The sequence below is a fragment of the Mustela erminea genome, chromosome 12 (genome assembly GCF_009829155.1).
Source record: "Mustela erminea isolate mMusErm1 chromosome 12, mMusErm1.Pri, whole genome shotgun sequence".
Taxonomy (NCBI): Eukaryota; Metazoa; Chordata; class Mammalia; order Carnivora; family Mustelidae; genus Mustela; species Mustela erminea.
In genome coordinates, this window is record NC_045625.1 from 55,245,914 (window position 1) to 55,318,002 (window position 72,089).

At 35.9% G+C, this 72,089-nt stretch overlaps 1 protein-coding gene across 2 annotated transcripts; it reads right to left on the reverse strand.

Annotated features, from left to right (window-relative positions):
• Positions 1-11,847: 11,847 nt before the first annotated feature.
• Positions 11,848-29,506, reverse strand: TYRP1 (tyrosinase related protein 1). Of its 2 annotated transcripts, none has more exons than XM_032307698.1 (8): positions 29,420-29,506; positions 28,522-28,990; positions 26,908-27,230; positions 24,173-24,377; positions 20,158-20,325; positions 17,733-17,912; positions 13,090-13,236; positions 11,848-12,230 (listed from the first exon to the last, which is right to left on the reverse strand). In XM_032307698.1, exons 2-8 carry the CDS (start codon positions 28,904-28,906, stop codon positions 12,025-12,027), a joined length of 1,614 nt encoding a protein of 537 aa, XP_032163589.1. In that variant the 5' UTR covers positions 28,907-28,990; positions 29,420-29,506; the 3' UTR covers positions 11,848-12,024. The 2 variants fall into 2 exon arrangements, with proteins under 2 accessions (XP_032163589.1, XP_032163590.1); XM_032307699.1 differs by lacking the exon at positions 29,420-29,506 and adding an exon at positions 29,136-29,189.
• Positions 29,507-72,089: the final 42,583 nt, after the last annotated feature.

A 72,089-nucleotide genomic window follows, 5' to 3' on the forward strand; every position in this document is an offset into this window, starting at 1 on the left:
GAATGAGGTTGCCTCTTTGGGTCACTTTTTTTTTTTTTTTTTTAAGATTTATTTATTTAAGAGATAGAGAGAGAGAGAGAGAGAGAGCATAAGCAGGAGGGGCAGAGACAAAGGGAGAGAGAATCTCAGGCAGCCTCCACACTTACCTGCCAAGACCCTGAGATCGTGACCTGAGCTGAAACCAAGAGTTAGTAGATGATTAACCGACTGTGTTACCAGATGTCCCAGGGACACTTCTTAAGTCTGAAGTATATTTTTACAAGGGCAAGTGGATTGCCTTTCTTGTGAAAATTGTGGCCATCTTGATTACATGGAAGTTTAAAGAAAAGCGGGGGTGGGGAACTACAATGAAGAGAAAGAATCTGAAAATTCCTGCCATATGGTTAAACCAAAATGTTTATTATAGTATTAGAAAAGAAACATAGCAGAAAATAAGGATTCAAGGTAGAGAAGAAAGAAAATAACTGGAGAGCAGTAAGTTTCATGGAAGATTTATAAGAACAAAGCAGAAATCTTTAGTTGGTTTTATAGTCTTGATTCAATATCTTCTGCCATCTATCAGAAGAAAGGCTAAGGATAAACTTTTCATGGCAGTTTAATGAAGAAAAATGAAGAATTTGGAACTGGCTAAATTTTTCTTTATTGGTAGTAACTGAGCCAATTTCTCAAAATGGACACACAAAGAAAGTATTTATGGTTGGCTAAAGAACAGCTCCCAAACATATCCAAGTCCTAATCTCTGGAAATTGTGAATGTTGTCTCATAGGGCAAAATGGATTTTTTAAATTAAGGATCTCAAGATGGAGATATTATCCTGGTCCTCTAGATCTTAAATGCAATCACAACTGTCCTACTTAAAGGAAGGCAAAGGAAGATTTTACAAATAGAAGGGAAGGCCATATAACAGAGCTAAATTAGATAGGCACAGCCCTGCTGGCCTTGGAGGTGGAGGAAGGGGCCATAAGAGGAATGGAATGATGCTCTCTAGGAGCTGGAAAAGGCCAGGAGAAGGATTCTCTCCGAGAACCTCCCAAGGGAGCACAGCTCTCCCTACACCTTGATTTCAACCCAGCGAAGCTGATTTTGGACACCTGGCCTCCAGAACTTTGGGAAAATAAATTTGCATTGTTGTAAGCCATCAAGTTTATGGTAATTTTTTACTGTGGCAAGTAGGAAACTAAAGCAGTATTTTAAGCTTATAAAGATAATTTCTCTAGAAATTATTCTTAAGTAAGAAAAAAAATCCTGTACTTGAACAAAGGTAGAAATATTTATACAAATGTTTTGACGAAGTACAAAATAAAACCTCACAAAAAGTGGGCACAGTTTCAATCCAGTACTGGAGAACTTTGAAACAAAGTACTAGAGAACTTTGATAAATGAACTTCAAACTTCAACTCTGAGAATGACACGATCAGTAGAGTTGACCACAGGGCTATGAAAGCAAATTGAGTAGCATAATATTTGGTGTCCAGGATAGGGTTATAATTTTCCAGCCATTCAAACTGATAAATGAATAAATATATATTCATTTATTTTGTAGGCAGTTGTCATTTCTATCACGGATTGTCGATTATTGCCTCTCTTCCCCCCTTTGTCTCTTCTTCCTCCTCCTCCTTCTTCTTTTTCTTGTTCTTTCTCAAATTCCTCTCAGAGGAATTGATCAAAGAGGGACCACTTTATGTTTTCCGTTAAGTGAATAGAGTTGTCTGTAAGGTCATTAGAACCCTATTTCTGAATTTTCCAGTGATGTCTCCCACAGCCTTATAGTTTCGTGCCCCAAGCCATCTAGCTTTCCCCATAAATTTTCCCTTCTCAGATAACAGGTCGTGTGAGTGATTATAAGGTAGGAAGTGCCCTGGCTGTTTGGAGGAGATGGAGGCTGGGTTGGCTGTGTAGTGTGAGCTCAGGGAGAGATTGCTAAGATGCCATCATCTGATTATTTCCTGAACTGCTTTGTGTGTGATCATCTGCATGATCCATATCTCCAAGTTTTGGGGGGTTCTACAAATCATACCACTAGGCAATTAGATGCATACATACATGAAGACTTCATGTGTCCTACAATATAGGAATTGGACTAAAGACTGAAGTGTATGTCAGAATTCATTGTTTTGCTTTTTCAGTTATCTGAGGGCTTGATTTTTTTCAAAATAAAGGTTAGAGAAAAATTAAGAGATAAAGCATAGTGAATTTCTGAAATGCACTAGATCTGTAAGTATAGAGATATCGCTATTCTCTGGTTTGATCCTTGGAAGGCATCCAGATGAAATATATAACCTACTGAGAAACTTCAGTTGTAGAGAAAAATATCTGACTGAAGGAATGGGCATTTTAATAGAGAGCATATTGTGAAACATATCAAGAAGATACTCATTCAAATCTTTGTATGCTTGTGTATTATTTTTAATGTAAAATAATTATTTAGTTCCTTGGTTTTATTGTTTTATTTCATTTTAGCATTTTATTTATTTATTTGACAGAGAGAGATCACAAGTAGGCAGAGAGAGAGGAGGAAGCAGGCTCTCCACGGAGCAGAGAGCCCAATGCGGGGCTCTATCCCAGGACCCTGGGATCATGACCTGAGTCGAAGGCAGAGGCTTTAACCCACTGAGCCACCCAGGCGTCCTATTGTTTTATTTTTATTTATTTATTTTTTTAGTTTCTTATTTTAATTCCAGTGTAATTAATGTACAATGCTATGCTAGTTGCAGGCGAACTGCATGGTGATTCAATATTTCCATATATTCCTCAGTGGTCATCAAGATAAGTGTACTCTTAACCCCCTTCACCTTGCTTTTCACTTTTTAAATTCTGTGTTAGCACCCAGTGTTGGTGATAAAGATGTCATTCAAGACTCCATGCCAATGAGCATGTTGAATCAACTCCAATGACTGTAATAGATATCAAAAGTAACCTCAGATAATGCTTAGTGTGTTTTTATAACATTACGTGTCTAGACAGGAGTAGGTAAGTTATGCTACCGAACAATGAATGATGGGGTCTTACAATGCCAAAAAAGATGTGGAAAATAATGTGTGTTTGCAGAAATATACCATTGCCACATTTTGTTCCTTCTAGGACAAAAACCATCCTGTCATCTGCAGATGAACATTCACAGTTGCAAATTTAGCTCAGTTTTCAAAAGAAAAATCTTTCAAATGTATAAATAGTATAGACTGGCATAAACATATTTATTTTACTGTGCTCTTATTTTTTTCATTAGTTCTAAGGTTTGTAAGTTCTGGGACTAGACTGACACCTAGAGGAAATCAGTTTCAAGTATCACTTACCTCCTGTGGTTTTTCTTGGTCCCTTGTTAGGTAAATTTCCCACAGTGGCGGGTATTTACCATGTTTTGTTTTGTTTTGTTTGTTTTCTCTTCTAAGTGAACTTGAATTTAGTTTCTGTAGAAGCGTTTCAGATCATAAGCTATATAGCATAAGACAGAGAAAAGAGAAGGAAAAATTACGAAATCTGATCTATTGATGGAATAGAAATTCATACCAAAATTAAACTGTATCCTTGTTACTTAGTAATGCACTATTGCAGATTCCACTGTACTCTGGGAAGTTAGCTATTCGAAGATAATTTACAAAATTTGAATCAAGTTAGCTTTATTTTTTTTAAGTGTATATTATGCAGTATATTTGGAAAAATAAAGTTTGTATTGGAACAAAATTATATTATGTATATATGCCTGACAGTTTAGGATTCATTGTGTTATGTCTCCACATGCTTTAAGAATGTATTTATATATTTTAAAACTAAATTGGGGAGTCAGTTAAGGAAATGCATTTCCCGTTAGTTTGGAGAATTGGATATGCATAGTCTGATTCGGTCTTTAATGTATGTTCTTTTGGAGTTTAAACAGAAACATCACATTCCCAGAACAGGGTGCATTAAATGTACGGAAAAGAGTTTCAGTTTTTCCCTGGTAAAGGGACATAAATACAACAAGAGTAGGGGAGAGATCTATTTTGAGGTTGCCTCACAAAGCTGTGAAAGCACAAAAGAGGCAGACGGTGCAGCCACAAATGAGACTTTGGAAGGGAAATGTTGCCAAACCCAGGAGCTCCCACAGCTATTTGCATAAGTGCTAGCAAAGTTCCTCAGCCGATCTGGTCCTGCACCCCCGACGCAGAAAAGCAGATGAGGCAGCAGATGACCGTTTACATTGCCAGGGTGTGTGAACCAGCGAACATCCCCCACATTACTCACTAAGTAATGAGGAGGGGCCTTAGATATGTTCCACAATTCAGATGGGCCAGCCAGTTGGCCCCTGGGCTTCATTCTGTGTGACCCATACAGAGCAGAGATACTCAGGAGGCAATGCAAATGAATCAACAGACAGCGCGGAGGTCCCAGCAGCAGCAGGCAAGGTACTGCCTATGCAACAGGGCGTGATGACAGATAATTAGCTGTGACATGCCCCTCGATGGCAGTGGGATGCGAGTGTTCATTTGGAAACCAGTGTGCAACATGGCATCGTGAATCGCGAGGTTTAAATTTTGGGTGTCAGGTTTTTTTTGACTGTTTTTTCAAAGGATGTTGTGAGAAAGTGTTACATTTTCATGATTCTACGGATGAAAGTTACAATTTATTAAGCCCTTACTACATTCCAGGTATGGGGAGACGTACTTGCCATACACTGCATTTTTAATGTTCTAAAAATCCCTGTTTTGTAAAAACCGTCCTTATTTTATGGATAAGGAAACTGAGGCTTATAGAAGTAATGGAACTTGTTCAATGACACATTCCTAATAGAAAGACGTGAAACCAACCTACGGGTGTTTGGATACAAAGTTGGTTGGTCCTCTCATGTTGTGTACACAAACAGGTGCTGACTACTTTTCTCTTCTCTTCTCTTCTCTTCTTTTTTTAAATGAAATTCTGTAGAAGATCTTCACATTGCCTTTTCCCCCTCCTCTTTGGATTTTCTCGGCTTTGTTCAACTTAAGTTATAGAAGTTTTTCTTATATTTTTGATATTTTTATATCATGGTATTTTAATTTCTTTTTTAAAGCGTTCACGTGGTTACGTTTTTTAAAAAGTTACTCTAGAGGACTCTGTTGGAACAATCAGAGCATTTAATATGAACTGTGTAATAGAAAACCGTTGTATCATGTTAAATTTTCTGAATTTGACAGCTGTGTTGTGGTTATTTAAGAGAATGGCATTAGTCCTAGAAGGTGAGTATAAATACAGGGAAGAGGTCATGGTATCTGATACTTTCGGTCTGTTCAGGAAAAAAAAAAAAAAAAGAAAAAAGAAATACATACATAAGTACATATGGAAATAGAGTGACAAGGAAAATGTGCAAAATACTGGCAACTGGTAAATTTAGGTGCAGTGTATGGGGGAGTTCACTGTATTCTTCCAACTATTCTATGATTGGATTTTTTTTTTCAAAGTCATTTAAAAGTGAGTTTTGTTTGTTTTTTAAACTTCTATTAGGCTGGTTTTTCTTTGAAAACTTTAGACGCACATTTATAAAGTTAACCGTGAATCTCATTATCTGTAGTCTCAGCGGCTGAATGGAGACGATTCCCATAGCTGACTAGCCCTTTCACTCTTGTCACAAATTATCAGTGTCTTTGGTGCTGGCGTAATTGTCTATTGTATGTGAAACCATTGGGGTGATATGCCACTCACTCTTCATTTTGTGGCCCAGAAAGCCCTAATGATAAGTGATAATGATGAAGGAGGGTAATGTATATGGGAGAGTTCCAGTCAACAGGAAGACACATTTTGGTCATTATTATTTGGTTGAAAACTTCAGCCTCTTGAAGATAACTAGTCTCACATGCCATTTTTCCACCAAAATGAAACATTGCATTTATTCTGCTTTCAAGGATCACATGAACATTTTTTTAAACCAGAGAGGAAGAGCAGATGTCTCACTGTTCATTTCAGTTGGAGGCATCTGATGTTCATAATCAACATGTTCAAATTCAAAGCTGCCATCTTGTGGTAATGTTCTATTCAATTTTTAGCAGATATATCGATAAAAGTCTGACTAACTCTGAAGACGAGAAGGAATGTATATTGCAGAAATACATTTGAAAAACTTGTATTTTGAAGCCCGTGTATAAAGATGACAAGAGCGTATTTCCCTGTATAATGTATTTAGTCTAATTGATAAATAACTGTCTTACTCATTTAGCTAACAGTTTCTATTTGAAAGCTATGATAGATTTTATTCATTGTCCTTTTTCTTTCCCTCTCCCCAAAGTTGAAGTTCTAAAGTTTCCTATTTCACAGAGGAAAAATTTAAGAATAAACTTCTGCTTAGTGATATAAATTTTAAAACCAATCATTCTTTACTGATATTTCCAGAAGACTCACTCTCTTCTTTAAAATTTCCTTTCGGGGCACCTGGGTGGCTCAGGTTAAGCCTCTGCCTTCAACTCAGGTCATGATGTCAGGGTCCTGGATTGCGCTGAAGGCAGCTCAGCTCCCAGTTGAGCAGAGAGCCTGCTTCCCTATCTCTCTCTGCCTGCCTCTCTACCCTCTTGTGATCTATGTCCAATAAATAAACAAAATATTTTTAAAAATGGAATTTCCTTTCAAAATGTCAAGATTCATGAAGAACCACAAAGGTCCTCTCCTGCCCCAATCCTCCCCCACACAAATCATACTTTCTGCAAATAATAATTTTCATCTATTCAAGTTGCTTATTCTGATTTTGCCTTCATATTTCTAAATAGTGTATTTAAAATTCTATTTCTTATATTTAAAAAATAGATGTAGCATGTTTTAACATTCTACTGTGGATAATGAGGACTTGGCTTTTATCCTAGCCCTGTTGGATTAACTCTTCCAGTGGTGTTCTTGTACCCGAGTTCAGTTGAACTTCACTTCCTCAGTTAATCTTTCAGTCACCTGTCTGAATTAAATAGCTTCCACTGAATTTTTTTTTTCCTAAGGAAAGCACACGGTGTGTTTCTTTCATACTGCTCTAATTATTATCTTGATTTTTTCCTTGTTTCTTTGTTGTGGCAATACTCTGAGTTACCACAATCCCAAATTTATTCTCTCTTATCCCTACTAGATATTCTGATTAACTACTAGAATTCTGACTTTATTCAGGATAGTAACCAACTAACAAACAAAGAAAAACAAAACACTAAAAAAGGACCCTCAACTCTCTACACTCTCTTTCTATCTAACAAACATCTAATGAGATAGAGGTAGAATTTTGGGGTGGCATCCATTTCTGAACAAAAAGAAAACTTCTGTGTGGGATAGATATAAGGTCTGCCAATGGAATAGCCATTTACAGCCCTGACAGTGTTAACAAAAGGAGAAAGGCCCCACACTGAAGGTAGTAGGGGAAAGTTAAAAAGAGCTTGAGTCCTTGAAAGTATTGTGCTTGGACTCTCTACCTTCTAAACTTCTTTTGTGAGGAGATAATGTATTCCTAATAAAGTACATTGTGTTTTTATCATTCTTTCCCATTAGGTATTAAGTTCGAAGGAGCCAGGAACACTGTAAAACTTGTTTATCCTTGTAGCTCTATATCACATTTTCTGAACCTCAGCACTATTGACATCTTAGGCTGATTAATTTTTCAATGCGGAGGCAATTTTGTACATGGTAGGATATTTAGCAGCACCCCTGGGTGTACCCAATAAATGCCAGCAGCCATCCCACACCCAAATGACTCCCAGGTGTAAATTGCCCACCAGTTGGGAGCCACTACTTTAGAGGATGGGTTCAGTGCTCAGGATTAACAAACTTGTTAACTAATTAGATGTGAGGATTGAGAGGGATGGTAGAATTTAAGAGTGACTTCCAAGGTTCTCTCTTGGGCCAGTAACTGTAGTATTGTATCACGTGAAAGATGAGGAAGCACTTTCTTGTTTGTCAATGTCTCCCTTAAACGGTGGCTTTCAGGTTGAATAGATACTCCAGATGTGACTCTAACACCACAGATTTCTATTCCTGTATCAATGAAGCACAACATATTCCCATTTGCACAGTACTTTTCCTCACTTTTCAGTAGTGTAGCATTTTCCCCCTGTATTGGCTGTATTGCACTATTGGCTTACACTGAAGTTGAAATCTACTAGAATCCGGTTATTTTGTAACGAATTCTGGTGGCTCTTATCTTCCTTCTTCCTCCGGTTTTGCACTTGTGCTTTTGAAGCGCTGGATTTTGCATTCTTCCTTTTTACATTTTATATCAGGCCCTGTTCCTGGTCGGTTACTGTATCTCAAAATTTTTTGTTATTTTTCTATTTCATATTAGCTCTCTGCCCAACATGATGTTCCACTGGCTGGTTGTTTAATAAAAAAATTGGCCAGACAAAGGACAAAATTCATAACATTGGTGTATACTCATGAGCTGAGCTCAGAATAAAGGTCTTATAACTGAATCTTGAAAGAGAGGTCTTAATAGTCAAAATATTTTCCCCTGCATCCAAATTTAAAGATTATGAGAGTCTTAAGTGAGCACTGGCTCTGAAGTCTGCTTCTAGGGATGAAGATAGTATAGATCTTCAGAGACACACAAAAGTAATAGCTTTTCATTTCTGATTAAATAGGAAGACCCAGTCAGCCTTCTTATTCACTCTGTTTAAACCATAATGCTTAGCTCAGTCGGGGCAATGGCATATAATGGGTGCTAATGCAACCGGACAAAATCAAGTGGTGTAGAAAGGGCTTTCTAGTGAGTGCATAATACCTTCATTGACTATAAGAGAACCGAAGGACTGAGAACAGTAGAAAATATCCAAGATTGCAAATGACTATTATCTGAAGAGAATGCTATGACATACTATAGAAGAGTAATGGTCACCTGATCAAGATAACTCCTAAAATCATACAGTGCTGAAAAATAAATAGGAGTCCTTGAAAGAAAGAAATATAAAACCACATATTTAGGGAGAAATAGTCAAAGATACAGTTACAATATAATAGGTGTAGTTTTCTCATAATTGTCTTTTAAAAATTTTTAAAAATTTATGTATTTTTTAAAATTTATGTATTTATTTTTATTTTATTTTACAGATTTTATTTATTTATATGACAGAGAGACAGAGAGAGAGAGCATAAGCAGGGGGAGTAGCAGGCAGACGGAGTGGGAGAAAGCAGGCTCCCTGCTGAGCAGAAAGCCTGATGTGGGGTTTGATCCCAGGACCCTGAGATCATGACCTAAGCTGAAGGCAGACACTTAACTGACTGAACCACCCAGGTGCCCTGTTTTTGTTTGTTTTTGTTTTTGTTTTTGTTTTTAGAATTAATGTTTATGTTTTAGGATAGGTCCTCCTCCTCTGTCCCATGAAATATTTTGATATTAGCTAGTCTCTGCTTTTACTATTCCAAATTATTCTTAATAGATGCTATTTACAAACATCACCACCATCATTATCTTTGTAAAACATTCTTTACTGGTGACTCTTCTCTGCTCCCTCTTACCTGTAGAATGAATTCCAAACTTGTCAGGACTTCATATAGGACACCAATTTTATTCCTGATTTATCTTTCAACTGTCCCCATGAAAACTATGTTCTACACACTGACCTACTTCATATTTTTGAATGTTCCATGCTTATCCAAACTTCTGTCACTTTGCTCCTGCTGTCATTTCTGCATGAAGTGTCCTTCTCTACTCTTTTTTTTTTAAGATTTTATTTATTTATTTGACAGACAGAGATCACAAGTAGGCAGAGAGGCAGGCAGAGAGAGAGGGGGAACCAGGCTCCCCGCTGAGCAGAGAGCCCGATGCGGGGCTCGATCCCAGGACCCTGAGATCATGACCGGAGCTGAAGGCAGAGGCTTTAACCCACTGAGCCACCCAGGTGCCCCCCTTCTCTACTCTTGTATTTGGTAAATCCATTAGCTTTCCTTGAAGCCCACATCAAATTTGACTTTCTCAAATTTTGTATTTCTTACTTTTCCCTCCCCAATCCACAGTACCTGGAACTGTGTCTAAAAATCGAGAATATGCCTAATAAATGCTTATGAAATGAGTACTTAAAAAATCTCTAAAAATATGATGTGGTAGATTTGGTTTTATTGACACTTATATGAAAAGAAATCTTACATTATACAATAGGTTATCTGGAAATCTATGAGTATATAGTATTTTAATAAATCAAATGTATTCAGAAAATCAATTCAGTAATGCTATTTGAAAATTTAAAAAGATACTATTAGTATATGCATTCTCCTTCTCCATCACATTTTGTTTATTTATCTTGTGCCCATAGCCTTATGGTTGCTTAGTATAGGGAAAACCAGTAACCAATTGTGGGTGCATACTTTTTTAAAGTTTTTTTTTTTTAAGTATTTTATTTATTTGACAGAAAACAAATGAGAGAGCATGAGCAGGGGGAGTGGTAGAGGGAGAGGGAGAAGCAGATTCCCCACTGAACAAGGACCCTAATATCTGACTCCATCCCAGGACCCTGGGATCATGACCTAAGCCAAAGGCAGATGCTTAACAAACTAAGCCACCCAGGCATCCCTGTGTGGATTTAACTTTAATCTAGTTTCTATTTCTTGAGTTGGGAATACCAGAATCTCCATTTTCTGTAGTGTGTGATTACCATTGTTAGTATTTCTTTTTACCTATTTTATCGAAAATGTTTTTTCACAGTGACCAGCCTTTAAAGTTCTTTGGGAATATTGTTTCAGTACCCCAAGATCAAAAATAGTAAAAAATAGTTTATGTTAGAAGCTAGGAAGAAGAAAACAATCGATGACAATCTTGCATGATTGCATAGAAAAGGGGAGCTGATGAAATAATATTTTAAATACTTGGTCTTGAAAACATATAAAAGGCTGGTAAATGATAAGAGAATGCTATTTGGGGTAAACACAATGAATTGAATGGTAACTGTAGAACACTGTACTGTGTGTTCTCCACCTTAGTGGTTTGCTTGTGGACCTCTAAGATACTGGCAGAGGAACTGGGAGGTGAAGTGTACAGATGGGTAGTTCCTTTTTCAGTGAATTGAGAGGGAGAACATAGTGGCAAACAGAGGCAGTATCAATTGTCCTTTAAACAAAGTGACGTTTTTACCACTTCAGAATGTGACAGTGATTATGATTTTTTGCGACTTTGCACCTTAGACTAAAATGTGTGCTGATGTCCAACGGGGAATTCTAGTTTGAAAAAATTAATTGGGATCTCATTTATAGCTCCACATAATTGATTTTAACTCATAAAAGTGGCTTCCTATGTATCTGTTCTTCAATGTAAGTGAACGGAAAGATATTTACATTTTACGTTGTAGATATTCTTACTCCTGTATTTTAATCAGAGATTTATTATCATGATTTTTCTTTATACATAAACAGAGCACAGTAGCTTATTAACATTGTCATATAGTTGACTTGTATATACATAAACAGAGCACAGTAGCTTATTAACATTGTCATATAGTTGACTTGTAAAATGTGACTTGTAAAACCTTCACACTCTCCTTAAATACCATGGAGTTGGTGCAACCTACTTTTTTTTTTTTTTAAATCTTTACCTTCACATCCATTTTCAGAAATATTACCAATACTTAAGTGTTTGGGGTCTTCTCTAGGATAACTAGGCTGCTTCTCAGCTTCTTATTATGTACTCAGGAAGCCACTTTCTCAGACTGAGGGTTAGGGTTAGGGCATATCCTTGGTATTTTGCTGTTCAAGGACCTCTCAAGAGGGTTAGTGTTAGGGTTAGAGGTAGGGTTAGGGTTAGAAATTAGGGTTAGCAGTTAGGGTATGTGCCCACAAACTACCGTTTCATTTTATTTCATTTTTTTAAAATTGTTTCAAATTTTGGTTAAATTTTGGTTAGTTAACATACAACTTACCATTTTAAAGATTTGAAACCTAGATCCCATTAAAAAATATTTTGAGTCTTCCTAGTTATGAAAAACAATATTTAGAGCTTTAATTCTAACAAGTGCATGCATAAGGAAGAAAGTAACAGAGGGAAAGAAAATACACTAAGCAATTTAATCTATTATTTTTCAACCAAGTGTTTTTGTGATACTAGTACGTAAGTGAATTGGTCATTTGTCATTAGACCGTAGACTGATTAGGATTCTGCATATTTTCATAGTCTTCAGCATAGTGTTGATACTGATCAGTGAGAAGAGGCTGATTTGTTTCATCCATGTTGCTTCTGGCACGAATCAGGCAAGAAGCACCTGCGAAAATGACTGCAACCAGTAATAAAGCGGCAACTACTCCTATGGTAACAATCTCAGAAATACTAAGATTCCGACCTATTGGAAAAATAAAAGGAGAATTAAAAATAAACAGTAAAATAGTTGCCTCCCCAAAATCAGACACCCTAAACTTAGACACTGTTGCAGGCATTTTACCACATTCTTCATATATAATTTTTACTGGCCACATTGCTGATAATAGCACCTGTTATTTTAAAGGCACTTCCCAATTTCTCATAATAAATGGACCCTCCTGGGATAGTTATTATTAATTCCATTCTAAAGTTGAGACAATGATGCTGTGGGGTTTGAACCTCTTGGGTCACTTGGTCAGGAGGCACTAGAGTTGGTTTTAGAGCCCAAGTCTTTCAGAATCTACGTGTTGTGTGCTCTTCCACCCTCCTGCCTTTGTTGGGAAGGGATTGGAAATTAAACAAGAAACTTTTCAATTTCAGAATCTCAGAAAAAGCAGTAAGCAGTATCTCACTCCATTTTTTTTTTCAGAATAAAGATAAGGAGGCACAATTATGTAGTAGAATAAATTGGGCATATTACACAGGTCTAAGCTCAAAATTAATTCTCCCTGCCTACTAAAAATGTGATCTTTGACATTTATCCTTTCTAAACTAATCATGGCCAGCCCCTTCTTCCTTACTTGTAAAATGAGGATTACAATACTTATCTCAGAGGGTTGTAGGGATTAAGTGAGAGAGTGTGCTATATAATCAACTTAATTCCAGGTCAGGGTAGGCTCTCAACAAATATTAAATTTAATCTCTTTATCCCAAAATAAAAATCCAAATAACACCTTCTAAATCTAAGTGGAAAATATAGGCCACAGAATACTGTGATTACCTTAAAAGGCAACAAATTTGCTTTTGGAAATTTCCACAGTAGTTACATTTTCAATACTCACTTGGCCATTGAACTTCATAAGTATATCCCAAATTGTCTGGAGCAGTAACAAACATTTCTATGTTGGTAACTGGGGGCCAGAATGGTACCATGTTGTATTGTCTATTGTGCCCAATAGGGGCATTTTCCAGTGGAAATTTGGATACATCTAAAATATGCCAAAGACATCTTATTATTAGACATAATAAAGTTAGTATTAATAGATTATTATTATGTTCTGAAGGTGACCTGAAATATTCTAGGATAAGATAAAAATTTCTTTTATAATTTATACTGAAAAAGACATAAAAATAGTTTCACTACAGCAGAATAGGGAATTGCATAAAACAGAGTTCAAATGCTTTGAATACAGCCCTAGCATATCATTCAGTAGATCAAGAAAGTTTAAAAGCAGGGAAGTTTTAATATTTTATCATCTATGATGACCATTTATTGTTTTATTTTTAAATTACAAAAACTTATTTGAAAAAATTCACTGAAGTTATTTTTCAAAGCTTAAAAAAGATGGACCTGTAGTTTGCTGTAGCTTCATCTAAAATTTAAATTTGAGAGGTACTATATATAATGGAAGTTTGCCCTTGAATATAAATATATCTGTTTGGTATTCTTTACTTTTTCTATTTATCTTCAGATAAATCAAGGTCCTCAAATATTATTTACCTCCTGCCTCCTCTCCTCTTTCTACTTAAATGCAAATTACAGGCATTTATATTATTAGTGAGTTTCTGTCATCAGGGATAAAAAGAGTGATATGTTCTTTGTGGTAAAAGATTATTCTTTTTTGTTATTGTTGTTCTGCATTTTTGTCAATACAACTAAACCAGATGGGATATCTCAAGACCAGAGTTGGAAATGGGCTTGGGCAGGACATGAGTGGGAATATATTTAGAAGAGCTGGGGTATGTGAGAAGGCTAATGGAGTATTAGATTTTTTTGTTTGTAAGCAATATATTACCTAAACAGTCACTGTGATCCTAGGAAGCTCAGAAGAGTGTTTTAGCATCTACTTTGAAAAAACATTTTTGATCATTAAAATGGTATATAGTGTTTATATTTTTGTGACTTTTAATTTACTATGTATTAATGCTAATTAAATATTTATCTATTCAAATCCGTTGAGCTCTTACCAATGCCAGACACTGGTCTAGCCATGGAGGTGATGACACTGAACAAAACAGACAAAATTCCTGGCTTCAAGAAGCTCACATTTTGGTGTACTACTGTTAATTATTTATTAAATTTAGATACTAAAGTTAATAATTTAGATAATTTTTTAACTTTTCATTTCACCTTTCTACTAGATCCTGACTTGGTCAGCCTCAACCCAGTTCAGCGTCAGCTATGTGATAAAGTGTTATACCCATTAAAATGAGTGGAGGAATAATCAGAAAAATGATAAACAGTAACAGCAGAATTGTCATGAAACTTTCCTATGCAAGACCCTTCAGGATCCGCATCCTAGAAATACATCTAATATCCCTCAAAATCTCCACCTGTTGTCTCTCTGACCTTATTTCCCATCATTTTCCCTCCACTCTCCAGTCAGAGTGGGCTCCTTTGCTCACCTAGGGATGATCTTCCGCCATGTATTTACCTCGTACCCCCTAACCACTTTCCTGATTTTCTTTGCTTAAAAAGACTTTCCCCCATCTAACATACTATATATTTACTTATATATTTTTACTGTCATTTCTACTAACAACTAGGAGGGTTCCAGGAGGGAAACTATTTTTGTGTGTTTTGTATGCTACTGTATTTCTGGTATCTAGAAGACAATGTAGGGGAATAGTAGGTGCTCATAGTATTTTTTCCAGCTTTTCTGAGGTCCACCTGGCCAAAAAATTGTATATATTTAAGATGTACGACATGATGATTTACAAATGGGCAACCGGTATGTGAAAAGGTATTGAATATCACTAATCATCAGAAAATGCAGATTAGGACTGTAATGAGAGAGCACATATTTTAGGATGGCGATTATCAAAAAGAAAAGAGATAGCAAGTGTTGGCAAGAGTGTGGAGAAATGAGAGCCGTTGCACACTATTGGTGGGAATTGGTGCAGCTACTATGGAAACAGAATGGAAGTTCCTCAAAATATAAAAATAGAACCACCATATGATCCAGCAATGTCACTTTGGGGGTATATCTAAAAGATGTGAAATTAGTATCTCAAAGAGATGTCTGCATCCGGGTTTATTGTAGCATTATTCACAATAACCAGGATATGGAATCAGATAATATATGTGAAAGGATTTGAGTGTGTGTGTAATTACTTCATTTCTTTCAGGGCATAATAGTAGTGATTGGGCTAGGAAATATATAAACTGCTTCTTCTGAAAAATTCACTGAACTTCTGGAGTACTATATTTAAAACTTAATTCACACGATTCTCATTTGGAAAAAAAAAAGAGATTTGAAGTAAATGTGCACATAGATAAAAAATGTTAGTGAATAAAAATTAGTATTAGTTTGGATGTTCTATATTGTTCTACCTCATGTCTGATGAAAGGATTCTGTAATAGACTTTTCCCTGTAAATGACTATAATTTCCTTCAGCTGTAAAATGTAACTCTTATTCCATTCTGATCCTAATAATTTTATAATCTTGTGATTTTTGAAGAGTTCTCGTTATCTATAAAAGCTGTTTAATACATTTTGAAAATATAATTCCATCCTCCACTCATAGACTTATTTTCAACAAAGACTTCTACTATATGGATAATTTTAGAAATTTTTCCAATCGTTTTATTTTTTCTTTAACATAGTTGTTCTATGACACTGTTTTTCAAGGGACATTTGCAGGTGCATGGAATATTTAAGTGGGTAGTTAACTGTTAGTGTTTAGTGTTCATGCAATATATTAGTGTTTACATTGGCTTATCCTATAATTTTATGGCTATATTTTGTCAGAATAGGCTTCAGGTTCCCTATTTTTCATTTACAGTGCTTTTCCCTCCGTTACCCTCCAGGTAAGTGAGAGATCTTATGCTATTTATAGCATACACAAAGGGAGCAGGAAGAAATTAGCTAAAAAGCAAAGGTGTTTTATCTGGTTCATCAATGGCCTTTAATGGATTGTTATGAATGTGAAATAATGATCTTTTCAATCAAGATATGTAAGGCAAAGGAACATTTGTTTTCATGGATGAAAGAAAGCTCCCTTTAAGAGACTTGCCAGAGTAACCAAGATTCTCCACTTCTGACTTCTTAAGTAAGTGTTAAGTAAGAAAAACTTAGAAACGGTCCATTTTGAATGGCTGCGTAAGTGCAGTTTGTACATCATTGTCTAGTTCTCAGAAGTGTATATTTAATGAAACTTTTTGTTCATTCCTAAACCTATTAACTTCCATTTACTTGTTATCGTCCTAAAAGTAATACAGCTAAGCATACATAAAATGATAATTATGACTGTGAAAATAGAAGGATGTTGTGTTATATTAAATATATGAATGCTTAGGAAAGATTTGTTGAAGATGAATGCCTGAGATATTGGGTAAGATTTAGGAGTGAGCACTATGGTTGTAAAGATAAGGTAGGCGTTATGAAAATCCACAATAATACTTCATTCATTGCATCTTAAGCGTTGTTAATTTCTTGTTTCACTTAAAAAATAGACATTGTAAATTCTAGGTAATTTGTTATGTTTGTAGGTATGTATGTAAATACATGTGAAATAAGGTGGCACTCCATTCAATGAATTCATAGCAGGCTGATTAGCAAATATTTACATGTAAGTTATTTGATTCTTTACGGATTTTTTGAAGGAACATACAATTTTGATCAATACAGTAGTTAATGCTCATAATCAGGTTGGATTAGAGGTTTCTGGTGTATAAATACACACACACACACACACACTCACACACAAATAAGAGACTGGCCGAATTGGATAGATAAATCAATAGTTAATCCCCAACATTATGTTTATGTGTGTGATGAAGTAAAGGCACAGAAGCAAAAATTTAGAACAGTTTTGAAATATGAAAATGCATGACGTTTTAACCGATAGAAGCACTTTTGTTATTTGAAAAGTAATGTGAGCCTCTCAGCTGAGTAGAACTGAAGGGAAAATGGCCTTTTAAATAATATTTTTAAAAAATGCATTAAAATGAAGCTGAAAGAGATTATCTATGCAGTGATAAAAAGCCAACATTAACTTTTCAAGTTGAATAAAATTTCCATTTGTAAGAGGCCAAAAGTAATAAAAATCAAAACTGTGGATTGTGAGTATAATTTTTTTGTCTTTTGGGTATTGAGGAAGAGCTCAGTAGGATTTTTTTATTCAGAATGAGAATGTTCCAAAAAAAAAAAGAAAAAGAAAAAGGTAATGCCAATGTTCATTGGAAGATATGGGGAAGAAACAATTGAGGAGTCTGGTAGTCATCTTTTCATACAAAATGGGAAGGGGTTCTGTGCTTAGTCTGAGTGGATGGTAATACATATCTTATAACCGCTGTAAGAGATGTTTCATCTGCATTTTCAAAGTAGTTTGGGATATTTGGAAATGTCTAGATATCACAGCTATTTTATCCTTATTTTGAAGTGTAGTTTGGATGTGTCGAGTGCTTACTCTATAGTGATAACTCTATCGCCTAAGCAGTGTCCTTGCTGAGCCTGCAAAAAAGCATATGAAAACATCTCACCAGCATTATATCTCCTCATCCATTCATCAAAGACTGCATCAGTGAAAGTATGTAGGAGGACAAAAATAGGATCATTTGGAGATAAATGGGTTTGTCCCCCTGTTCCATTCAGAAACAGATGAGCCAGATTGTGAAGGCTTCGAATAGCAGGGTCATATTTTCCTGTGGGATCACTGTAACCTAGATAAAAAAACATGGGTGAGACTAGTAAAAGCCATCACAAACATCTTACTTTCCAAATCAGTGGCAGTGATTAAATTGGGAAACAATTGTTCCTAAGCTTCTCAGGCCAATTTTTACTTTACTCTAATAGCACTGCTTCTCTGTTCCTATGGTTGGTGTCATTTCCTGCTCCACCCAGAGCTTGGTTAGCTTTAAACTAGTGGCCTGATTTGCTAAATGTAGCCTCTAGGTTAAAAATAATGGCCTGCAAAGGATACCAGTCAAAATATACAGAACACACTATTTTGACAAGGCAAACATTGGTCTAGTGGAAATAAAGACAACGGAAATCTCCAGCTTCTTCTAAAAACTGCTGGCACAATTGGGAGAACATCCCTCTGACTGTCCTAGAACTTACATTGACAGATATTACTTTGTTTCCTGCCTATTCCTTTTGACTTTCAGCACATTTATTTTTAAAAAGTTATCTTATTTTTGTAGAAAAGTCACAATTTCTCAGAACGTTCTTATCATGTCTGTACTAGTTTTAAACATCTGGACAGCCTATTGGTTGAAATATTTCTAGGACTTTTGATAATTATCTATATTCTACATATATATTTCCCATATTCTATATGATATATATATATGCTATTCCCATATAATATGTACACTTCCTGTAATACATGTATTATATATATTTCTCATGTTATATATGTATTTTCCATACATATTTTCATACATATACATATATACATATACATATATATTTCATACACATACATACATATACATGTGTATATACACATATGCGTGTGCATATATGTGTATATATACATGTGTATATACATATATATTTCATACATATACATATACATGTATGTATATGTATAAATGGCAAAAGGTGAGGAAAGATCACAAACAAAAATGGAGATCTATGATGTGGGATGGAGTAAGAATCAGAGGTGGGACAGCAGGGAAAATTTACATACTATAAAATAAAATTAGAATTTAAAATACATTAACCCATTTGTATAATTACATGCATTTATATAGCCATGTTTCATACTTTTATCCCATTATTGTTTTTTATTTATAAAATATTTAAAGATTGCCTGTAACATGATGGGCATGTTGGTAGGGGCTGGTCCTTTTCATATGTTCTGTCAGGACATCAGAGCAATTTGTCTTTTGATTGAGCTTCAGTAAGATGCAATCTACACATTCTTTTAAACATTAGTGCTTATGGCCTTAGTTTATATATACCAGTTTAGTCAAAATACAGTGATGATGTATTGAATAATCTACAAATCAGTGCATTCATATTTAATTATTAAAATTAACATGAAGATAGAAGAGAATGGCATACACTTTTGATGATAAAGGGGAGAGAATGAAAATAATGATGAGATTTATGTTTCAAGTATCTCAGATCATGGGGCCAGAGAGATCTATTCCCATTCTTTTTCAGGGGGAGGAGTCTAATATGTTTAATGCTACATATAATGTTAATTTTGACAGTAAGAGATTTTTAATATATAAATGTGATTCTGTTGTTTTAAAACTTTAAATATGTTTCAATAATGATTTAGCGATATCAAAATTCATCATATAAAGACACTGGACTTAGAAAATTTGGATTTGAAATTGTGCTCTGTTACTGAGTATTTTGGGGGATATTCACTGTAGCTCTTTGGTCTTTAGTTTCCTCAGCTTTAAAATGCTTGAATTAAATAAGGAAAATCAAAGTAAATATCATTACATGGTAATTTGAATATTTTTAGACCTTTTAGAAAAGTTACAGGATGATATAAACTTAAATAAAATGAATGCCCCAACCAGGCTTTATTGGCTGTCAACTAATTGTTTAGAATTTTTTATTGTTAGTTTTTAAGAAAAAATTTTAATAAGCTCTCAAAGTCTTGAATATTATTCGACTCTACTAGAATTTGATATAGTTATACACTTATTGATCAGCCACCTAACAGATTTGTTTAAATACTTTTTAGGTATTTAAGAGATTGAAGAACAATTTCCAAGGGCTTCTCCTATGATAATTAAAGAGTTTCATGGTCTGACACTTTTCTTTAACAAGTTCTTTCTTGAGCAAAGAACTGTGACTGCATCATAATTGGAAGCAACATTCCTGTAAATTCACAGGATCAATGCGGCTTTCAAAGATTTTTCAAAAAGATCTGAACGTGAACAGTTCAGTTTACTATGATAACCAGATGAATTCAAAACGCTGATTTCTTTTACTTACCTTCCACTGTGTTTCGGAAACTGTTTGTAGAATTGGAATAAAAAGGAGGGGTGTCGAATATACCAACTTCCAAGCACTGAGCGACATCCTGTGGTTCAGGAAGACGTTGCACCATTGGTCTAGCCACATTTCCAGCTGGATTTCTCCTAATTGGTCCACCCTCAGTACCTGGAAAAAGGATGGATTATGTAAACATTTATAGAATATTTAGAGATCTTATCTTCGCTCTTTAATTTTTATTAATAGCAAGAACATGGAAAGATAAGTTCTCCTTTGTAGAAGAGAAAATTTTTAAAAATGCTTACTTAGGAGCATTACAGTGAGAAAATCTAAGTTATCATGGCCACTTCTGTGAACAGAATTAGATATGCGATCCATAAAATCAATAGAAGATTTTAGAATAGATAAGTGATCTATAAAATCAGTGGAATCTATAAAATCACAAATAGGTAGAGGTTCTGATATTTTTAATCGATGTATGCTTCTGTAGTGAGATTGTATTAACATAAAAATTCCTTGGAAAATTGAATTTTACCAAAACCTCATAAAACTAAATTCCACGGTGAAATCTGTATTACACATATATGTGAAATTTTGTACTCAAATGTTATTTGTTTCAAGACTTCAGAGAAATAAAGAAAAACAATCCAAAACTCTTTGGGACATGGTCTGTACTTCAATCAATTCATGTTTTACAGCAATTGATGTGAGAAATAATTAGACTTTTTAAAAGGCAGTAGGACAAACAGGAAACAAAGAACTGTGATACTAGGGGTAATAGGATAGGTGCCTTAAGGGAGGGAGGGAGGGAGAGAAAGAGAGGGAAAGAGGCAGACAGGAAGGTAGAGAAAGGAGACAGAGAGAGGGACAGAGAGGGAGACAGAGAGAGAGAGACAAAGAGACTGAGAGAGAATATAAATCCTTTCTAGTTGAATGACTCCAGAAGGGTGTCATTAAAGAAGAGAGATTTGCAAAGAACCCTGAAGGACTGAGGAGAATTTTCAGGTGAAACAGGAGAAATGTTACAAGTCAGAGATTTTAGGCAGAGGTAATAACGACAGATGATAAGCTTTCTCCTGTCTATGAGATATGTTCTGTCAGAGCAAGAATGCTCTCTGTACTCGCTCACCAGCACACCCCTTAATCTTGGTATAGTGTCTGGCATGTAACAGATGCTAAATCATCGTTTGGTGTATGCTGATGTATGGAAAGATCATGTCGGCTATAAAAGACGGCCTGTGTGGGAAATAACTTGCCTTGAGCACAGGGTGATGTATGAGAGTAGTGGACGGTGAGAACAATGAAAAGCTAGACCAGAACCATACGTGAAGAAATCAAGAGCAATAGGAAAAATTTTATTTAATTCAATAGGAAGTGAAGAGAAATCTTAGCTGGTTGGGAGGAAAGGAGATTGGTTAGGAGCCTTTCGCATTTATCTGTTCAGTGGTCCCCAGAGGAATGTGTGTGTCCTACTAGTATATGCAGAATAATCTGCATTTATGGGATGGGAGAGGTGATCTTACAACTGCAACTTGTATACATTTCACCTCATTCATAAAGCTTATTATGTTGTAATGTTTATAACTGACCTAACGGTTAATACCTGATGAATTAGCATAGCAAATTTATTTATATAATATAAAAATTAAACATATGGCAATATTGAGATTAGAAAGTAGATGTATATTTTTTTAGGTATATATTATTACTAGAAGTTTCAGATACCACTGGCTAATCTATCAATTCAAGTTTATGTTTTAGGGATTATTGTTCAGGAACTGTCAATAAATTCCAAGAAAAAATAATAAATCCTGTGGGTTTTGAAAACACTACATTTCTAATTTTGCCCTCATGGAGTTTCATAGTGGAGAATTCAGATAGTAAAGAAACTAGTTTAAAACAGTTTAATTTAACCCAAGGGTCTTTAGGTTTGGACCAAACAGGCATGGACAACCTCTGCCTAAAATGCACCTAAAAACATTGTACATATTGGAGTCTTGTGAAGTTTTCATGCAGGAAGGAATAAAAAGTTCTGAGTGTGTGAAGGAGAAAGTAGATGGAGGAAATACTGTGTAGAAACAACAGTGTTTTTCATGTGATGTATCAAACATGATATTTTACTGGTTAGAAGAGGCTTAGGTGTCCCTAATTCATTCTTTCAAAGTACCAAGTTTGGTGCATTAATAGAACATTGGAGAGGCATGGTGCAACAAGCCCATGAAAACACAGGCATGTGATATGTCTATGCATGGCTCTCCTGTAAAATATGATAAAAAAAATCCAGAGGAATAAATCGGTTCATCCAAGAACAGTAAATAAAGGAAAGAATCTCTAGGAGAATTGTTTTTTAAAAGATGCATGTGTTGAATCAACTATTAGTTTCCTTTTATCTTTCACTGGCCTAATAAATAAAATGCTTGGCATTTATATTTTGAACTAAGACAAGGAGTAATCTTCAAATTTGCTTCATTTAAAATACATAATCTTCAATTTTTCATGAAACTCTGTGTCCTGTTATGAAATTTAGACTAATTGACCAAGATACTGTGACCAAGGGACTTCTCTCCTATTTACCCATTTAAACTATGCTACATTTTGGTATCCAATTATCTGTATCATCCGAAAATGTCTGGGAAAAAAAAAAAATCCCAGGCCAAAATACAATAGCCTGCTCAAAAATTAATGTTTTGGTATCTAAAGATATATTGATTCTCAATTGTATTTCAAGGTGTGGTTACTCATTCAGCATGCCAAACAAATAAAATTTTTACTCTAAGTTTTAAGCTTCTACAGAAAAAAAATTAATATACTGTCATTTCCCTCATCCTTTATTCCTATACACAGTTAAATAATTTTCTAATGGTAAGAAAAATCTACTGAATTTTTTGTTCAATTTAGAATATTCTTTTTAAGAATATCCCTTTTTTACGTTTATAAAGGAATTTAATATTTTAAACTTAAAAGAAGGTACATAAAATGTGCTATGAAGATAGTAATAAAATGAATTCCTGAAATCTAGTTTTTACATGGAAGAACAAGCTTAAAATCCCTGAGCATGCCTGAAGAAGAAAAATAAGACAGGGTAGGGAGACTCTAATAATTACGACCTTGTGTTAGTACCACAGAGACTAATAATGTGATCCAAGGAAGAGAATGGTACACTCAGGAACACATCCACATACAACAGAAACTTGGCCTAAGGCAGAAGTGGCATTTAAATCACTGAAGAGAGGATGCTAGCTAGGACACCTGGTTAAGCATTCTCTTTAGGTGTTTGCTTTGAGAGAGGTGGAAAGTGATTGGCTGGCAGATCTTTTCTGTGCAGTAACCTTCCTTTCCTTTTCTTTTTAAAAAAGACTTATTTATTAGTTTTGTTTACTTGGGGGGGGGGGGAGAGGCAGAGAGAGAATCTCAAGCATGCACCCTGCTGAGCACAGAGGCGGATACCTGGCTCCATCCCAGAGCCCTGAGATCATGACCTGAGGCAAAACCAAGACTCTTGACACTTAACCAACTGAGCCATCCAGGTGCCCCAGTATCTTCCTTTACTTAAGGATATCCTTCATATCACCTTTTGGTTTTGACCCTTTGACTCAAATTTTACTCTTTGGGCTCTTCAACTGTTTCTGCACATTCCAGATTTCTCAGGGAAACAATTTTCTGTGAAAGTCCAGCAGAAGAGACATGACTCCTGAGCAGTGCTGAGTGTGCTAAGAGGATGAATTTTATACAACCATACATTTCCAAAATAAGACAGTGAACATTTACAAAATAAGAGAGTGAGCAATGCACTAACCAAATTGCTTAAGAAAAGCCATATCAAAATGTTTAGTCTCCCCTGGGACCTTTGAGATTGCCTTGAATCGCCCCAGTGTTCAAGGAATATATCTGTACATGGATTCTCTATATAGCAAAAGTAGACATTACTCTGAAGTCCTTCGTAGAATGAAGGGCCACACATTTAATCTCTTTATCTAATAGGGAATTCTGAACCCTGGTGTCATTTAGAACTTACTATTACAAAGAGTTCCCAGGGAATCATAATCCTCCAAGGATTCACAGACCACTCGCCATTGAGAGAAGACAGAATTCAGGCTGATCAGAGTGGGATCAAAGTTGCTTCGGGATCCCATTAGGTCATCGGTGCAAATGTCACAGATGTTCTTCCCAGTCGCAAAATTCCAGTAGGGAAGGGAGAACGAGGGATCCTGCAACATTTCCTAGATCACAGAAACTTTCATTAGTATTCTCTGCTTTTGTTTAAAATTCTCCGTCGTCACTTGGTTTTCTCCCCAGCGGTGTCTTTCTGTCGGCTCTCTCTGGGCAATTCGAACCAGCGAGTGTATCAGTAGTGTCTGAGAGGCCAGAGGAATTAAACACCTTATTTAACAAGGCTTCTGATGTACTACAAGAAGTCATTCAGCATACAGAAGTTTCTGCAAATGATTTTTGTGGGGCAGGGAGGGATTCTTCCCTTTCTTTTTTTAAGCAGGTAATCACATTTCTATTGGTTATACCAAAAAATACCAATAATAACTTTCACCCTTTGACACTTTACCTCCTTCTGTTTTCAGATCTTGAATTCAAGCCTCACTAAGTCTGGGTCTGGAGCCAGATCCAGCCTTTAAATATGTAGAGCAGTACTTTTTGTTTTGTTTCTGTCTTTTAAAATTTAACTTGAACGACTTCAGGCATTTGGAGTCTGGCCTTTAAAATGTTTTGTGGGTTAGCAAGGGCAGTGGGAGAAGCCTATGGATCGGAGCGACGAAGACCGCAGTGGTACAATCCAGGTTTTCCAAGCCCCAGACACAAGAATTTGACTTTTCGCAGGTTACATAGTCTTTCACACTTACCTTACCCACCGGGGCACTGAAGGTGTTTTACTTAAAGACCCCTGCTTCAGAATCTAAACTGTTAAGACTTGGGTTTCTGCTCGAAACTAATACCATCAGGAAATACTGAACAGAAGCAAAATACTTCTTTGTGCATACTGTTCTTTAAACCAGGGCCCAAGTTTCCCTTCTGAGCTGACTCGACAGTTCTTAAATGTACTGGACTCAAGATCACATGCTTCTTTTATTGAGTTCCCGAAAACATGCATTTATTGTACTTGTTCTCATTCCCCTTAGGCCTTTGGTGAGTATGTTTAAAGCATGGAATTGAGATGGAGAGCCTGCTATTGCTTTATCTCACCTCCAAAGCATTTAGTACTTTTCTGCCTTTTTACTTTAAACCCTTCCCAGGAAGTATTTCCATGTCCTCAAGGTGTTTTAGAGGACCCAAAGCTTTCCAAGGAGCCTCAGTTATTGATCTCCAGGGGTTGAGAGCCCTTGTTTAGAAGCCATTGTTCTGGTTCACAAAAATTAGTGACAGCTTCCAAGGGATCAATAAGAGTCAGTTTGTGGTTCAGAGCTGACATTTGGGAGCTGGAGCATATTCATGTGGCATTTCAACTGTGCATTACATTTAGATTGTAATTTGTTGGATCCCTTGTGCTGTTGGGTTTGAAAATTGTAAGTCATAGAGGTTGAAGTTTACACAGGCAAAACGAAGCGTTTAGATACTTTCCACCTGCCCTTTCATTTTGGTGTGCCCATGGGAAAATGACTTAAAGGCACGGAGATCTGGAGCTGATTACAGATGACAGATTTATCTACTCATAATCTACTAAATGTCTTACTTGTAATCAGATCTATAAAATATGAAGTTCAGAGTATCAGATGAATTAATTTAATCACTCTCAAACTGCATATGTTTGGACGACTTTCATACCCATATTTTATTCTGTATTCCAACCATTTATTTTCTTGTGATAATGCTGACAGCAGGCATACTACAAATCAATAGGTGACTCTAAACACCTTTTCTACCCTCAGATATTTTCAGATTAATTTTCAGATTTTAATTTGAGGGAAAGAATTCATTTCATTTAGAGAACGGGCTCACTCTGTGGATTTCCTAGTTGAGATATAATAATTTAAAATGTCACTTGAAAATTCCAATACTTCTCTCAAGAAAAAGCAATTGGCAAAAGAAACTACGGTAATAAAGATATCTGTGTTAACGGATCCTTTAATGTGGCTAGAGCTTCTCTGCTTAAAAATAAGCAGGAAATACTTATGTCTGGGTTGAGGTTCACTTTATGCACCCCCAAAAGTTGATGCTATTTAAAGAAAAATGCTGTCTGATTGATATGATATTTTATTAGGTTTCTTCCACAGGCCTTGAAGTGTCAGGGGTCATGGAAGCAAAATGGCACTCAATGAAAATATGACTATATAAATGTAAAATATATTTTCCATAATTTAAACCCTGTACTGTATTAGAATCATCAGCTGGCATAATGGGGGATGTATTTGGGCCTTGGTAGCCTCAGAAGTGTATGCACACTTGTTTCGTCCAAACCAGGAGGAGGGAGTATTAGTTTATATTCAAGAAGGAAGACATAGCAAATGAGATTCTTTTGTTGCAAGCCATATGAAGATCATTTTTTCAATTACAGAGCTATAGAATATGTCCAACACTTTAAATCACACCTACAAATGTCCCAACTGGCTCTCTCATCATTGATACTACCATCTTTTCACAAACCCTTCACAAAAGAGAAAGATTAATAAATGAGTAAGTAATCAGTAGAGGGAGAAACTTCACGAATGTCAGAGGCAGATTAATCACATGTTTAGATCACTAAGAACATGAGTTAAGATGACGTACAAACTGGACCCGAGAACAGAAATGTTCCACACATACCTGCAGGTCTCTCTCCAGCTGCAGGAGATGGTACCGGTGCCACGTGAGGAAAGCTGGTCCTTCGTGAGAGAAATCCACTTCACCAAAGCTTTCCTGTCCTGGCCCGAGGAAAGTGTTTTTAACTGAGTAATAGTGTGTCCAAACAAAGTAGTTATAAATGGAAATGTTCTCAAATTGTGGCGTGTTGCCATCTGGTCCCAGTATTTCTTCTGATCTCCTGGTCGCAATGACAAATTGAGGGTGAATTGTGCGCTTTGCCATGTCTAAGGCCTGGATGAAGTGGTTCTTCTCTTCTGCACTTAAGTCCAGAAGGTTTCTCCTGACTTCAAGGATACAAAATTCAACCATGAAAGCATCCGCCTCATGAACCATAATCATAACGCCGTGTCCCATTTACCCACTAACGATAATCTGCATGCATGTTTAAATCATTTTATACTTCTTTAAAATGCCTCTTACTAAAATGCCTTCTTTAGGCCTGTTTTCGTCCCCCACCCCTTACCCTAGGATTTCTGTTAGTTTTCTTTAATCTGACTGTGGACTTTATGATTCTGTGATCTTGTAATTAGTTCTGCTTAACAATGCTATATTTTGGGAACTTTCTACATTCTTAAAATCATAAGCCTTGCAAGAACATGGTACAGTGGTTAAGGCCAGAGACTCATTCTATGACTGCACTCATTTTTCTAAGTCTCAGCTTTTCATCTGTCAGGTGTATGTAAAAACAATATCTGCTTTACAGAATTGTAAATATTAAAGAGTACACACATAAAATTCTATCAGAGCCTGGCTCATAATAAAGACTCAATAAAACTCTTGTTAGACCCTTTGGTCCAGTGTTTGGCACATAGAAAACAAGCAAGTATTTCTGGATTTACTCTTCAGAGCTTTGCTATTTATTGCTATTTAATAGGGCACAGGTGAGGTTCGTCATCTAAAATGGCTGAACTTGACCATAACAGTGGGCAGTTTCGTTGTGGCTTAGCAAGGGCAGTGGAAGAAGCTCATAATTTAGAGCTAGACTGACCTCAGGGGTGAATTCCAGGGTTTCCAAGTCCCAGCTATATGGATTAGACCTTTCTGAACCTCGCTTATGACCATTAACATAACTACCTTGAGAAGTTACAAAAAGGTCTATTCATGGGGTGCCTGGGTGGCTCAGTGGGTTAAGGCTCTGCCTTCGGCTCATGTCATACTCTCAGGGTCCTGAGATCAAGCCTCACATCAGGCTCTCTGCTCAGCAGGGAGCCTGCTTCCCTCTCTCCCTCTGCCTGCTTCTCTCTCTACTTATGATCTCTCTCTTTCTCTGTCAAATAAATAAATAAAATCTAAAAAAAAAGAAAAAAAAGAAAAAAAAATGTTCTAGTCATAAACACCTAGCACAATTCCTTGAATAGCATGGTTGCCCAGTAAGTGTTTTAGAAGAAAATCACATAACTCACATCTGAGCCTTGACCCTTTAAACTGCATAACTTATTATCCTCTCAAGCCTCATCTCCCTCAGCTGAGTTACAGGATTTCCAGGTATTTTTCCAGCTCCAGTGATTTAGGTTTCTGTTAAATGCATTGAGTCTCAGGAAGAACTGTGTCTCCTCCATTGATATCCTCACTTACCTGTGAGAACCCTCCGGTCACAGGCAACTCCTCTCCATCCAGGACGGCAAGTCCCACAGTTGTGTCCTGAGAAATTGCCATTGCAGTGACATGTCCTGTTGAAGAACCGTGTGGGCCAAGCCTCCCGATCATCTCTGCCATCATGAGGGTAATGAGGGCTGTGGGGTCGGAAGTCTGCGGTCACTGCCTCACACCTGCCCCTCCCCGATGTGGAGCCACAGCGGTCAGTCCCAGGCCCAGACAGCGGGGACAGATCGGGGCAACACACACCGTTTCTCAAGGCCTCGACAGTGGCACACTCTCTTGGGAACTGAGCCCAGGTCCGATGAAAAAAAAGCAGGGGCAAGAAGATGCATCCCAGGGAGAGGAGTTTATGAGCTTTCATTCTGCTGTAAACAAGAGCGAAGAACAAATCTCTGGTTTGCAGCCCTTTGTGTGGAGACTGAAGCACACCAATAAAAAAAGGAGGCTGAAAAGAAGAAAACAAAATGAAATTGTGCCAGTGCTTTTTCGGTTTTGTTATAAACAGGCATGAGCCCTTCCCAACCCCCTTCAAAATACCTTTCGTATCTGTAAAATGACATTTCTAGCGAATCATAAAAACACTAATTTACCTTTAGAAACTTGACATGTATAATACCTACATAATTAAATCCCCTCTCTGAGCATTTAGTTTTCTTCATTTTAAATTTCTATTTATTAAAAAAAGAACTCATCATAGATGTCTCTGATCAAAAGCATTCATTAGCAGGTCACAGCCATTAATTACATTTAACCATGAAGCTGGAAGAATTGGAAGAGGATCTTCAGCGGGTTAGTTTCCGTGACTTCAAGTCTCCCATCCTAATGGAGATTTGGCGGGAGTCCACCCACTCCCCATAGAGCTTCTCTCCAGTACCTTTCACTCCGGAGGGGATTCTCCGATGAACCCCTCTTACAGCTGAGTGTTTTATATTGGCTTCTCCCCTGATGTCAGAGTCGTTAATTGCATGTGGGTTTCTGCTTGGTTACTAATCCCAAATCTGCTCGCTCGAACGGGGAGGGGCTTGGTCCTCTTCCCCACCCTTTACTAATCCCCTTTCACTCCAGTGCGTTTTTTCTGCTCTTTAAGGACTTGGTTAGCACATGATTCCCTTCCCACTGATTTCCTTGTGATGCTTAAAGTTTTAAGAAAAGGTCAGCGGCGGTAATTTGGAATAGAAGTCAGAGAAACTAGGGAGCTTTTGTTTGCATTGTAGAGATTTAGGTTTTTTTTTTTTTTTCTCCTTTGATTTATATCTTTAGAAAATAAATGAGATTATTTACACTTAGTGACACAGGGCTAGACGAGTACTTTATCTGCTTTTGATTACCTTTGGTCTTGAAAACAGATGCTGCCATTCTTATAATTTCTATGGAGAATAATTGTAGTAGAAAAGTCATCAGATACAATTCCATCAAATCACATGGCAGTGATTTGGTGCCTCTGGTGTTGACAACTGAGTACTCCAACTCCCTTCCCTCTTTGGGGTAGGGTCCGTCTCGGTGGCAGAGCATCCCAGGTACACTGCTACTTCTGTAGGTTAGGAGGTAACCACTTAGTATCTTCTTCTCTCTGGCTTTCTCTGTAAGCAGTCTTAATCCAAGGACACTAATTTTAAATTTTAAAAGTGTGGGAATTTTAGTGGCTTCATACAAACATTAGTCAATATCTCACGTTCATATGCTCTTGGGGTACATTTAAGGGTGAAAAATAAGGTCTGAAAATGATATTCAGATAGTCTTTTTGGCTATTTGAATTTTTTAGTCCAACTTCTTACTGGATCAAAGTAGATGATCATTTTTCTCTCTAATAAAGGTGGTAGTAATGTACCCTTGGTTTCTTAATTTTGACAAAGGAACTGAGGTCATGTATGGTGCCTTTAGGAGAACAGAGTGATGAATATTTGGACACTCTGTATTATCTGTGTAACTTTTCTGTATATCTAAAATTATTATAAAAATACAATGTTTATTTTAAAAAGCTATTTTAAAAACTAGGTAATCTATTCATATATATTCACATATATATTCATGTGGGCAGAGATAAGTATACCACAGTGTGTCACATTATGTTGAAAGAAAAAAAAAATGAAGCTTTGCCCATTATACCTCCTTGTTATGTAATTCCTGCAGTGACCTCAGGGTACCCTGTGTGCAGTGTGGTACACGATAAGCACAATGCGAGGGCATCAGTATCAAATCACATAATATTAATTAAAATTAAATGTAAGAATAAATATAAAATGATGTCGTGGTCTTTTCTTTCTGGACCCCTTTAGGTGATTGTGAGACTCCCATTCTGGAGATCATTACTAAGGGAGCTCATCTCATCCAGTCACATGGAATTCATCTATGGACTGCTGAATCCCAAGTTAGGAGCTCTAATAACACTCGCTCCCCAGAGGTCCTGATGTACATATCTAACTGCCTACTTGCTAAATCCACTTTGGTGCCCAGGAGATTCATCAGACACTTATAAAATGTGTTCCTCTATCTTTCCCATCTCAGTAAGTGGAATCATTGTTCATCCTATTGCTTTGGGGGAAAAAAAAACCCTACACACAGAAGTCATTTTGTTTTGTTTTGTTTTGTTTTTCTTCTCTGTTTCATGCAAACTATTCATTAGTTGAACTAACAGAGTCTAACTTGAAGCCATCATAAGCTCTTTCCTGCCCTGTGGCAACTAATTTATCTCCTTACCTTCCACGCTTAACCACACCGGAGTGTATTCTCCATATAAGATGTTATTCTACACTTAGCAGCCTGAGAGATCTTTTATTGCTAATACCTGATGACCACTGCTCTCAATAAAACCCTTCAGTGGCTTCTAAACACACATAGAATAAAACCCAAATGCTTGCAGAAGTCTATGTGATCTGGCCCCTCCTATCTCTGACAACCTCTTTCCATCCTCCCTATTAACGTCTTTGTTCAATTGCAATCTTATTGCCTGCTCTGCCATGGCCCCAGGTGTATGTATGACTTTCTGTGTCACTTCATTCAGGTCTCTGTTCCAATGTTACTGCTTCAGAGAGGCCTTGCCTGACAATCCCGCATGCTAGTTCCTAACCTCATGGTTCATCACTTCCTTTTAAAGACTTAGTCTTCGTAGTACCAAACACTTCCTGTAATTTTTATTACATAGTATATTTTCATTGTTTCTCTCACTCATCAGAGAGACATTTTTTGTCTTTCTTTTTCAATATTGACCCGAGAGATCTTTAGAGAACCATGTACCATATAGGTTTTTTTTTTTTAGCGAAGAAGGGCTAGACATCTGATTTATTTTACTCCCAGCCTAGTGATTAATCCGTACTCCCATTGAAAGGAATAGATATAACTTATCTCCAGTAATATTTTCTTATTTCCTCCAGGAAATAAGTAGGTATTTATTACTTACTATTTTAAAAGATTTTATTTATTTATTTGAGAGAGAGAGAGCATAAGTGGGGAGGAAAGGGAGAAGCAGGCTCCCTGCTGAGCAGGGATCCAGGCAACTCGGGCTTTATCCAGGGACCCTGGGATCATGACCTGAGCTGAAGGCAGACATTTACCTGACTGGGCCACCAGGCTCCCCTTTATCTCTTACTATTAATACACATCTATTACTTCCTAAATGTGTTACATACACTATTATATGTTATACATTACATACATTATATGTTGTAGATTAAATTTTATACAGACAAATCATTCTTTAAAAATATTAAACTATTACTTTTATTCCTGTTTTGCAGATGAAGACAGAGAGACTTCTGGAGATTAAAAATTCTTTAAAAATCATTTAGTGTGTAAGTGGCATTTTTAAGTTCTGAAGACAACTTAGTTTGGTTCAAAAACTAAATGTTTGTGCTTTGCAAGTATTGCTGACATTCTAAAAAAAGAAGGCTGGAGAATGGAAAAAGCACTGCACTCTGAGTCATAAAATATACCAGTAAAAATACACTCGTAAAAAAGTGCCACTTCCCTGAGTCTCCATCCCTCATCTGTAAGTTATATGTAATAAAATGTACTGTTGAGATAAATAAACTCAGATAAAAATAACCAGCAGAATGCATGCAATCGATCAATTCTAGTTTAACTAGTAAATGAATCAATGGTAGAAATCATAAAGTAGTTGAAAAATGCTGAAATTAATATCTTATTCATGATTATAAGACTGGAATCTTATAATATCTTATTCATGATTATAATTAGACTGGAATGCACTTTACAGTGTCTTCATTATTACTAAATATTCAATCAATGTTACAAGTAGTGCTGTGGAATAAGAATTCCAGGCACTGGGGCACCTGGATGGCTCAGTGTTAGGTTAAAGCCTCTGCCTTCGGCTCAGGTCATGATCTCAGGGTCCGGGGATCGGGTCTCGCATTGGGCTCTTGGCTCGGCAGAGAGCCTACTTCCTCCTCTCTCTCTCTGCCTGCCTCTCTGCCTACTTGTGATCTCTGTCTGTCAAATAAATAAATAAAATCTAAAAAAAAAAAAAAAAGAATTCCAGGCACTGAAGAAAGGAAAAGCTGAAATGGCAGTGTCATTAATTGTGAAAACCTGCAAGTAGATGACGAGAAGTACATTTTACTGCATACACGGATGTCATTCTCAACATCGTGGAGTGGTTAAAATGCCATCATCCAGCAAAGCATAGGTCAGAAATGAATGTTAAAATACATGGGGGATACTCCTTGACCCACTACAGAAATTATTGCTAAGACTTCTTTAATGGAAATTACATTTTATACAGTAATTTTTAAAGAACTGGGCTGATCAGAAATGCACATGTTAGCAGCATAAGAAAACTTGCCAGGAGTCACCGTTGGTGTGTGTGCCATACCATCACAGTGGATGTGAAAATCGCATCTCAGGAAAAAGGATTAGTTCCTAACTTCCTGTTTTTTCCTGTCAAGTCTTATGAATGTCATTTATAAAAGAAGTTATCAGAAATCTAAATGATAATGACCAGGAATTGAGGTTAAATTGAGGAGAAAAAAGTTTTAGGAGCATCTTAATTTTCTCATAAAATTGTTAATGAATATTAATATCTTTCATGATCATTTGTGGCAAATGATACTGAGTATATTCATTGTCCAATTGGATTATATGTTATTAAATTGTGTGCTTACTTGTACTAAGCTTAGATTAATGGCTAGAATTCCAAAGGCATTAAGGCAACTAACTCCAAGTCATCTGTTAGGTCAGTCATGTGCTTTCACCTCATGGAGAAGCTTAAATTCAGTGAAAGCAAAGGGGAAGAATGTTAGGCCTGTGTTTTTGTGTCACTAAGCAGAGTTTCTGTCAAACATAACATTTCTATTTTAGGGCAGAATATTAGAAATTGGTCTTTGGTGAAACCTGCCATTAGTTTCTTATTTGCATTTTCAGATCTTTACACAATATTGCAAATACTGGCATAAGACAGTTAACAATAATTTGGTTTCCGTGAAATTCTTTCTAGTGAAAGAATTTCGCTACATGTTTTAAAACATGTGAAAACATGAAGAAATTTGAGTTTGAGAAAGAATCATGTTTTAAAACATGTAAAAACATGAGAGAATTTCACTACATGTTTTAAAACATGTAAAGTATTTCTTTTGCTGATGGCTTATATTCTTCTTGTTTCAGCCAATGATATTGTAAGCTTTCCCTACGGAAAGATTTCTTAATACATGTGTGTTAGGCATCAAGTCAAAACAATGAGAAATACTTATGTTGGACTCGAATTAAGTAGTGCATTTGTTTTTTAGTTAACATTATTGTGTTTATTTCCAAAGATTATGTTTGCCCTATAATATTAGTAAAATATGAAGTTTCTCTTATCTTGACATTTCTAAACCTATCTCTGTAGTCATCATCATAGACATATTCCTCTTATTTAGCATCTACCGTGTGCAAGAGGCTGAACCAGGGCTGATGCTTTGAAAATGATGGGTAATATGGCTGTTATACCCCAAATGCTTATAAAATAGTTAAAAGTGCATATAGAGATTATGTGTGTTTATGTGTGTGTGTGTGTGTATATATATATACATGTATATATAGAGAGAGACAGAATGAGAGAGCAAGAATGAGTGAGAAAGAGTGCACATATTGGCTCTTTACTTTTTAACCATATATATACTTTTTCTTTTCCAAAGATTTTATTTATCTATTTAACAGACAGAGATCACAAGTAGGCAGAGAGGCAGGCAGAGAGAGAGGGGGGAAGAAGGCTCCCTGCCGAGAAGAGAACCCCATGCAGGGCTTGATCCCAGGACCCTGGGATCATGACCTGAGCCAAAGGCAGAGGCTTTAATCCACTGAGCCATCCATATTTTGAAATGATGTAGGGAAGAGCAAAATATCAAGTTTGTATAATCTGTATCAATAATGTTGACACTGTTTCTGCTTTAACTTCTATTACAGTATTCATAATATAAAGGGATAGTGATAAATTTTAGTAGTAAAAAGATATTTAAGAAGGCACATAGTGAAAAAGATGTCAATTTATGAATAATAAATAGTAAACAATATTTTTCTTGCTCATTACTTCAAAAATGTAACATATATGTTATAATTTTAATTTATATATAAGTTCTATTTATAAAAGTTACACATATATATGTCTATTATATAATAGCTATATATCATGTATAGTAAATAAATTGTAAGCAAATATAGTATGTAATACAATGTATGTGTGTGTTTGTGTGTATATATATATATATATATATAATTTGTGGAAGTGACTGCTCTGGAAATTAGTCTCTGTGTTTAATTTGATGCACATGTAAAATGGACATTGGGGCTTTTTCTGAGATACACCTTACATGAGAGAGTCCTATAACATCTGTGGTACACCAGTCTGGCTTCGTGGTTGGGGATGAGGCCAGAAGCTGGTTGTTGACATTTCTTCTTTCTCTTCTTTCAACATGATAACTTGTGCAATATATTTTTCTAACTCTAGTTACAGTTATAGACAAATCTCACCCAATAGCTTATCAATTTCCTCTTCATGCGATGTGTGAAATGGATGTTCCTTACCACAGTGGTTCTTCTTGAAGTGAGAGAACTTATATTCCTTCCATTTGTGAGTCTTTCAACTTCAACATAATGGCTTCAAAGATCACCATGGTTTGCATCAATATAGTAAATATGAAAGGAATATGGAGTATCACATAGGAATTTTTTTTTTTTTTTACTAGCTAGAACTGAAAGGAGCTTTCATCACTTCCTACAAAATTCCATTGGCTAGAAATTAGTCATTCATCATTAGTCAGTGGTCCACACAACTACAAGGGAGGTTGGAGAATGTAGATGAGCTATATGCCAAGGAGAAAGAGGAAATACACATAGCCAGTAGTCTCTATTCCACTGACCAACCATTAAGTACTTTTAAGGACCCAAAAAAGCCAGCATAAAAATTATAAATATAAATTTATTAATGTTGCAGATGGAAGATTCATATTTTTGAGATGTAGATTTCATTAATGATTCATTATTTCACTTGATTCAGTTTTCTTGGACCTGACCTATGTTCACGCCACTCATTAGAAGTCTTCTGACAGGATTTCTAAATAGATGGATATAGCTCATAGGTAAAACTCTTCATATCCTGGCCAATGTCTCAAACATAAAAGAAAAGTAGGAACTACCCCTCTTTCTCAATGAGGGTACATCTAGCTGAGAGAATGACGATCCCCAAAGTATGTTGAAATAACTGAGAGTTACTATATAAGACATGGAAATTTGACCAACAGTAAGATCATTATGACTTGATGCATGATCAGTGTATTTTTCAGGGAAGAGTCTTGAAGAAAATAGTATTGAGGATCGGGGATTGAATGGGGATTGAATGAAGTGCTGCTCTGGCGCCAAGATAACATTCTGTGCTTATACTGCTGTTGCTTGGATAGAATGGATATCACATGCTTGTAATATCATTAAACTTTTGGCAGCACGCTACCTAACTGCTTCTGTGATAACTGTTCCACTGAGAAAGAAGCCCAGGAGGAGGTGAGGAACTCAGTGACCCAGGAGATAAATAGATGTGGAGAAAAAAATGTGACATTCAAACCCTGGCCTAGTCTGTACAGCAGGGGGCAATTCTATGGGCTAGAGAAGCCAGGGACATTTTCAACTGAGAAATCAATTATCATTCTCTTAGTAATCCTCTACCAAACGGGAAGCCTAGAGATGGATGAGACTTCTCAGGGGTGGCAAAATCACTTTCCTGTTTCACAACACATCTGGTCCCCATTCACAAATCATGCAGTGACAAGCATTAAAAGAAGTACAAAAGGTCTGCTTTCTTTGAAACATTGACTAGACTGCTGCACTGATTTTTAGAAGTATCTTCACTAATGCAATAAAATGAGTCCTACCAGAAATTAAGTACTGCTAACCAAAGGAGGTGTCCCGAGTCTTGGATTCAACTCCCCTTCTTATTGCCTTCTTGAAGGACATTGGTAATTTTTTTTTTTTTTTCTTAACAGATCTTTTATAGAAACTGCCTCTTCTGCTAAAGGACATGAGATGATTCTGAGGCCAGAAAAAACGATTAGCTTTGGGAAGTGTCAGGGAAATACTCGGAGAGTAAGAAATTTGGAAGAACTTACTGATAAAATGGAAATGGTATATACCAGAGCAGATAATGTGAGGACTTTGGAAGGAGAAGTTCACTGCCTTTAGGGACAGGTTGTTTACTGCCTGTCAGCCAAAAGAAAGCTCTCCTTTGGGGGGGAAAAAAAATTCTTTGAAATCCTGTAAGAGGTTAAAGATTTTTTAAAAAATCATTCCCTTAGAAGTTAAACTTAAACTTTGAAATATGCAGATGTAGAAGTAAGGCAGTGGAAAGGTTTTACCATAATTAGTGTCAAATTTACTAAGAAAATAGGATGAAATCCATATGCAGTCATGAATTGAGGAAGATCAAATTAGCTTATTTTCATTTCAAATATTTTTTTAAATTGAATTAATATTATAATTTTCCTATTTATAGAATGGGAAAATGAAACATTAAAAACTTAAAATTAGGGAATTCAGAGATATAAATTAAAAGCCTTGTCAACATCAAGGGATTTGTGTTGCATATGTGATTACTGATATTGTTTTTTATAAGTAGTTTTTTTTTTAAGATTTTTATTTATTTATTTGACAGACAGAGATCACAAGTAGGCAGAGAGGCAGGCAGAGAGAGAAGAGGAGAAAGCAGGCTCCCCGCTGAGCAGAAAGCCCGACACAGGGCTTGATCCCAAGACCTGGGATCATGACCTGAGCCAAAGGGAGAGGCCTTGACCCACTGAGCCACCCAGGTGCCCCATTTATAGGTAGTTTTGATATGTTTTGAAGGATTATCATGCCTCCCTTTTTCCCTTTACACACACACACACACACACACACACACACACACACACACACACACACACAGACACATAGACACATACCTTCCTTACCCTGAAACTTGTCTGAGGGGATTTTGGTAAATTAAATCATATTTAGATAAGAAGACAGATTTGTTTTTCTTTTCTTTTGTTTTGTTTTATTTTTTTTACTATAAGAAGTTTTTAAAAAAAGTTTGAAGAGACAGCTAACATTTGGTGAATACTCACATTAAAGATACCCCCTTAATTTTCAGATAACCTTTGAGATGTGAGACAATGGCGGAGGATTCCCGTATCTTTTTTACTTTTTCCCCAGAAACAAAATTCACTCTCTTTTCCCTCCACACTCCCTCTGATAATCCATGGGAGAGGCGGGGCCTCAGAAGTTATACCACAACGGGAGGGTATGAGGAAGCTGGCAGGTCTGAAGTCCTGGGAGCAAGGTAGAGGGGGCAGAGGAAGGGTGTGCAGAGTTCTGTAAGGTGACGTTGGAAGACCAGGACTGAGTCAGGAGGCTGTCCCACGGATCTTGCTGTACCCGGGAGAAGGCACTCTCGATTGTTGCCACCCCATGGACTCTGTATCGTTGAGAAACACCCCTTAAATTTAAATTAAGCAGATGGTTAAAAATGAGTTCTGTCTAAAACTGAGTGAACTTTGTCAGTTAAAACTTATATTTGGAAGCGCTCAACCACCCTGTCCTTATAAATTAGGGTCACAGCAGAGTTACAATTGCTATCTCTAATGTAAAAGAATTTTCTGCACTTGATTATTCTCCTGGAATGTTTGCTGTGAGGGTGGACGGGCGTCGGGAACAGTAGTCTTCAGGCAGAAATGCACACCAGAGATGAAAGTAGAAGAAAAAAATATGTTGATTTTCTTATGGGTCACATTGAGAAAGTGAGGCAGATTGTAGTATACTACCCATTGTGAATGGCATGCCTGTTTATTCCACATATTGCTTCCAGTATCTAGAAATTTCTGAGATTTACAAAAAGGCTTTGTTAATGTCAACAGTGACTTCTTACTTTTTAAGAACATTGTAAAAATTCCTGGGTAGGATTCTAAGAAAAGTGCTTATACAGACTTTATAGGGATGGGTCTTTTGTTTTTTATTAGGAAATGACCTATTAGCACTGCTTAATTCATATTCTGTATCTTTCAAGGACTCATTAATTGCCATTTTTCAGTTTTTATATTTGTCTTTTGTTGTTTCATAATGTAACTCTTTGTCTGGGCTGTTCGTGGTAAACACATTCCTCACTTAACCATTCATTATCCACCCTTTCGTTTCTGTGGACATCAGTAAGGGAAAGGCACTCACACTCCAAGAGTACTTACAATATTGGGGGCACATTTGTAACCCATTTTACATATAATCCTCACACCAAGATACATATCCTTACCCATAGAGGTTCATAAGACTGAAATGATTTGCCGAAGTTTGTACACCAGTAAATAAGCAATCTGGGACTGAATGTGTTTTCTTAGTCTCATTTTCAGTGACATTTCCATAACATTACAGCTGATTGTAGTTGTGTTATTCTATAGTTTGAAATAAACAGGACAGTTGTGGCAGGCTTTGGGGATCAATGGAGCACAGACGGAATTTTAAAAAACGGTCGAAGGAACTGATAAATTGGTTGATAGAAGACATGTTTTTCATTTATGAGCTCTTGAGACTATAAAAGGTTATAGTCTTACAACCTTTTAATATCAAACTCCTTGTCTAACTGTGGTGCAATGTTTTGGGGCTATTTGAGTCTCCTTTCTATCAGTGGTCATTATTAAATGTTTTCCTGTATTTGGAAATGAGCTTTACCACCGGATTGTTATCTTATGCAAAGCTACAAGTAGGTCAGTAAAAATAGAGCTCTGTATTTCTGAAGTGTTCAGTGATTTTCCCCCAGCATGCATGAGAGGTTTAAACGAACAAAATAGGAACTTGATGAGAAGGAAAATTAAGCCCAGATACTAATCAGTAGGAAAGATCAAATGGAAGCAAACAGAAGTTTTCCTTTGAATAGATGAAGCATAGTAGTCCAGTTACAAAATAACTCGTGTTTTCTATTCATTTAAGTATATATTAAATATTCTGATTATTATTTTGATCCCTGAATTAGAAAAAGGTTCTTAAAATATTAGGCACTGCTGTCACTGCAGTTTATTATTATTATTATTTATTTTTAAAACATAATGCGGTAAACTACATCCTTGTACTTGGCTATTAGATTAAGAAATTTAGCCTAAAATTGGCCAAAGCAATTAAATTGTTTTATTCAGCTAGAAATTTTCCACATTAAAACTATTCTTTCAAAATAAAAGTGGAAAACACATAGCAACCTGAACAAAGAGCAAAAGGAAAAGTGTTAAGTACCCCCCACCACTGCACCTCTATCCCCACCTTCAGAAGATTCGCTTGTAAGAAATTAAAAAGAAAACTGATTTATATTGTGATTTTTGTTAAGCATTCTTAGCCTTTAAAGTGGTCTATTATTTTTTCAAGTATTTGTTTATTCTTCATTCTTTTAAGTGTTTTTTATGTTCAGTTAGTCAACATTAGTTTTTTTTTAAGGTTTTTATTTGTTTATTTGACATTATATTGAATGCCTAAAGTGACATGTGGCTCATGGCTCATTATTAAAGATTTTCTTCTTTGTTGGGCTTTGTTAACCTGAAATCTGCTTCCGTATAATTCCTAAAATTTGCTTCACTCTGGATGTCACAGCCAGTGTTTGAATTTTACTAAAATTTTTTTTTTAAAACTTGAATAAAAATTAAATACCATACAAAGTAAGGTACAAATTCAGAAGGCATAATTATTTGAGGAATGAAGAATAAAGACAATTACCATATGGTTTCATTCTTACGTGAAACATATGGAATAGTATGGAGGACCACAGGGGAAGGGAGGAAAACCTGAATAGGAAGAAATCAGAGAGCGGGACACATTCTGGACTCAGGGAAACACACTGAGGGTTACTAAAAGGAGGGGGATGGAGGGATGGGGTAGCCAGGTGACAGGTATTAAGGAGGGCACCGTTGTGATGAGCACTGGGTGTTATATGCAACTAATGAGTCATTAAACACTACATCAAAAACTAATGTTGTTTGGGGCGCCTGGGTGGCTCAGTGGGTTAAAGCCTCTGCTTTCGGCTCAGGTCATGATCCCAGGACCCTGGGATCGAGCCCCACATTGAGCTTTCTTCTCAGCAGGGAGCCTGCTTTCCTTCTTCTCTCTGCCTGCCTCTTTGTCTACTTGTGATCTCTGTCTGTCAAATAAAGAAGTAAAATCTTTAAAAAAAAAAAAAAAAGAGTCTAGGGGTTACCCTGCGGCAGAGGTGGAAAAGGAGCAGGTTCTGTACTTGTGGTTCTTGGTCTTTCCGGGCCGGCCTAAGATCTTGGAAGCCACAAGGTCAGGATGTTGAGTCCCAGGCTTTGAATATTTAGTTTATATATCATTGTCCTTGCCTCCAGCTCAGGTCTCTATCACTTGAGTTCAAGGACATGGGACTCTGCCTCAGGGTGTTCCTTACACTACTGTTGTCTAGCGCCTACCTAACAGTACCATGATACACATTGTGGTGAAAGCTTCTAGCACTCTCCCACTCTTGTTACCATTCCCCCCCAGGCATGGGGTGTATAGTAAGCAGCCCCCTTGTAGATAAGTAGTCCCATGTGATGAGTTTTGCCTATGGATCACGTATGACAGTGAAGTCTATCACTTCCAAGCTGAAGGATTTAATTACTGGCACGATTCTTACAGCGTTCTCACTTGTGCCTGACAGATCTGAAGGAGGCTCCATACTGAACTGAACGGCAGGGCTACAACATCCAGGCAGTCTAAATTACAGGGCATACTTGGAATCCAAAGTAGTACTGCAAGCGTGAGAAACAAACTCTTTTCATGTTAGGAGACCGAGCTGGACTTTTTTTGCACAGTATCTGGTTAACCTTACCTTGACTAATAATACACCTTTACGTTAAGAGATACGTTTGAGTTTACTTCTGATCTGGCATCCATGCTAACAACACAGCAAAGTCTTGTTAAATTATCTCAAAAGCTGGATGGCTGAGTGGCTCAGTTGGTTAAGTGTCTGACTCGGGCTCGGGGCATGAGCCCAGTGTCCTGGAATCGAGCTTCACATCTGGCTCCCTGCTCAGCAGAAAGTCTGCTTCTCCCTCTCCCTCTGCCTGCTGCTTTGCCTGCTTCTGTACTCTTTCTATCTGACAAATAAATAAATAAATACAATCTTTAAAAAAAAAAATTGTCTTAAAAGCCATGGAAGAAAGATTTGTTCATTCAAATTTCCTAGATAAGTAAGTCTCAGAGAGGTTATAAATAACTATCAAAAGGTAGTCCAGAAAAAAAATTGGAATTTGAACTTAGGGAAGAGTTGCCAGATACAACACAGGACTCCCAAATAAATTTGAATTTCGAATAAACAATGATATTTTCATTGTAAATATGTTGCATGGGGCATACTTAACCAAAAAAAATGCTGCTTATTGACACATAATATGTAAAATATAATATAAATATTATTTATAAAATCCCAAACAAATTCCCTATTTACCCAGAAATCCTATAACCTTATATTTTGAATCTGGCATCCCTAACATAGAGTCTTCAAGGCACACACTGTGTCTACGATTCCATAGTCACAGTAAACACTATATCATGAAGAGCAGTGTAATTTTTTTTTCACATTAAAATGCAAAAAAGTATTGGTTATTATTCTTCCAGACTATTCTCAAACAAAAAAAATGTGGATGATTTGATTTGAATAAAACTGATAAACTCCTTGCCCCTCAACTGAAATGCAAAGACCCAGCTGCCACCCCTTGGCCTAAGCTGCCATGTGATAGTAGAACTAGACTGACCACAGGGCCCTTTTCCTTTCCAGCATTCACCTCATTGGAGGACTTTCACCAAAGACCCAGCTGCCACCCCTTGGCCTAAGCTGCCATTTGATAGTATAACTTGACTGACCACAGGGCCCTTTTCTCCGCCAGCATTCACCTCAATGGAGGACATTCACCAAAGACCCAGCTGCCACCCCTTGGCCTAAGCTGCCATTTGATAGTATAACTTGACTGACCACAGGGCCCTTTTCCCTGCCAGCATTCACCTCAATGGAGGACTTTCACCAATTCACCACTTTCATTGGCTGTGGATGCTGCCTTGGATCAACTTGTTAAAAACTTAACATAATCCTTCTATGGGTCCCAAATCTTTGGTTCTCTGAGGTGGAGCAAGATTTGAGCTATTTGTAAGTTCCATAGCCTAATCAATTCCCCAGCTTTCTAGAAGTTGGAAGAAAAACCAGATTTAGGTCATGGTATTCTTTGTCTCCTAAGACAAAGTATTTGGAATATGTAATTAGAGAAATTCAGACAGCAATGTTTCTGATTTGTCAGTACTTGTTGCTGGATTTTTCATATGACTTTACAGTGAGACTGTGCTTTCAGGCAGAAATAGTTTACATACTTCATTGTAACTCATATGATCCTGGAAAACACCCAATGTTTTGAGACTGAGATCCAGTCTCTGAGTAGCTAAGTATCTCAATGTCTGGCCAAATAATCATGTCTTTGTTGAAAGAAAGTAACAGAAGCAGCTTTCTCTGTCTTCCTTTCTCATTTCGGCTAATATTTAGTAACTCTGTCTATGGGTTTGGCACTGGGTAATGGAATGGCGCACAAAGGAATGAGGTGTGCCTCCTATTCCCAAGGAGCTCAAATCATTATAAAATGGCACAAATTATTAATTGCTAAAATGGAGATAAATGACCAAAGAAATGGAAATACAGAGAATGGAGTGATTACTTTTGGTTAATGATCTAGGATCACTATTTTCTTCAACAAATTATTGATCACCTACGTGCCAGGCACTGTGAATACAAAGGGAATTCTGACTGTACATTGCAAAAGTGGCCCTGTTCTCAAGAAGTTTGTATTCTAGTAAAAGAACGAGTGCAAATACATAAACACATGCGCACATGCACACACATTCTAGAGAGAGAGAGAACAAGTAAAAAATGAGTCCCAAACCCTGCAATTCAACAAACAGATGCAAGAATTAGAAATGTAAATTGTGAAAGGCAGTATGAAGAAACAGATACAGGGATGGGAAAGTAGCTCACAGTGGAGAGTTCGGAAACCTATTTCATTTTTAATGAGGAGATCAGGAAGGTTTTTTTTTGAGGAGGTGGCATTTAATATGAAACTCTTAAAATGCTGCTTACACTGAATTTCAAATTATATCTTTCATATACCATCTGTAACATAGGTAATTAATTTCATTTTTCTGCTTTTAATATAGAAAGAAGAAACACTTGAATTTACTTGACCCAATTTCCCTAGCTCACAGAATGGGATTTATGTGGTTACCTACATAACAGCTGCTACACACCAGCAGAGTTGCTGTTAGTTACTAAAACACTGAAACACTTCTCCATCGATGGGCAAATAGTTCCCAGAGCCCATCCCACTCAAGCTCCTTTCTTAAGACCCTGTGTACCTTCTCACCATCTTACAAGTACTGGATTAAAGCCAGGAGCTATAGGACTCTCTTACTTATATCTGTCCACTGATCAGTGAAGCTCTCTTACTGTTATTAAACATTTTGAACCATTACTCTTGATCTTATCTAATCATTACAAAAAATGATTGATCTATATGGGATACTATGGCTGACCCATTTACCGAAGGCCCCTGGAATAATCAAAGAAACACAGATACTGGTTATATAATCATATAATCAGAGACTGAAGGCAGAAATTGCAAATTCACAATTAATTTCCTCTAAAACTCATAAACATCAGGATTTTACATTCATTACTTTACCTTTGAGTAGTTTAATTCCTTTTGCTCCTTTGTCCTAAAAAAGTCCGTACTTTCTGTACTTTCTTCACTAATTTGCCAGCATGTATTTTCATATAATGTTTTATATTTTCCTTAAGTAAATGACATTTATAATGAAAACAAATTTGATAGGAAGAAAATTCAGAAAGCAACATTTGTGATTTGTTAGTGACTTGCTGCCACAATTTTCATATGCTTTTTAGACTAAAACTGTACCTTCAGATGGTAATGATTTGTAAAAGATACAGTATGTTATTGAAGGAATAGTTTTCATTTAATCTTTATTTATTTCTCTAGTCCCTTACATTTGAATAAAGGTTTGAAGGGATTCCATTTGATTTACTGCAAGAGAGCAAAGTATCATAACGAAGTTTAGGGAAGCTGTATTATGTAAGGGAATGAGACAGGTGGGCATGTGTAGGGATATATTGGGGGAGTTGTCTAGGCAGTAATGGCTACCTTAGAAGTGCTCTCTGGTGGAAAACAAAGAACGTGGCGAGTCCCACAGGGGTTGGTAATATGGTACACTCAAGGAGGTAGGACTTGGATCACAGGCTCCTAATATTTCTATACCCAATATGTGACAATACGTGGAAAGCTACATCATTTTGGGTAGTCATTCTGAGCTAAGTAAATGAGGATGCTAGCAATGATATGTATTTAGTGTGTGTGTGTGTGTGTGTGTAAATATGTGTGATTTATTTTATATATATACATGTATGTATGTGTATGTGTGTATACATACATATACATAGAGAGAGAGAGAGAGAGAGAGAGAGAGAGAGAGAAATTTAAATAATAAACTGACAAACCTAGAGAGGAAAGAAACCCGACTAGAAGATCAAGATGGAGAAACTAAGATTGCACATGCTTATATATGTATATCCAAGATTTCTAAAGAGTTGACCACATTATAGAGCGATTGATAAATATTGCTGTTTCCTATTGAAGACCCTCAAATGATTTCTCCTCACACGTAGTTCTAATTACTTCTTCAGGCTACAATATTGGCACTGCCTCGTCTTGCCCATGTCTCTGTCCCACCTGATCGCACGCTAAGTCTAGCCACATCTGTGGCCTCTTCCTTCTCCTCTCATTTTCCATCAATGGTTTAGTTGTTGACTTTCTTGGGGCTTTTTTACTTGAAGTTTGCTTTGTTTAGACGCTCTGGTCCAGAGTTTTGACCGTTGCCCTGAATTAAGACTCAATTCTAATCTAAAATGCCAGATTCTCTCAATCATGTGAATGTATTTCATTTTCTTCCTAACATCCTCTTTACTGAAATTATTTCTCTCAGGTATTCCTTCATTTGTTCGTTTCATCTTTCTACTTCCCAGGTTCACAAGAATGGATGTTGCAAGACAATGCTCTTTGTCCGTCATTTTCACTGCTGCATTCCCAGTACCTAGAACCCAGCAATTTCTGAACTGTACTGGGCATTTATAATAATCCACATAGAATAAATGAGCGAGTGAGTGTGTGAATTCTGCGTTTGTAAGCAATAGAAAGGAAAGGGGGATATGATAAGTTACAGACATTTTACTGTCCAATAAGGAAAAGTTTTCCTGATAAAGGATGAAAATTAATGAAGATATTTCTCTGATGGGGTTTCATACTGGGCAAAGACATTGTATCTTACAATGTTTTCAACAATATCCTGGAAGCATTCCTTTTTTTTTTTTTTTTTTAAAGATTTTGTTTATTTATTTGAGAGTGGAAGAGAGAGCGAGAGCGAGCACAAGAGCAGGGGGTAGGAGAAACAGATTCCCCATTTGGCAGGCAGTCTAACCCTGGTGAGACAGGTGGCAGACAGATTCCAGGATCCTAGGATTATGACCTGAATTGAAGGCAGACACTTAAAACAACTGAGCTGCCCAGGCACCCCTCCTGGAGGCATTCCTAAAAAGTTGGTTTCTTAAATAGTTATCGAGCCAAGGCTTGAGCTAATCAGATACAGGCAATGAAGCAGGAATTTTTTTTCCCCCTTATTGTAGGTACAGCATTTAAAGTTCAGCCGCAGAAACAGATTAAGTCTCTTAGTAATTTCTGCTCCATGGTGTCATGTACACAGTCACAAAGGATTAGACCAGTTTGAGCTGGGATGTCTTTATAGCTGTCATCTGCCCCCACCTACCCCAGCATTCTCTCTTCTCCACAATTATTCCATGATTATACACACACACACACACACACACACACACACACACACAAACAAACACACATACTTATATACATACATATATAGTTTTTTTTTTTTTTAACTATACCATTTCCAGGACTATGCCTACTCTGTTGATATCTAGCCAACATTCTCCCTCAGGTCAATGTACCATTTAAATTGTGGTACCTAGAGTTATGTCCAGGTCTTTAAGCATGTTCACCCCACCATGGAATAATGTGGGACTTCAGTCACCATTTTTGAATTCTATTCTTTAATTAAAATAAATCCTAAGATTGTGTTGTTGTTGTTGCTTTTAGCAGCCTCAGCATCCAAACCTGAATTCTTTATATGTGTGGTTGATAGACAAATCACTTCCCTTAAATTTCTTTTACCTTGGAATTCTGCTTTCAGTGTTGGGTTATTCCTGTTATAGTTAACTAGTTCAATTTTGTCAATTTTATGGCCTGATAAGGTACATTCTAAGTCAAAATATTATTTTCTAGACTTTATATCCAGTTTTGTGTCATTTGTAAATTTAGTTCACGTATCTATGTATTTTTTATTCAAAATCTTGACACAATTTTAATAGTTAAAGTTAGAACAGAGTTATTCTTTCTTGAGAACTTTGCTTGGTTGTAATAGCTCATTGAATCAGCCACTGAAAAGCCACTTAACATTAATTCAGCACTCATTATTTTAGCTTTTGCAAGATGGAAAAATACTATCGAAAAGGCTTACTCAGAATCAGCCACACTATGCCTATGACATTCTAGTAATCTTACAATCTAGTAAAGATGTGGATACTAAAATATGGAGTCATTACATGTTTGTGAAAATTGTGCACATAGGAAATTTTATGATGATTGAACAAAATTTAACTAAAAAAATAATGATACAGGTTATGTATCTGTACCTTCTTTTTGCAAAAAGATACTGTATAAGGTCCAATGCCCTCACTGCAGTAGTAGTTGATTAAGAGCATCCCCCTAATGTGAAGGAAGACTGGTGATGATAATAGTTATTGTACACCCACCATATGCTAGGTAATATGAAAGTATTTACAAACTGTTCAAATTTTCCCACAATTTTATGAAGTCAAGTCTATTACCATCATCACATGAAGAAACTCTGAGTTAGAGGATTTAGATAAGCTATACAAACAAACAAAAAAACAAACAAACAAACAGAAAACAAACATAAACTCCCCCTGAATTTACCTTCAAGTCATTAATGTGAACTGCGGTGCCAATATCTATTGTCATCTACAAATTATGGTATGTTACACAGGGTTCAGATCTTGGAAACCATGGAATCCATGGAAACTATATAATATGAAGAAACAGACTCAAAAGACATGAAAGGAATTAATTACATTGACCAAGTCAAATCAGAGAAATTCCAAAGTAAGAAAATTAAAATCATTCTACTTTTTTTAAAATTGAGGGAAATGCCAAGGGAATACATGCAAAAGGGAAATAGCTGAGTGAATTGCATAAATGAAGTTCTCATGGGTGCTTTGATAACTTGGCATTGTTCATTGAGCCGAGTGACGTCAGTTATGTACGCACGCATATGTGCAGGACAAAGAATGCAATATTGTGTTCCCCTCACAAGTTTGAAAGTCCCTCGCCAGTTTAAACTTTGAAAAGGTTGTGTTCTCACAAGTCCAACAACATCGTATTTCTTCTTTTCCAATTAAGTTTGTCATGCCTCAGTCAGGCACCCATTCAGAGATTTTTTCATGAGTCATTATCTGAGACTTAAAGGCATTAATAAGAAAGTAGCACCTTGAAATAAGTGCAAATAGTTGGAGAAACAGATTATTGATTTTAGAGATATTCTGCCAACTACTTAAGCAATACTTCACCTTCATATCTGTTCATTAATTATACATTCACAGCAATTAACTTCTGAAGAATAATTAATGCCGAGGCAGAAATCATGTTAATTATTTAAAAGGAATATGGTAGAACTACTAAATTTCTAAGAAAAATAGATCCATTCCATATAACTCCAGACTGGAAGTGTTACACTATTGAGTATAGGGAGTTAAATGAATAAGTAAGGAAATGAAGCAGAAAATAAATACTTTGTTGGTAGGGAAAGACAAGTATAAAATCTGTGTTGTATGTTTATTATGTCTTATTTGGAGTCTGGTTTCTACATTAAAGAGATACGAGAGAAACCTGACTCAATGTAAAAACTATTTTATATAATTACATACCTGTATTTATGGTTGTTGGTTACCTGAGACTGAACTATCTGCCATACAAAATAATATTGCACATATTTTAATTTTTTTTGTCTTTTTAATTTTTTATGATTTTATTTATTTATTTGACAGAGAGAGATCACAATTAGGCAGAGAGGCAGGCAGAGAGAGAGGAAGAAGCAGGCTCCCCACTGAGCAGAGAGCCCAATGCGGGGCTCGATTCCAGGACTCTGGGATCGTGACCTGAGCTGAAGGCAGAGGCTTTAACCCACTGATCCGTCCAGGTGCCCCTTAATTTTATTTTTTATAAAATTATTTTGCACATTTTTTTAAATAATAGCCATTTTTTTGGTATGAAAGATTTCTTTGGAGTCCAGACATCTTCCTCAGTATTGGATGAGAGATTAGAACACCCTGATAAACTTAACTTTTATGATTATTAAAAACTTGTGATAAAAATTGGAATAATCCTAATTCCAGTTGTTTTCTGTTACAGAAACAGATTGTGCAGATTTTCACTAATCCACCAAGTATTTTCAGACATCTTTCTACTTTTGATAAAATTTGTCATGTATAAATAGCAAGATGGACTTAAGTTTTGACAGTGATTTAAGATCAATGAAAACCATTAGCATTCTAAATTATACTATAGATAAACATTGGGAAGGATATGTGCTATGGTGAGTTCTGTGAATTGTGTAAGACTGATGATTCACAGACCTGTATCATGAAGCAAATAATACATTATAAGTTAATAAAAAGAAAACAAGAATTTTTTTCAAATTTATTATGTGAAACTCTAAAATCTCTTAATCCTCAAAACTCATAACGATAGCACATAAAAACAAAATTATAGACTGATCTCATGTTAGATTATAGGTGCAAAATTCAAAATAAAATACCAGCAAATAAATTCCAGAAGCTTATTAAAATATAACACATTTTAATCAAAAATTTATTTAGAAATACAAAGGGGAACGTAATTTGAAGAAAATTAACAATATATTCTATACCAAGTAAAAGTAAGAAACATCACGGAGTTCTTAGTAAATGTTTAAAAGACATTTAAGAAAAACTAATACTTATTTCTGATAAAAATAAACTTTTGATTACCAAATAACAGAAGAGTATTTCCTTAACATTATTTAAGACGCATAGTTAAGGGGCACATGGGTGGCTCATTCGGTTAAGCATCCGGCTTTGGCTCAGGTCATGATCTTGGGGTCCTAGGATGGAGCCCTGCCTTAGGCTCCATAGGGCTCCCCCTACTGTAGTGAGACATGAAATAGAAAAAAATATATACCTACTGGAAATAAAAAGAGAAGTTTATGATGATGTTGCTATGACGCTGGTGTTAACTACAGGGGAGAAAATAAAATTAGATGTTTATCTTATACACTGAATCGGTAAGAACAGTAGATTAAGTGGATTAAACCCATTAATGTAAAATATATATCTCTATTAAAAAGAGACAAATAATTGGCATTAATATAAAAGTACCTTTCTAACACACACCATTTTATTAAAAGGAAAATATTTACAAAAATTATAAGCTAAACGATAAAATTGTACTTATAAATGCATAAAAGATAGCATCAACTGACTAACAGCCAAATGTTTTGTACAAGAAGTTTAGATAATAGAAATACAGAACTTAAGAAAATTTTTGCAATCTTATAATCAAAAAATTAATAATTTCAAATATATTTTTCATGATTAAATTGGCAAAAGCTTTTAAAAACCTTTATATCTTTGAGTGTGTAATACTATCCACATTTATACACAGCAGGTGGGCATGTGAATACTTATAAAATTGTGTTAATATATCAAAAATATAAGCTGCACATGCCTATTTATGACATGACATTTCAAAAGCTCTATCGTTAACAGTAAAGTATATGATGACATATTTATAGATGGCTTTTATTGCATTTTATTATTCTAGTGATAAATAATAAATAGGTGTTCAAAAATAGTGAATTAAAGAATTAATTATGGTAAAGTCATATGAGCCACAGCAAGATCCTTGAGAACAAGACTCTCACCCGCCTGCCCCCTGCTGTATCACCTGCGTCTAGAATGCTGTCATGAACACAGTGTGCCTTGAATAAGTATTTGTTGAATGAATGAATCAGAATAATATAAAAGCATTAACACACGTGCTTGTGAATATTTATGAGGATAATAACTATGGCTGTGATATTTGTTCATTGACTGAAAAAAGCAGCTTTGATTCTGATGGTTGTCTTTAAAATCAAGGTCTTTTTTTTTTTTTTTAAAGATTTTATTTATTTATTTGACAGACAGAGATCACAAGTAGGCAGAGAGGCAGGCAGAGAGAGAGAGAGAGGGAAGCAGACTCCTTGTTGAGCAGAGAGCCCGATGCGGGGCTCGATCCCAGGACCTCGGGATCATGACCTGAGCAAAGGCAGAGGCTTTAACCCACTGAGCTACCCAGGTGCCCCTCAAAATCAAGGTCTTTAGGCCAGAATACCTTACAAATAAATATCTTGTAATGAATTTAGTATTGTGTGAACTCAAATTACATATTAACCTAATACTGATTTTATTTACATCATCCTTTCAAATATTGTATCAATTTAATTTTGTGAGATGCTAAATTATTCTCAGAATTTGACCTTGAAATATTTTATGGTTAACAAATAGGCTTTTCTATGAGGAGTGGTTTTATTTCCTTCGTTAACAGGAATCTCCTTGGATCTTCCGCACTGCTTGCTCTGACAATATTTTTCTGTTGTAATTGTCATCAAGTCTGTCCGTCAATCACTCTGACTTCTCTGTATCCATCTATCTGCTTTCTGACTGCTCCACAGCCTGGGAGCTTCATGGTAGGAGGGACTACCTGTTATTTGCCTTTTTATCCCACATTTTAATACTGTCTGTAGCATACTATAGACTGATTGTCTGTTGTTTTCATCACCATACAGCAGTCAGTGTTTTTCTAACGTACCAACAAATTCTATTAGTAACTATTATATCCTTAATATAATATGAATTATTCCATAAATAATTTATCTATTTCCACTGAAGAGGAAATACTGATGCATATGAAAGATTAGTAAACACATCCCAGGCATAAATAAGTGTTGAATGGTGTGGAATAGACCACTAGTGTCTCACTGAAGATGGGAGGAATTGGCGCTCGAGGAGGCTGGGCTTCATCAGAGCTGCCATCAGAAGGGGGGTAAATAGAAGTGTAAATTGAAGTCTCCTTGCTGGGCTCCAAGTGTTATTACAGGCTGGGATATTGATCTGTTAAAGAAACCGAGTGTCTCATTCACTTTTGAAAATGAAATATTAATTAGAGTTCACAAATATCCTTTTAGTGGGTAGATACTAAAATGTTCATTACATCACTAGTGTTGAATTTTAATCAGTGGTTCAGAAACGGTATGTGAATTTTCTGATGAAATGTTAATGGAGCATTACTTTCTTGTAGCATCCTCTGATATCATAGCTGATACTGAAATTCTAGCACTGATAGCAAAAATTCGAGAGTAAAATATGCTCTCTAGTGGGTCCCTTCCATGCATAGTAAATTATCTCCTACAGGGAACTGTAAGCTGGCATTATTGTGTATGAGTATTACTATGTCTGGTACACTGTCTTAGGATTTCACAGTGCTTCACTTTCCAAACATCATTAAAAAAAATATATACTTAAGTAAATGAGAAACTGATGGAAAGGTTTTTCCTTTAGAACAGCATATTTAATTTTTGATTGACAATTTATGTTAATATAGGAAATTATTTTAGCGATCAGCATGGTATTGTACAATCAGAAACTGTCATTCTTTTCAAGGCAAATTCTCCACATACCATTAGTGACTTACAAGTACACCTACTAAAAATGATGAAATTTTGAAGTCTAGTAATGTTACATACATTTTAAGTGTTTGAAATTTGTAAAACTGTGTGTATAAGATGTGAATGAACTCTTCTTCTTTGAACTACTAGTGATAGGGCGTATGGTAGTTTTTTTTTTTTTTTTGTCTTCTGTTACTTCATATTGGGTCAAAGGTTACTTGGTCCTCATATGCATATTTCTGAAAGGGCAGCATGCATTGAAAAAATGTCACTGCATTAATGTGTGCCATTCTTGGCTTTCTTGGCCATGCCCACTTGTCACAATTATTGCCAAAGCAATGCCATTGTGTGTCCTGTGATTCTCTGCCCATGCAATTTAGACCAACCCATTTCCATGTCCTTAAGGTAATTATGTCCCTCCAAATGTCAGCTAAATGACTTTGACATTCAAGATTTGTAACAGCTCTTGAACACCATATTATCTGTGCTATTTGTAATTCATATTCATGCAAATCCTCAGCCCTAGACACATTATACCATCCCATCTGCTGAGAAGGTTTCCAATCCTTTCGCCTTTGAATTGTAGCTGGCTAGAAAGGCTATATACCTTTTGAGAATGCTTTTAAGGTATTTATTGTCTCCATAGATTCTAGTACAGGTAAGATATTCTGACCATTGCAAATGAGAAAACTCCAATATATTTATGTAATGTGAAAATTCTTTTTTAAAAATTAAACAATTAGTTATCTTATGAAAATACATACTGTTTCCTTTCTTTGGGCATAGGAATAAATTTCCAGATTATGTTTGGCTCAGTTTATCTTTGGTTTATTAGTAAAATAAATATATACTTGTAAAGAAATCTCAAAAGCAGGAAAATATGCGGAGATGTGTCAAAAGAGGGGGGGGTCACCTCTGCATTCTTATATGACGTATGCCAAGTAAGTGTCGTTGGAAGATACACATACATATGACAACTTGCTCAATGTAAACTTAGTGACACTTAGTGAAATTATGTGGATAATCTAAGCAAGTTATTGTGGTTGTCATAAGATCTCTGTACCACATGTGTTTTGAAGTCCACCAATTTTTTCTTTAAAGAGCAGTTATTGTATATTATTTAAAAAGTGACCCAACAACACAGTGTCATTTTCATGGATGGCTAAACCCTTGAGAATGGCTCTTTTCCCTATAACACAATTATAAACCTCTCAACTCTTTTATTAGCCATTTGAATTTATGTTTGAGTAGCTGACCTCTCCAGCTATTCTGGAGGAAAATAATTTCCCATCATAAAATGAATATATTCCTGATGCTACTCACTAGAGAAATATACTTCATCGAGTTGCTCATGTGAGCAGCAGGTTAATCACAAATCAATGCTAGTAATTTTCTGTCTGTCCCTGTGAATTACAATTTAAGGCTCATATTGGAATCGTGCCGTTTATTTCTGATTGGGAAATACAAGAGCCTCTCCTATTTCTCCTACTTTTAATGTTACTTCTCTTATCTCTTTTAAATGTAATCTTCCCTTGCCCTAGATCCATGCAAAGAAGACACAGTTTATGCCTAGAAGTAATTACAACAGAAACAGAAAGAATCTTAGTAATGGCTTGAGAACATCAGTCTGTTACCTATGAATTCATTTTTCAATCCTCTCAGGATTGAAATGTCTAATCCAATTAGACTTCCATCACTCTTAATATATATTTAATATATATTTAAATATAAATAAATATTTATATAAATATTATATAAATCAGTTGTTCAACTATATTTATTTTAAAAATGAAGTAAAGGAATCAACTGTTATGCCGCAGATATTCTTGTATTGCAATGATTAAAACATCGTCCTGGCTTACCTTCAATGGAAAAGTCATCATTGTTCAAACTGTTGCTGTTTGATCACTGGCACAGTAATTCTGTTAAACCTTTGAATCATACTTTATAAGGAAGTCATGTTATTAAAAGGGAATATATACCACAGTGCATTTCTCACAGAGAATTCTGATGTAGAATGAAGAGGCAGTTTGCTATAAATCCCTGCATGTTCAGCATACAATTAGCTTATGTTGCTATGAAAATAGTAAATATTTTTAAAAACATGCTATTTCTTGGCTCCGTGCTAGGTTATATATTCCTTATCAATGTTATGACATTTATCCCTCACAATCATCTTTTATGTTTATTGTTGTGTGCATATTACGTGGCAGGCAATGAGTTAGATACTAAGGATACAACAGTAGGATCTTAAGATCTGGTGCTCAAGGCTCGTAGAGTGAATAATCAAGAACTGAAAACACAGGTACTCACCTATGCAACAACTATGTAGAGCCATATATAGAACATTTCCCCAGACTTTGAAGGCCTCTCTAGCTAAAGACGATGCTGAACTCTTTCACTCAGCATATGTCTTTGAGATTCATCCATATTGTTTTGTGTAGCAGAAATTGTATTCTTTGTTTCATCTATATATAATAAATGATTATATACAATTACATCCCACAGTTTGCTAGTTATTCAACTTAAGTGGGCACTGAGGCTATTACAAATACACCGGTATGAATGAACATTCGTGTATTATATTTGATGAACCAAAGTTTGTATTTCTCTTTACTTCAAAGTGCAATTGCTTGGTTATAGATTATGTGCATTACTGTGTTAATAGTTATTGTTGAACTTTTCCTAAGAGAATGTATAAATTTATTCTATTTAAAAATTTTTATTTGATATCGTTGACACACAATGTTACATTAGTTTCAGGTGTACAACATAGTGATTCAACTAGATTATACATTATATGGTGTTCACTACAAGTGTGAACCATCTATCTTGATACATCACTATTTTTTTCTTAAGATTTTATTTATTTATTTGACAGACAGCAATCACAAGCAGGCAGAGAGGAGGAAGCAGGCTCCCCGCTGAGCAGAGAGCCTGATGCGAGGCTCAATCCCAGGACCCTAAGATCATGACCTGAGCCGAAGGCAGAGGCTTTAACCCACTGAGCCACCCAGGAGCCCCCCCCCCCCACATCGCTATTAACATATCATTGACTGTATTCCTTACATTGTGCCTTTTATCCTCATGACTTATTCTGTAACTGGAAACCTATATCTCTCCCTCCTCTTCACCCATTTTGGCCATACCTCAACTCCCTCCCCTCTGACAACCATCAGTTTGTTCTCTATATTTATAGATCTGATTCTGTTTTTTGGTTTTTCTTTCTTACTTTTTTTTTTTTTTAAGCTTCTACTTATGAGTGAAATCATATGGCATTAGTCTTTCTCAGCCTGACTTATTTCACTTAGGATAATATCGTTTAGGTGCAACCATGTTGTCTTAAATGTCATGATCTTATCCATTTTATGACTGTATAATATTTTATTGTGTGTGTGTGTGTATATATATATATATATATCACTTCCTCCTTATTCGAGAATGCACAAATTTAGACTCATACAAGCATTGTATGGAACTTACCATTTGCTATACACCTTCTATTTGTTTAGGTCTTCAGTTTTTCCACGTTTGTGATTATTAGTTTAACAGCCTTATTTATCTTTCATTATTTTTATTGATAGATTTTTAAACATATATTTTATTTATTTATTTGACAGAGATCACAAGTAGGCAGAGAGGCAGGCAGAGAGAGAGAGGGGGAAGCAGGCTTCCTGCTGAGCAGAGAGCCCTATGCGGGACCTGACCCCAGGACCCCGGGACCACAACCCAAGCTGAAGGCAGAGGCCCCAACCCACTGAGCCACCCAGGTGTCCCAATAGATATTTTATATGTAATGATGGGATTTTAAATGACATTTTAAAATTTCTTTTTCGTGTTTTGTCTCTTGTATATAGAAATGCAATTTATTTTTTTTATATATTAACTTTTAATTCAAGCCCCCCTATGAAATTTGCTTATTAATTCTAAGTGATTTTTGTGTAGACTCTTCAAATTTTCTATGCATGCAATCAAGTTATCCATGTACAAAGTTAATTTTAGTTCTTTTCAAACTCCTTAAATTTTATTTCTTTTTCTAGCCTTACTGCATTGATAAACCCCTCCAGCACAGAGTTGGCTGGAAGTAGTGATGCTAGGCATCTTTGTCTTGTTCTTAAATGCAGGTAGAAATGTTCAATATTTCACTAATAATTATAATGTTACTTGTAGATTTTTTTAGTAGATACCTTTAACCAAATTAAGGGAATTCATTTCTCTTACTAATTTACTGAGACTTTTTTTTTTTTTTAATCTGATTTACTTATTTGGGAGACAGAGAGAGAGAGAGAAAAAGAGAGCATGAGTTGGGGGAGGGGCGGAGAGAGAGGATCTCAAGCAGGCTCTGAGGTGAGCTTCCAACCTAATCTGAGACTCAATCTCATGATCCTGAGATCATGACCTGAGTGGAAATCAAGAGTCAGATGCTTAATCAAGAGTCAGATGCTTAACCAACTGAGCCACCCAGATGCCCCTATAGAGACTTTTTAAGATCCTAAAAGGAAGTTGAATCTATTTGAATCTTTTAAGATTATTGTATGGATTTTCACCTTTATTCTGTTAATATGAATTACATTGACTTATTTTATAAAGCTGAATGAACTTTTCTTTTATTAGGTACACTCATTATGTATTTACTTATTATATATCACTGGATTTCTTCTGCTAATATTTTGTTTGGGAATTTTTTTGTTCACAAGATAGGTTTACCTGTTTTGTTTTTGTTTTTTGTTATTTTAAATTTTCATATCATTTTCAGGTATTTGCATCAATATTATAGTGGTTTGGGGAGTCTGTGTGGCTGAGTCATTAGGCATTTGCCTTTGGCTCAGGTCATGATCCTGGGATCAAGCCCTGCATCAGGCTCCCTGCTTGGCGGAAAGCCTGCTTCTCCTCACACTCTATCTGCCTGTGTTCCCTCTCTCACTGTGTTTTTCTCTGTCAAATAAATAAATAAAATCTATAAAAAAATATAGTGGCTTCATAAAATGTGCTGCACACTGTCTCCCCTTTTTTTCTCAAGGAGTTGCTGGGGTATTTAAAATTCAGATTTTTCTTGTGGAAGATTTTTTAATTATAAATTGAGTTTCTTTGAAAAGTTATAGTATTACTCAGATTTTCTATTTTTCTTTGTCACTTTTCAAAGTTGTACTTTTCATTTTCTCTAATTCATCTATATCCAGATACTTTCATTTTTCCTTGGGGTCATAAGACATACTCTGTATGATTTTAATTTTATTTGCCTAGGCCTGATTTATGACCCCAGATAAGTTTTGATTTCCAGTAAATTTCCATATGCACTTGAAAAGAATTTATAATCTGCACTTTTTTGTGGAATGTCTGATAAACATCAACTAGGTAAAGTTGGCAAATATTGGTCAAATCTTCTATATACTTTCTGACTTTATTAAAGCCACTTTTTAAACTCTGCAAGAAACTAGTTTCCTTATTCCCATCTCACTTATTTTGGTCTTTTGTCTAACATTGAATTTTATGGCTATTATAAACTTCATTTTTGAATAACAGTTCATTGCCCATTTTCTTACAGCATTTTATATATATAGTTACATTATGTCTGTCTTCTAGTTTCTAGATAAGTCAGTTGTAAATTTATTGCTCCTCTTCTGAAGGTAATGTGTGCTTCCTCCCCACATCCTTTCTTTTCTATGGCTGCTAGTAAGGCTTCTTCTTCTTCTTCTTTTTTTTTTTTTTTTTTTTTTTTTTTAGATCTTTGGTTCTTTAGAATTTCATTATAAAGTACATATATGCGTGTGTTTTTCCTGCCCCGGATATGTTGAACTTCTTGAATCTCTGAGCTGTTTTCTCTTTTTTTTTTTTAAATTTATTTTTATTTATTTTCAGCATAACAGTATTCATTATTTTTTCACCACATCCAGTGCTCCATTGCAATCTGTGCCCTCTATAATACCCACCACCTGGTACCCCAACCTCCTACCCCCCGCCCCTTCAAACCCCTCAGATTGTTTTTCAGAGTGCATAGTCTCTTATGGTTCACCTCCCCTTCCAATTTCCCCCAACTCCCTTCTCCTCTCCATCTCTCCATGTCTTCCATGCTATTTGTTATGCTCCACAAATAAGTGAGACCATATGATAATTGACTCTCTCTGCTTAACTTATTTCACTCAGCATAATCTCTTCCAGTCCCGTGCATGTTGCTACAAAAGTTGGGTATTCATCCTTTCTGATGGAGGCATAATACTCCATAGTGTATATGGACCACATTTTCCTTATCCATTTGTCCGTTGAAGGGCATCTTGGTTCTTTCCACAGTTTGGCTGTTTTCTTTAATAATCTTGGACATGTTCCAACCATCATTTCCTCAAATATTGTTTATGCCATATTCCTTCTTCTCCTCCATTCATATATATCCTAGCTGATAAATTTTTACTGTACCAAATAAGTCCAATATTCTTTCTTGATTTCGTCTCCTTGTTGTGTGTGTGTGTGAGTGAGTGTATTTTTTGTTTGTTTTGTTTTTAATCTCTTTGTTTCATCATAAATATTTTCCATTTCCTGTTGATCTCTTTTCCATTTTATGTATGTATGTATGTATTTATTTATATTTTTCTTAAGTAGGCTCCACACTGGGTGTGGAACTCCAACATGGTTCTTGAACTCATGACTCTGAGATCAAGACCTTAGAGGACATCAAGAGTAATGCCCCAAACCTACTGAGTCACTCAAGCATTCCTCCAATTATTTAGTAATGTAGTCCATTGTTCCACTCTGCTTTTAAACTCACCTAATGAAATCTCAATTTCAGAATCTGAAATTTTTCAGTTCTGCAATGTCCATTTAAAAATTGGATTCTATTTATCTGTTGAAATTATTCACTTTTCATTTATTCCATTTTATCTTATCTTCTGATTTTTGAAGCATATGAATCCTAGTTAGTGCAGAGTCCTCATCTTCTAACTGTGATACTCAGGCTATCCTTATGTCTACTTCTATTATCTCACCTCTTGATTTTTATTTATTTTTTTGTCTCTTAGTATCTAGTAACTTTAAAAATTTTATTCCAGATATTGTGTAGTAAAGAAAACTAGAGGTTATAGATGCTGTTGATGCCCGATGGGCTGAGGACACTTAATCCCATCACCAGAAGTGTTCTTGGCACTGCATGAGAAATAATTCAAGAGCAAGCCTTTTCGAATAAGGGGGAAATATTTACTAAGTATGGAAGTAAGACCGGAGCTACTTCATAGAGTGTAGCAGTCTCGCTTCCCAAATGAGGAACTCTGTCTCTAACAAAGAGTTTAATAAGTTTTTAAAAATTAACTAACTATACAGGGAGGGACTTACTCTTTAATTTGAGGTTTATCATTTTTATTAGGTGGTTAGTTTTTCCAATGTCTTAGCATTGTGTAATTACCCACAGGGAGTGATTTCAAGAATGTTTGCCCTATGTGGCTTTTACTGCCAGAGGAAGTGGAGTCTTGTAGTTTTTCATGAATCAGATCTTATGAATTTTTTTATGACCTTCTAACTTGTAGATTCAGGGTCAGCCTAAGATCAAAATGGGGTTACTTTGGTTAGCCTGTCTCCTGAGACTTCTTTCTCTCCTGCCTCACAGTTACAACTCACCAGAGAAAATTTTCTTTCCATTTATAAGCACCTAAGATGGAGAACTCATCACCTAAATCCATTTGGAGATTGATATATTGTACTTATGCTCTTGAGGTTTCCTCAGCCTAGCTCTCTACATCCCTGTACAAGTCAAGGTTCTCCAAAAAAACAGACCCAGTAGGATAAAAATATACATAGACATAGATACAGATAAAGGTGTATAGTTATCTATTCATGTATCCACATATTAACAGATATTTATCTATCTATATATAGAAAAAAATTTATAAAAGTTATAGGCTCATGTGATCATGGAGGCTGAGGAATCCCATGATCTTCCCTCCATAAGCTGGAGACCCAGAAAGGCCTGTGGTGTAGTTCAAAGACCTCATAGCTAGAGATCTGTTGGTGTAGATTCCAAGCCGAATCCAAAGGCTTGAGAACCAGGAGTGGCAAGAGCAGATCAATGTATCAAGCATCAAGCAGAAAGAGGACACAACATTTCTCCCCCTTTGAGTTCTAGTCAGATCCTCAAAAGACTGGAGTATGTCTATTCACAGTGGGGACAGCAATCTGCTTTCCTCAGTCCACTAATTCAAATGCTAATCTCTTTTAGAAATACCTTCAGGGACACTTCCAGAAACAATGTTTAACCAGCTGTCTAACTGTCCCTTGACCCATTCAAGTTGATATATAAAATTATCGATCAACCCCACCCCTCATAGTTTAAAAATCTGTCAGATATCTTGAGAAACTAGAAATGTGATTGAGGCAGGACCCGTTTCCCAGAAGATCTGTGCTTAGAATAAGCACTGTGAGAATGCAGGGAATTTCACTCTGACTTCCCTGTCTCACATGGAAATCCCACAGTTCAGCAAGGATATAGAGGATAAAGCTGAGTATGCATTCATGGCCTACCAATCACCAGTTATTCCCAACGGGTTTGTTTAACTGCTAAAAACTTAACTAGTTTTCCTCAGCAGAATCTCTTTGCCTTTTAAGCCATTCCAATACACAGCCTGTGCTTAGAATTAGCAAATGCCTCAAGGGGAAAGATGGATGGGATTAACAGTTGAGCTTGGAATTTCAGTTCAGAATTTTAGGTCAGCTATTTTTTTAAAATATGATTTTTGTGATTTATCCTGCTTTCTTCATTGATGGTCATGGGAAAGTACTTAATTGCATCCTACTACTTCCTTTGAGGAAATAGCCTGATTGATTTTTCTTAGAATAAATGATACAGATCATCAATTTGTGTTGAGTTGGAAGGTTTGAGTACTCTTCTGTCTCATTTCAGCTGTTATCTATAATTATCTGAATATTTATATGTTAGAATCTATGCAGGGTTGGCAATAAAAAGATAAATAGGAAATAACCTCTGTCTTGATGGTAATTCTAGTCTAGAGGATGAGAGAAATATTGCTGCTAATCTCTATTTGGTGTGGTGTGAACTATGATAAAACTCAGAACAGATTGCTGTAAGAACATAGAATAAACTCATGTCCATCTTGGAGGATGATAATGCTTAGTAAAATGAAGGGGAAGAAGAGAAGGGATGACATTCTACATGAAAAATGTAGCGACTTGGAGAAATTTAATATCACTGGGGCATAAAGGAGGATAACTCTTCCAATGAGTGGATATACTAGAGAAATAAACGCATCACTTTTATGAATTGTTTTTGTGGGCACCAAGGGGCCAGTGGGCAGAGTACTCTGCTTCAAATTTAAAAAACATATAGCTCAACCTCCAATGCCATTTGACATGGATTGTGGTACCATAAGGGGCAGGAGCAGAGTTTATTACTTATTTTTTCCTGTTGTACTTGGAACATTTAAAATCCCTCCTCTTCCCAAAGAAATAGCTAAATTCAGAAGAAGACACTTTAAAATTAGTTTTGGGACGATTACTCCCAAGTTCTTTAACTTCTTCCCATCCCTACCTGGAGCTTTTTTTTTTTTTTTTTTTTTTTTTTTTTTTTTTGCATCTTACAGGAATATATGTTCCTGAAAGACTTGAAAGGAAAATTCTGGATGTGATATCTATAAGCCATATATAATTTCAAAAATTTGGCATAATAAAATGCTCTTTGTTACTTTCCTAACATTGCTTTCCCGAACTATTCTTGCCTTTAATATCTCCATCCTATCCTTTTTCTTAATATTTTCTGACATTCTGGAATGACTTTTTCCTAAATATTTTCATGTCTATGTCATCTTTCAGTGAGAATATTGCTAAATACTCTAACTAAATAATCATTACTTTTCATCCCTGTTGGGAATTATTTTTTCCCTAAAGCCCTTAAAATACTTGACCATTATATTATATAGCTACTTATTTATTTGTTTATTCTTATCTTCTACTAGTATGTGAACAGCTGCCTAGGCACCTGCAAAAACCCACTGAATAAAAGTTATGTAGGCAAGGACTGGTTTCGAATTCTTTACCAGAGTATATTTGTTGTCTATAACAGTACCTATAGCAGGAGTTGGTGTGTAGTAAGTACTCAATATTTATGGAGTATTATGTTTTTGAAATTAGTGTATTAAAAAAACCAAAGTAAAAATAAAAAATAAAAACAATGGGGCACCTGGGTGGCTCAGTGGGTTAGGCCTCTGGCTCTGGCTTGGATCATGATCTTAGGGTCCTGGGATTGAGCCCAGCATTAGGCTCTCTGCTCAGCAGGGAGCTGCTTCCCCTCTCTCTCTCTCTTCCTGCCTCTCTGCCTATTTGTTATCTCTCACTTTCTGTCAAATAAATAAAATCTTAAAAAAAAATTAAAACAATGGAAAAGAAGAAAGAAAAAATAAGAAAAAAGAAAATAAGAAAAAAAAAGGAATGAAAGATGAGAATTGAGAATGGAGGACATGGAGATAAATGATTTAGTAGTCTCTGTCTATAATAAGCTGCCTAGAGACTATTAAATTGTATGTTCTATGCATTCTGTGTGTGCCTTTCCCACTGGATTATTTTAGGTATAGATAATCATTTCCCTTCATCTCTCGAGTCACTTCAAGTTACTTTAAGTAATATGGGAGACCTTAAGAGAAGGGTAGAGAGAATAGAATAAACAAAGAATGATGCAAGAAGTGTTAGAATGTGAAGAAAATGGTCACTCTTAGTTTGAGTGAAGCATAAATTCCATAAAAGAAAGTTGTCAAGACCAAGATCGTTGTCAAATTATGGATAGTGTTTGAAAGCAGGAAATGTATTTAGAGTTTTACTGTTTATGTCATAAAAATGTCACCAAATATTTTCTTTTTTTAAAGATTTTTATTTATTTGACAGACAGAAATGACAAGTAGGCAGAGAGGCAGGCAGAGAGAGAGGGGGGAAGCAGGCTCCCCACTGAGCAGAGAGCCCGATGCAGGGCTCGATCCCAGGACCTTGGGAATCATGACCTGAGCCAAAGGCAGAGGCTTTAACCCCTGAGCCAACCAGGTGCCCCACCAAATATTTTCTTGAGGGAAAATACTTATTAGAGAATATTTCCATGTGATAGCTGAGCTTTCTTATTGTATGCCATTTGGAAAACTTTTAAAGACTGTCTAGAAAAATCAGGTATTGAAACTCCAAATCAAAAAAACAAACAAAAACCAAAATCAAATACATAGATGCAGAGAACAGATTGATGGCTGCTAAAGGCTGGGGGATGGGGAGTGTGCAAAATGAGTGAAGGTGGTCAAATGGCACAAATTTCCAGTTATAAAATAAATAAGTCCTGGATGTAATATACATGATAATAGTTAATAATAACATATTGTATATTTGAAAGTTGCTAAGAGAATAGATCTTGAAAGTTCTTATCACAAGAAGAAATGCATAATTAAGTGTGGTGAAAGCTGTTAAGTAGAATTATTGTGGAGATAATTTTGCAATATTTACATGTATTGAATCATTACCTTGTACACCTGGAACTAAAATAAGGTTATATGTCAATCATATCTCAAAAAAAAAACCCCTACATAATATTACTGATAATTTTCTAGTCCAATATATTCCATTTGGGAGACATTGTAAAATGAGTAACATTTTGTTGTTGTTCATTTGAAGCCTCTTTTTCATTGAGCTTAAATTTTTTTATAAATATTAAGCTGATGAGAGAAAGAATCTGGATCAAGATTTTCTAGAGTCTCAAGACTTGTTTGATAAAATAAATCACAGATAAGTAGAATCTCATGAAATATTACATCATTTAAAATTTAAAAATTAAGTTGCAAATTATAGCCAAAAAAAGGCTGTAATTTAATTTGATTATCATGGAAATTATCTCAGACCCTCACTTTTAATGTGCAAAAATTACTATAAGTTATTTCATTCTAATTCTAGAATATTATTTCATTATAGTAAACACTTTATAATTTCTGATAGCAATGTTTGGGTGGATATTATAAGTATTACAGAAATAATCTGGATTCCATTTGTAATCATAGGTATTTTATTTCTAACTCTAACACATTCTCCCAAATCTGAACCCCCTTAGCAGCATGTGTATTTTTTATAGTAATTTGTGTTGAGAATTATTTTACTTATCCCTATCTGCATATTATATCACAAATACTCGAAGGCTGAAAATATATCTTATTTATATTTTTAAATTCAACACCCAGTAAATAATGGACACAGTGAGTATATTTTGAATAAAGTTCATATTTGACATGTTTGGAATGGATTGTCATTCTCTGAAATCAGGCCTAAGTGTACACATATTTTAATAATTGGTGGAATAGACTGATTTTTCAAAAATCAACATTTTAATTCTATTTTCACCAGCACCACTGTTACCACTAAGACAAAAAGTTTACGAATGCTTTTCTCTTTTCTCTGACTACAGATCAATTATGGAGGGCTTCCAGCATTGAGTACTGTGTGAATGCCTTTATCTCATTTAATCCTCAACCAATCCTGTGAAATAAGAATTGTCATTATACCTGTTTCACAGATAAGAAGGCTGAAGTCCAGAGAAATTAAGAGTCTTGGCTGAAGTATGTTATTATGAATAGTAGAAGAGGGAAGCAAAGATGTGGATATCAGGAGTTTAGAGTCTTATGAGCACAGTATTCACATATACATCCTTGCTCTTGAGAAGCAAACACCAAACTCTTTACAAAGTAAGTTTGCTTTCATAGTAGTATGGACAAAGTAATACTCATTGAGAAAAAATGTAAATATGTCGATATTGTTGGGAGACAGAGCTCTCACTGAGGAAAGAGGGAGATAAAAATATAAAATGTGGGAAGACAAGAGTGAACCATGTGAGGATGGATAACAATTGAAGGATGAGAATGAACTTGATTTCTGAAATGTATATGTGTATATTGAGGTATATGCTTATGTATTTAGGTATCTATATACTTGTATATGCTTATAAATTTATGTATGTTGGTATATGTATGGCTTTATAAACGTGTAGATTTCCTAACTCTGTCCACTGAAAAAGTCTAGAAACAAAGACACATGGGTATTGAGAAGGAAACGAAGCACCCAGATGTTGGTTTCCTTTTTTTTTTTTTTTTTTTTTAAGATTTTGTTTATTTGAGAGAGAGAGAATGAGAGAGAGCAAACATGAGAGGGAGAAGGTCAGAGGGAGAAGCATACCCCCCCACTGAGCAAGGAGCCCGATGCGGGACCTGTTCCCAGGACTCCAGGATGATGACCTAAGCTGAAGTCATTCTCTTAACCAACTGAGCCACCCAGCACCCCAGATGTCGGTTTCTAATAACACACAGCAATAAAAGGACTTAGGGCTCCTTGAAGGGATGCTGAATACAGTGATAAGCCTGGACATCTTGTTATGCCAGAAGGTGAGAAACTACTAAAAACCATGATGAGACCTGCCACACTCCCATCTACCAAAGCAAGGACAATCTGAGCATTAAAGAACAAAGGAGAGTAATTAATTATAAAATATTGGAAAAATTAGAATCCATGAGTCCTTATTTCCTCATCAGTAATACATTACAAATAAATGTGGGAGAAAGGAGAATGGGGATCTTGTTCACAGTAGATACCAATGCTGACTGTTAAATATGGGGGACATGTTAAAGGTGGAAAATCCCCAGTTTTAAACTATTCAGTAAAAATTGGGTCAGCAAAAATCATCAATAAATGCATAATGTAAGAGAAATCTTGATGAAGATCAGGATATGTGTTTGATTTTAAAGAATGTTGCCCAGGGGTACCTGCATGGTTCAGTTGGATAAGCATCTTACTCCTGGTTTTGGCTCATGTCATGATCTCTGTTTCATGAGATTCAACATTGGAGTTGGGCTGTGAGCTAGATGGGGCATCTGTTTGAATATTTTCTCCCTCTGTCTGTCCCCTTTCTCACATGTACATGCTCTCCCTCTCAAATAAATAAATCTTTTTTTACAAAAGAATGTTCCCCCACAGATTCCTTATTAGTAAGGAGGGAAAAAGTATATATTAGGGAAATAGAATGGTACTTTGAACAGGAAATCAAAATTAATTTCAGAAATAGGGGCAAGTGGACTTAATGTACCTCTGAATGTGACATCTTTTTTTTTTTTTTAAGATTTTATTTATTTATTTGAGAGACAAGTAGGCAGAGAGGCAGGCAGAGACAGAGAGAGGAGGAAGCAGGCTTTCTGATGAGCAGAGAGCCCGATGTAGGGCTCGATCCCAAGACCCTGGGATCATGACCTGAGCCGAGGGCAGAAGCTTTAACCCACTGAGCCACCCAGGTGCCCTGAATGTGATATCTTGAAAAGGACATATCACTTATGTTATTTTCTAGCTATCAATGTATGACCTGAATAATCATGAGGAAATATCAGACAAACAAAATGAAGAACACTGTATTTAAAAAGGAGATGGCAATAGAGACTATTCAACAAAATATGTCAATGTCTTCGAAGACCAAGAAAGACTGAGGAGCTTATCCAGTTAAAAGGAACTAAAAAGATATGATACCTAATCTTAAATTTGATCTTGGACTGAAGAAAAGCTGCTATCAAGCAGATTATTAGATTCAGTTAAAAAAATAGATTAGATTTGATGAGGAAAAGAATAGAATAGAATAGTTTACTTCAATGATTCTTATAATCCTATAGAGTATGAATTCTTATTGATAAATGTCTGATAATGTTGATTTTTAAATCTAAATCCCTTTATAGGTTAAATTCAGAAAGTAAAATGCATATTCTTTAAAATGTGAAACATTACAGTACATCTAAAGAATTGCTAGAGACAATTCTAAGACTCAGATCAAGTCTCCTAACCCTCCATAGCCAAATGAGATTTTTTTGTTTTAATTGAGGGAAAAATTTGGGGGTACCTGGGTGGCTCAGACATTAAGCATCTGTCTTTGGCTCAGATCATAATCCCAGAGTCCTGGGATCGAGCCCCACATCATACTCCTTGCCCACCAAGGAGTGTCCCTCTCCTGCTTACCTGCTTTTGTCCTCTCTCTCACGGTCTCTCCCTGTCAAATAAATAAATTAAATCTTTTAAAAAATTTGAGGGAAAAATTTTTGACTAACAAAACTAGAAACTAGATGTCACTTTTTCTTGTGATTTCAACATGAGTGGGAGAGGTTTTTTTAAGATATGTATTTCTTTTGTTTCTGAGGAACAAAGTCTGTAATTTATACAAGAAGCACCATTTTTAATACTAAGAATGCATTCTTGTGTAGGTACCCCTAAATTTGAAGACAAATGGACTGAAATCCTTAGGTTTCAAAATTTTTAGTGAATCAAGAAAAAGGGAAAAAAACCTTGAGTACGATTAGAGCAGAGCCTCTAGTCTAGCTCAAAGCCAGAAGAACACTTGACTTTTATTTATGATGAAAATTAATACAATGTAAGATGTCTTCTAAATGGATATGATTTGTCTATCATTGACATGGAAATATGATAGTTCATTAAATCTTTACTGGGAGCAAAATTTATCAGATGAAATTTATAAATGTTAAATATATTATTTGTTGAGTATCACCCACTTAATAAACACTCTTCATTAATTTTTACATAACTAAAATATTCCAAGTGTCCTTGCTCTGAATTGGCTCCTATTACATGGTAGCTGACAAAGCAGTAACAGTACACGGTGGTAACATCATGCCATAAAAAATGCCTTAAGAGGGGCACCTGCATGGCTGTCAATTAAGTGTCTGTCCAACTCTTGGTTTCAGCTGAGGTAATGGTCTTGTGGTTGTGGGATCCAGTCCTGTGTCAGGCTCTGTGCTTAGTGCAGAATCTGATTCAGTTTCTCTCTCCTTCTCCCCCTCATTCACTTCCTTCTCTCTCTCAAATTAATGAGTAAAATTGAAAAGAAAAGGAAAAAAAAAAAAAGAAAAGGAAAGGAAAGGAAAGAAAAGTAAGAAAGAAAAGAAAAGAAAATGCCCTAAGAGGCTGAGATAAGCGATCACAATCCCACTGTGATCCAGATGCATAGTGAGTTATCTCTTTTTTTAAGTTATTTATTTAGTTACCCTTGTTTCTAGTACAACTTTTGGATTAATTCTTCTTTATGCTGAAACATAAGGTGGTTTTCAAAGGTGTCCTTTGTGCAGAAACAGCTTTAGGGCTTTATGTGACTGAGAATATCTTCATTTATTCTGGTATTAAAATGCTACATTAGCTAGACATAAAATTCTGAATTTGCTGTTATTTTCCTTCAGTACCTTGCTCTATCACACCATTTTCTTCTTAAAAGTCTATATTACTTTTAAGAATATGTTATAGATTGATTCTTCTACATTTTCTTTCTCTATGAAAGTGTTTTAAAATAAAAAGCTTTATTTTAAAATAAAGTTTCCCTTTATTTTGGAATTCTTGAATTTCATTATCTTGGTTTAGGTCTCATCTTCTATATATCCCACTTGGCAATTTTTAAATATCTAGGCTTTCCCATCTTCTCAGTTGTTACTTTTCCACTCTGCTCAATTTTGGGAGTTTCTGAGTTAATATCTTTTTAAATATTTCTTCCTCTTCTTTATTTTCTTTTATTTATGACTACCTTGTAGAGATTTTGGCACTTCTGTTTCTACCCACGAATGTTTTATTTATTTTTAAAAATATTTTATTTATTTATTTGACAGAGATAGAGAAAGGCTCCCCACAGTCCCCGTGGACTGAGTCCCCATGGGATTCAAACCCAAGACTCCAGGATCATTACCTGAGATGAAGGCAGTTGCTTAACCAACTGAGCCATCCAGGCACTCCTCACTGATGTTTTAACTTGACATTATAATCCCTTTATCCTTTCCTGGGAAGTTTTTCTCTCATCCTCCAGCTCATGGTGCATTCTTCTACTGTACTCATTCTATAATATCAATTCTTTTCAATGCCTTATAGAAATTAATACATTTGTGTACCTTGTATTTCCAACTTTCTTCTTTAAAATGTTTTGTGCATCAGTCATGTTACCATTCTTTCTTACTTTTCATTCAGTGTCATTTTAATTCTTCCATTTGGAAGGAGAATTTATCTTTATTGTGTATATGTTTATCAGGATGATTAAATTGTTTTGTTATATTTGTTCTCTGAAAATGTCAGAAGTCTTGTCATATTTCCCTGAAAGCTTGTATTTCTCTGTGGGTATCAGCAACATAGTATTATTCTCCTAACTTTGGGGTCCTAGCCAAAGCCTGAAGAGTTAAAAGTGGGAAAGAGCTGAACTTCAGAGTGGAGTGTCTCTGACAGTGTAATCCAAGATTGTTGTTTTTCACGTGCCTCCTCTTCAGAGACCCTATCTTTAAATAATGGCCATTTTTAAGAGTTTACTGAGAACTGGGTTTGCATGTTGGAGTAGAAACTGGCCCTTGAGGGCCATTAGTCATACCTGTACCTCTCATTTACTCACCACCCAACAAAATGAATGAATGTCTCCTGAGGTTACACCTCCATCTGACATTAAAATTCAGTTACTACAGGTATTTTCAGCCTTTTCTCCATCTTTGGCAAGTGATGATCTTCCCAAAGAAGAAGTGCATAAATGTATAAAAGATAAAAGTACAAGTGAAAACATGTTCTCCCAGGGGAAGCTTCCCAATATTACCTGCCTCTCTTCCACTCCGGGTGGGCATCTCCTAGAATAGAATCCAAATAAATTCTGCCTCCCTAGAGAGTCTTACAGGTTGTCACTAGCTTTTCCCATTTGTAAATTTTTATCACGTTTTGAAGAATTCTCTGGAATGAGGTTGGGGTTGTAGAGTTAGAGAGGAAGCTTGCAGGTCTTGTTAGTCTGCCATTTTATCCTCAGTCACATTTGTGTGTTTATGCTTTTCATTTTTGCTCTACTGAACATCATAGTTCTGATCAAACCATAAAACACATGTAATTTCTTCAATAGTCATAGTCTCTGAGGGACTCTCAACATTCAGTGAGATTAAAAACAAACAACAACAACAGCAACAACAAAACCAAAAAAAAAATGTTACCATGAAGGAACTACAGAAACAGGATAGGGAATGTTTACTACAATCTTTCAAATTTATCTATTTATCTATTAACTATTTATCTATTAACTATATTTAGACTTTAGACTTTTAGACTCACTTCATATGTACTTTTAAAACTGAATTCTCCCAATAATTCTGAGGAATTTAATATATTATTGTCCCTTTTTCATATGTGAACAGGCTGAGGCTTAATGTTTTAAGTTTTTGAGAACTGTATGGAGGAGCCAGAGCCCAGGGCTCTTTGGTATAACATATTTAATTTAAATGGCTGGTTTTATTATGCAGGAATTCTAGGACTTGAAGCTGGAGTGAATCTCGATGGTCATTTAATTAACTCCCTCACTTTCCAAAGGAAGAAATGAGGCCTGGGGAAATTGGGTGAACTGAATGTGTTAACAAGCTAGTTTATGCCTTAGTAGAAATGAAATTAATTATCTCTGATCTTCCTTTAAGTGCTTCTGATGAGGGAACAGAAGGCTGGCTGAGGACAAAGCAAAAGCTGACACCCTCCAACCTTCCCCCACCCCCTCTCCTGGGTGGGGCATACGTGACATTCTTTAGGAATCTCCCACCTATCTTAATGTTAATACCTTCTGCTGTGAGGGATGGCAGGTTATGTACCATGGAGTTGGGGGCAGGTAAGGAAAAGGGAGGTTTCAATAGAACTTTCATATACTAAAGAGGACCTACAAAATACTGGATACCGGAGGCCTTGCCATTGCCAAGGTTGTTTTGCCCTTTTTAGCAAGCTATTAAGATAGTTGGGAGATTCCTAAAGAATGTCACAATATGTCCTACCCAGGAGTGGGGGTGGGGGCAGAGGTTGCAAGGTGTCAGCCTTTTGCTTTATTCTCAGCCAGCCTTCTATTCCCTCATCATTCCCTCTGAACAATTTTGACCCTTAAATCTTCAAGGTTGTTGAAGGTGGAAGGTCTCAGCTTCTATAACTTCTTCCTGCTGAACAGGGGCATAGAGTTGTCCCTACCTACTCGGGTCAGCACTGGTCAGCTGGGACATGTGTAGGGGAGTTACAAAAGACAGAGGGAGCTGAATCCAGGGGAGACTGCTCAGGTGATCTTCCCAAGTGGAAAAAATCATCTGTGGAAGTTATGGCAG

What these genes read in the sequence shown, in the direction of transcription:
- TYRP1 (XM_032307698.1), bottom strand. Translation starts at nt 28,906, where the DNA reads ATGAAAGCTCATAAACTCCTCTCCCTGGGATGCATCTTCTTGCCCCTG. An exon ending in TGACCGGAGGGTTCTCACAG is followed by an intron (nt 27,231 to 28,521) that starts GTAAGTGAGGAT and finishes GTATCCTTGAAG; the next exon opens with TCAGGAGAAACCTTCTGGAC. An exon ending in TTATGAAGTTCAATGGCCAA is followed by an intron (nt 12,231 to 13,089) that starts GTGAGTATTGAA and finishes TTTTTCCAATAG; the next exon opens with GTCGGAATCTTAGTATTTCT.